At 56.8% G+C, this 52561-nt stretch overlaps 4 protein-coding genes across 11 annotated transcripts; 1 reads left to right on the top strand and 3 right to left on the bottom strand.

The window, feature by feature from the left end:
• Positions 1 to 5177: 5177 nt before the first annotated feature.
• On the bottom strand, positions 5178 to 20921 carry FAM76A (family with sequence similarity 76 member A). 3 transcript variants are annotated; one of them, XM_087760627.1, is made up of 10 exons: positions 20804 to 20921; positions 19563 to 19627; positions 18685 to 18739; positions 17966 to 18118; positions 16924 to 17081; positions 16293 to 16379; positions 15505 to 15636; positions 10365 to 10500; positions 9830 to 9931; positions 5178 to 7229 (listed from the first exon to the last, which is right to left on the bottom strand). In XM_087760627.1, exons 1-10 carry the CDS (start codon positions 20882 to 20884, stop codon positions 7143 to 7145), a joined length of 1056 nt encoding a protein of 351 aa, XP_087616753.1. In that variant the 5' UTR covers positions 20885 to 20921; the 3' UTR covers positions 5178 to 7142. The 3 variants fall into 3 exon arrangements, with proteins under 3 accessions (XP_087616753.1, XP_087616755.1, XP_087616754.1); XM_087760628.1 differs by lacking the exon at positions 5178 to 7229 and adding an exon at positions 8256 to 8681; XM_087760629.1 differs by lacking the exon at positions 15505 to 15636 and having other exon boundaries at positions 5179 to 7229.
• A 4678-nt stretch (positions 20922 to 25599) lies between these two features.
• LOC104017826 (digestive cysteine proteinase 1) lies at positions 25600 to 31056 on the bottom strand. 2 transcript variants are annotated; one of them, XM_009470901.2, is made up of 11 exons: positions 30993 to 31056; positions 30390 to 30449; positions 29968 to 30060; positions 29657 to 29829; positions 29106 to 29346; positions 28467 to 28668; positions 28175 to 28368; positions 27940 to 28031; positions 27693 to 27854; positions 27260 to 27449; positions 25602 to 27061 (listed from the first exon to the last, which is right to left on the bottom strand). In XM_009470901.2, exons 1-11 carry the CDS (start codon positions 31039 to 31041, stop codon positions 26874 to 26876), a joined length of 1644 nt encoding a protein of 547 aa, XP_009469176.1. In that variant the 5' UTR covers positions 31042 to 31056; the 3' UTR covers positions 25602 to 26873. The 2 variants fall into 2 exon arrangements, with proteins under 2 accessions (XP_087617041.1, XP_009469176.1); XM_087760915.1 differs by lacking the exon at positions 27260 to 27449 and having other exon boundaries at positions 25600 to 27061.
• Positions 31057 to 32643: 1587 nt separating this feature from the next.
• Positions 32644 to 38583, bottom strand: LOC104017702 (digestive cysteine proteinase 1). 3 transcript variants are annotated; one of them, XM_087760900.1, is made up of 11 exons: positions 38427 to 38583; positions 37157 to 37216; positions 36805 to 36897; positions 36519 to 36691; positions 35517 to 35760; positions 35250 to 35445; positions 34933 to 35126; positions 34274 to 34365; positions 34027 to 34188; positions 33224 to 33413; positions 32644 to 33022 (listed from the first exon to the last, which is right to left on the bottom strand). In XM_087760900.1, the coding sequence occupies exons 1-11, from the start codon at positions 38476 to 38478 to the stop codon at positions 32835 to 32837; spliced, it is 1644 nt and encodes a 547-aa protein (XP_087617026.1). In that variant the 5' UTR covers positions 38479 to 38583; the 3' UTR covers positions 32644 to 32834. The 3 variants fall into 3 exon arrangements, with proteins under 3 accessions (XP_087617026.1, XP_087617027.1, XP_087617028.1); XM_087760901.1 differs by lacking the exons at positions 37157 to 37216; positions 38427 to 38583 and adding an exon at positions 36994 to 37112; XM_087760902.1 differs by lacking the exons at positions 37157 to 37216; positions 38427 to 38583 and adding an exon at positions 37005 to 37050.
• A 2684-nt stretch (positions 38584 to 41267) lies between these two features.
• On the top strand, positions 41268 to 52237 carry FGR (FGR proto-oncogene, Src family tyrosine kinase). Of its 3 annotated transcripts, none has more exons than XM_087760927.1 (13): positions 41268 to 41501; positions 45985 to 46045; positions 46370 to 46622; positions 46721 to 46823; positions 47125 to 47223; positions 47404 to 47507; positions 47582 to 47731; positions 48752 to 48907; positions 49372 to 49551; positions 49742 to 49818; positions 49896 to 50049; positions 50561 to 50692; positions 50926 to 52237. In XM_087760927.1, the coding sequence occupies exons 3-13, from the start codon at positions 46382 to 46384 to the stop codon at positions 51132 to 51134; spliced, it is 1605 nt and encodes a 534-aa protein (XP_087617053.1). In that variant the 5' UTR covers positions 41268 to 41501; positions 45985 to 46045; positions 46370 to 46381; the 3' UTR covers positions 51135 to 52237. The 3 variants fall into 3 exon arrangements, with proteins under 3 accessions (XP_087617053.1, XP_087617052.1, XP_087617054.1); XM_087760926.1 differs by lacking the exon at positions 48752 to 48907 and adding an exon at positions 48213 to 48377; XM_087760928.1 differs by lacking the exon at positions 48752 to 48907.
• The last annotated feature ends 324 nt before the right edge of the window (positions 52238 to 52561 follow it).

Here is a 52561-nt window from a genome sequence, read left to right as displayed (position 1 = left end):
CTGGTGCACCGCAGCCTGCAAACACCCTGTGCTGTTTTTAGGGGTGTTTTGCAAACACAGCTCTGCATTGAGGGTGTGGGGTCTGGGTAGCTCTGGCCACACCAAGGTGTTTGTATTTGGACTCATGTCATTTGAGAGGAACAATTTGGGGTTTTAATTGCATCTGATCTGAGGTCCAGGTCATGCCTGCTCTGAGGGGAACCCAGCCCCACGCTCTCCTGGGGCCAGAGATGCTGTTTCAGCCCCTGTCACCCCAATCCAGCTCTGTTGCCAGCTCCTTTGGCCCCATCACACCCCGCAGAGGGGCCCAGAGCTGCCTGACATGGGGCAAGAGCCAAGATGCTGCCTGCTCCCCAGCCAGCACCGGGGCTGCAGCTACCTGAGCCCACGAGTTCTGCATTCACTCTAGCTGAACATGTCAGCCTGGAGATGAAAAGCCGTCTCTTGCTTTGCACGGGTGAAGGCAACACACAGTGTAAGCAAAGCAGAGGGGGGGCTGCCTCTGTTCTTCCTTTTCTGCCCCCATGAAAGCTCTGGATATGAGGGCAACAGGCTGAGATAGACCTGGGGACCCCAGGGCTGTGGCTGTGTGTCAGGTGGTGGTTCAGCTGGAGAGATGGGCTGGAGATGCTGCCAAATATTTAATATCCCATCAGAAGACACCGAGGGCCATGCCAGAAGGGCATTTGCGCCGGAGCTGGCAGGGCTGGCCAGCACCGTGACCCCTGCATGCAGAGCAGGGGCAGGAGGGCCCGAGCGCGGCCAGGCAGTCACAGAGCTGGGCAGTGCGCTCGCTCGGCAATAAGGAGCAGCATGCAATCCCCCATCTGCTCCACAGCCCAGGGTCAGCCCACCCCAGCCGATTAGAGGCAGCAGGCACGTTACCTGCAGCCTCAGCACTTCTCCTGGCCTGTTTGCAATGCTCCTGCCCATGTAATAGCCGACTCAGGCCGTCAGCAGCATCTCCCCGCTGTCGACAGCAGCCTGGCAAAAGACAACTTGCCACCACCTCATGGGCTTGTACCCACCCATGCTGTGTGCCAGAAATGGGTGATACCCGGCAGTGCCAAAGCAGCTTCAGCATCTCAAGTCCTTTTGTCCCACAAGCCTCACCCAAGAGCGCTTGAGGTCTCACTTTTTGTCCCAATTTGAGCTCAGCAGTGCTCATTCTTCAAGGAAATACAACTGCAGGAGGGTTTCTCCATGCTGGCTCACTCACAGGGGTTTACCTGGGCACACAGCAGCATTGCAGCTAGGTTCCTTACAATATTCATCATAAAAAGGGTGGCAAAGGAGAGGCAACATTTCCTCGAGAGAGGAAACCAAGAGCTGAACCCAAACACCCTGTTTCCAGAAACATCAATCATGGGAAACACGCAACGCCTCCGTAATTATTTAGGAATTGCCAGTGCCCTAGTTATCAAGATGCTGACTGTACAAAAATGTTGCTGTAGTTTAACAGTGTGCTGCAAGAAAGCTAAACAGGAAGGCCAGACCGATTGCTTAAGTCACCTCAGCAAATAGCAAGGTTGGCTGGGGACAGCCATTGCCTTGTCAGGCCTTCTGGTACTTCACCAGCCCAGTGCTTTCGGCCAGGCCAAACCCTGCGGACAAAGAGAAGCAGCAGAGACCACGCAGGAACTCTCTGCAGGGAGCTGCTGGGGCATCTGGAGCAGATAAGACATGCACTGTTGTTTAAGTGTTTCCTTTCCTTACGTACTCCGCTCCTGTCTGAAGGCTGGGGAGCTGGATTGCCAGCACAGCTGCTCACCCTACACCTCTCCATTAACAGCCTCCAGTGGGAAACCCACCGGCACCTGGCCTTGGTGGGCTGGGAGAAGGAAGCCCAGACCATTTGTGGGGTGGAGGAGGATATTCCTCTGCAGCTGCCTCGTTTGGAGCCATGGAGGGAAGGTAACCCTAATGTGGTCCTTGGTGCTGCAGCACCTCCTGGGACAAGGAGCTGCAAACTCGCAGCACCTCACTTCATCAGGGTTTCTGCACTACAAGCAGATGGATGTGGCTTCATCAGCATAAACACATTAGAAACAATGGTTTGTACTGGTGAGTGATCCTCATTGCTCTGGAGCCTCTGGGAACAAGAGCAGGAGGGAGCTGCTGTCCCCACGTGCTCCAGGAATGGGGACTGAATACTGGGGACTGCTGGTCCGGCACTGGTAAGGACGGGGGTTACAGCCAAAACACCTTTGAACTCGTGGACCTCTGGAGCTTTCCTTTGGAAGAAGGCAAAGGGCAGCTGAGTTTTCTTCATGGAAATCTCAGGCAAAAGCTCATCCCAAAGGAGCAGGTCTCATCGCCTGTACCAGCTTTACCCCCTTAGCAGATGACTGCAGTCAGGATGTAATGCCGAACATTTCCCACCCCTAAAGCCCCGCTTGCTTTCTGCAGGGCTCCCAATTGCCTCCAAAGCACCCTCCACTCTCTCATGGGCTTTGCAAGGAGCCCAGTGTCCTTGGACAGCTTGATTCGCTTCTCTGCCCAGCTCTTCTTTCTGCCTTTGCTTCCCTCATCTCCAGAACAAGGCTTGTGCTTACCTCTCCTGGCCCAGCTACAAAACACACATTACTGAAGCTTTAAAGGATTTGAAGATCCTTAGTGTTTTTTTTACAAAGACAATTTTAAAGCCTGTTGTCCCCAGGGCATGCTGCCTGCGCCAGCACTCCCAGAAAGCCCCAGCAATTAGGGAAGAATGGAAGGGAGCACGTTTGTGGGTAATTACCGGCTGGTTAAGTCAGTTTACGTCTGCTGCGGGTTTACTTCTGCTACGGTACATGCCGTCAGGCTGCAAAACAGTTTATATTCATTTGCGTACTAAAGTTTTAGGTCCTTGCCAGGGGGCCTGAAAGTTTGGAAAGGAGATATTTATTCAAGCAATTACTTTTTTAAAAAAATCTAATCCTCTTGGTTAGGAGATCTCAAGAAATGCTTTGCGAGAGGTTTTCATTGTGCCCTGAAAACCCAACCACCTCCAGCTCCCCAGGTCAGTGCTCCGGGAACTTCGAGCTTCTGCACCTTTGGAAGAGATTTCTGCTGGAAGCAGGCAAGGGGCAGCCAAACATTAGTGCACCCAAAATGAGCAGAATAGGGAAAAACATTGACCAAAAATCTGGAAGTCTCATTTTCGACCTTGATGTCATTACTAGCAGGTGGCTGAGATAAGTATCTAATACTCAAGTGTGTTCAGTTACTGTCAAAACCATATTTTCCTAAAACTTTGAAATAAAGCAATCACAATCCAAAACAAATTAAAAAGATATATATATCTCCTTCTGCAAGCATTCAAACTGCTTTAGAAGCAGTGGATAAACCATAGAGAGAAGGAAGCATGTGCTAGCAGATAAAGGCAGGAGCCAGCCATTTCTTCCCCAAAGTCTGCCTGGGAATTGCAAAAATTGCCCACAACCCGTTTGAAATCCTCCTCACAGCTCTGCCAGGGCAGAGACAGCACGGTCCCTCGGAGACATGGCACGGGAGGTGGAGCACGAGGAGCTTTGGCTGGCTCTGCCCGCTGACTCGGAGCCCAACCTTTGGCAGGTCAGCTCTAGTCTATCTCCCGACCTGCTGTAAACGAGGATAATTGGGCACCTTCCAGGGCACGCAAGCAAGGTTTGCGCTGTGCTCAGCAGAGATAAAGCGCCCTGCAAACGTTAAGCACCACTGGCACAATTAGACAGCACTAACAGAGGACAGAGGTGCGAAGCTCACCTTGCATGAGGCGAGCCTTTCACTTGGCAGTCGTGGGAGGCTGTGAGCTTGCGGTTTAGGCACCCGCATCTGAAAACGAGCCTAAGGAGGAGCGATGAGGAGCTGCTAAAGGCCACAGAAGCAATGCCCAGCTCAGGAAGCCTCCAAGCCACCCGGTGCGAAGGACGCACCGAACAAACCATGCTCGTTTTGCACCCTCTCCCGGGGTATCCCCAGCAGCCTCCGCCTGGGTTGAAGGCACTAGCCCAGATTTTTGGTCTGACCCACCGCAGGCACTTGCACAAGGAGCCACGCTGAGCCACAGGAACTCGGTGAGCCTGCAATAGCTTCAGTGCTTCAAGCAGGACATCCCTCCCTCGCCGGGGCTCTCAGTGAGGTGAGGGGGCTGAAATCTGGCAAACCCGGGATGAAAACTCTGAGTACACATCAGCCACTGCTTTCACAGGCATAAGAAGCCAAGGAGAGTGGAAGAATAACAAAGAGATTGAAAGAATAGCACCGATGAGAAAGGTTTCATAGAAACTATTTTTCTTCCCCACATTTAACTATGAATTTGGGTATTTGTGACAACTAACAATTCCCAGAAAAATGCCTATTTTCTGTGTGCAACTCCGGCTTTGAAAAATATCATATGGAAAGACTATTTTGAGCTGGAAAAGCTGTTGTGGTGTTTCAGCAGAGCTAGGGTTTGCCTTTTCCCACCCTGCAGCACAGGTAGTGCTGTGGGAACAGACGTTCAAGGACACAGCAGCTCCTCTGCCCTGCGAGAGGAAAGCACAGCGTGCCATAGAGCTGCCCGTCTCACCAGGAAGCTGCACCAACAGCAGATGAGAAAAGCACAACATGCTCAACTGCGGCTCCCACAAGGATGGGGGCATTTCCACCTGGAAATCTCAGGAGAGTTTCTGGCTACAAAATTTCTGCTGGAAAATTAGACACTTAAAAAAAAAAAGTCTTCCCTCCAGACTCATGGCTGAGATAAAGGGAAGACTTCAGAGACACAAATGGTGTTTACTCACCTCGTTTGCATCCGTATCTTAGAAGAACGAACCCCCTTATCCTCTTGTCTTTTTGTTTCCTACCAAGACCCTATTGTTGCTGTGCTCTGTCTTCATTCATGTGGTTGGAAAAGTAAACAGAGAATAGATCTTGTCGGATACAGGTGGATGGGTCCTGGGAAGCTGGATGTAACCAAGTAACAAGGATCCTAGCAACAGGCTTGATTGGGAGGATTTAAAGATAGAAACAAAAGTAGGAGCGAACCAAACAATAGAAAAATGCCGCCTCCTTCCCATACACAGCAGACCCCGAAGCAGCACGACTGATACTTCGATCAGGCAGCCACCAGCAGGAGATAAATCAGTTCCAGGCAGGGAAGGATGGTTGGGTTGCCTTTTTTTTTTTTTCTTTAAGGCAAATAGAAAGTATCAGACACAGATGAAGATTTTTTAAAACACTTTTACAGTTGTCAGAGTTTTGTACAAATCAAAGCATCCCTTTTAAAATCTCCATTATTACAAACATACAAAGAAACAATGTTATCACTACAAATCATCAGCTACTCAACTGCATGATCAATTTATCACAATTAAAAAAAAAACCCATAATAGTATGTACAGGGCCTTCCTCCCTCTATTTATTTCTGTATCTTGAGGGAAGCGAAAAAGCAAAGCCCCCATTTAAAAAAAATCCCACCAATGCACCTCATTTTCTAAAAACATGTGAAGTATAAAATTAGGCAAGTATTCTCCTGCTGTCACACTCTGGTAAAGTGTAACAACTTTTTTTTTTTTTCTTGTTTTCACATCAGAAGTCTCTTAAAAAAAAAAAAAAAAACAACAAAAAAACCAAACAAAACACATGGCAGAGTGTCTGATGCTGCAGCGTGCTCCTTCCATGCTGGAAGCCAACATCATCAAAAAAAGTGCCTTTGAGTAAAGTCATCTTTAGTACTAAAAAAAGGATGAAAAAAAATCACAATCTCTAGTTAAAAGCTTAATAAAAACCCTGACAGAGCAGGCAGCCCTGTATCAAAAAGGATGATTTTTCCTCTTCGCTACCTACCTTCAGCACCGCTCAACTAAGGTTTCATCCCCTACTCCTCTGCCCCGAGGGTCTCCAAACCCTGAGATGTTTCTTCACACCCTGAATGGAGCTTGGTGCCGGCATGCCAAGGAGTGCTCCTGCCAGCTGAGAGCTGCGTGGTGCTTCCCCCCCCCGCAGTGGCCAAGTGCTTTTTATCCCCCCGACCCCAAGGGACGCACTGCAGACTGAGCCTGGGGAGTGCCCACCCCAGCTAGCCTCGCTGGAAGGGTCTGTGGCCTCTGTGCTGTTTCCGAGAAGCACATCCCTGTTGCAGGGAAGTTCCATAGCCCTTTTATTCTGCTGGCTTTTAATCAGCAGTGAGAAATGTCCCTGGAGAGCCTCAAGAACCACTCCCCGGCTTGGGTCACTGCCTCAATAAGCGCTTTCCTGGAGCCAGCCTGGCCCCTACTTCTGCATCTGGAAGGGAGCAATGGGGCAGGAAAAGGGGGAGAAGAGGGCGAGCTCAATCTGGGGACTGAGGGGAGCAGAGGGAACATCCAAGCCTTGAACTCTCCTCGTGTAAAGAAATGGAGTAAGAGATGCTTGATCACACCAAGCTGCACAAGTCATCAAAGCCCCAGAGGTCACTAAGTAACCAGGGCACTGAGGGGGGATATGGGGTGGGTCTGGGTCTGTATTGTCACACTCTGGCTCCCAACCCAAAAGCTATCGTAACAAAACAAGAAAACACAAAACCAGGCAGTTCAGTTTGCCAAGTTGGCATAGAAAAGAAGAAAAAAACAAAAAAAACCCTTCCAAGATAAATACATAGCCCCCATTTTGGAAGCATCTTCAAAAAGCTGGATCAAACGTTCTCAGCAGTGGCACAACCTTCCAGTAACATCTGTTGGGCTGGTGATTTATCGGCTTCCTTTTGAAGAGGGAACAGTTCAAGAAAAATCAAGCTCCCACCACACGCAGCTCCTGTCTTATCTGCGTAACAACTGGCCACGGCTATTGCCTCACAGCAGCAGGTTTGGAACCAGCAAGAAGTCTCTAATGCAGCAGGTTCCTGTTTGCTAATGGAAAGGGTTGGCAGTGGTAATAACCGGTTAGGAAAAAACTTCTTCCAGAAAGCAGTACTTCGGGGGGAATTTAGGATGGCTGGGACCTCTCCCCGTGGATCACCATGATACAGACTGGTATTCCACAGAGATCAAAACCAGACACGCTCAAGCATGCTGTCGAAAGGCAACACACACCAGGTGTTTCCATCAAGTCCACGGCAGTGGGATAGTGACAACACTGAGGTTTTGGCTTCCAGCGATCAGGCAGGCCTCCTAGAATCCTTGGCTAATGCTGGGGAAAGTTCCCAGACTGGGGGTTTGGTTTTAAGGGGAGGTTATTGCTCCCGACTTCTCAGGCTTTTTGCCCTTCGATAGGGCAGCTGCTTGCTTCAGGAGTTCTCTGTTCTTGGCCTGGAAACACAGTGAAAATGGGTATTTAATGGCACGGATCATCATTAGTTCTCGGGATCCTAGAACTGCCTGGACAGAAGCTGCTGGCATCCTGCTCGCAGATGAAAAAGGAGGTAGATGTTGCTGCATGGCACCACAGCACGAGCTCAAGTCCGGCATCTCATCTCTACCACCTAGAAAGGGCTCCTCCCATGCCTCCCCCTTCGTGTCCCCCTGCTGTAACTGAGAAGTGGGCTGAAAGTTAACAGCTTCCACAGTGAAAGGTGACAAATGCGCAACTCACTTTAAACCAGCCAAGGACACTCACCAAGGTCACCGGGACTGGCTTTCCTTCCTTCCCCTTCCACCAGCCACCGTGCTTTGACAGCGTGAGAACTGATGGAGTAAAACTCTGGTAACTCAAGCCCCCATCCTGACTTGTTTTAGTGAGTTGAAGGCCAGCTTCCCCTACCCCACACTCTCACTCATCAAAATGCAGGGTGGAGCAACTCGCTGTTCTCCAGCTTTGCTTCACCCTTGGTTTCTTCACATGCCACCAACATTTTATCAGGATTCATTGCTGTACTGACTCTGCATCCCTACTAGGAGCTTTTCAAACCCATCAGAGCACCAACATGGAACAACTTAATAGTCTCTCTGGTTTCCACTGAATTAAAAATCATGGCAACTTATGAACAAGGCTCTTTAGCCCTTTTTACCAAACTTCTGAGCTCACTCTCCTCTAGCCTATGTAGTAAGTTATGCTATAGCAGCAGGATAAGGGGTAGAACCCATGTGAAGCCAGATACAGGTCTTCTGCATTGGTTTCCAGTGAATGAATGAATATGCAAAGGGTTATTACAGGAATTAAACCCTCTGCTCCAGTGCTGCATGTGGTAAAGCAGCTTCTTTTACCTCCTGCAGACTGGAAGAATACAGGCACCCCTGCTTCCCCCCCCATGAAAAGACAAGACAAAATAATAAAAACCAAGAGCACGTTCAAAAAGTGAATCATATGAACACTTCAAGGCACCTACAATACACCAAGAGGATTTGAACTTTTATTTTGGAATTAGTGAAGAAAGTTTCCAGAGCTTCAGTCAATACCAGCTGCAGTAAAACATTTGGACACCAGAGAGAGCGAGTTCAGGGCAGTCCCAGTCCGAGCTAAGTACAGAACAGCACAGCGGGCAACAGACATGCAAACCCCTCTCCACCCAGGAGAGGCAGGTGGCTGCAGGCAAACCTGCTCGTGGATCTGATGCTTCCTCTTTCCTTTCAGAACTGAGCAAGTTTAAGGCTGTTGGAAGGTGTCCGACAGCTTTCAAGGCAGATGTCCTCTTTGAGCTACAGCAAAGGCAGCAGCAGGCTATACTGTTCCCACGCACACCAAGCAACCAGCATGCCCTGCCTTGGGAAACCACTGCAAGGAGGGGGTCATCTCCCAATCAGTCCTTGACCTCACAGTCAGGGCTGTCAAGGCAACCAAAAAGTGGTGGTTTGTGCTAATGGAAAATTGTCTATTCAGAACTGGACTAAACACCAACTCATTCTTTGCAGGCTTCCCAAAGCTACGAGACACAAACAGCTCTGGGCTGACACAGGCAATGCCGAGTCAATAACACAGTACAGAGACAGAAGGCTCTGGCTGTCATCAGTCCCTCAAATACAAACCACCAGTGCCTCCCAGCTCACGAGGACTGGGAAGCACATCCAGCCCTCGGCACACCACACACAGATATTCCAACCTTCAGACAGGCTTACAGTGCTTAAGAATGTGCATTGTGAAGGGGATCTCACAGGCACCAGCTTTCTGACAGCAGCTGTAGTCTCCAAAACCTGTCTTCCACTCCGATGATTAACTTGGGTGTGTGCTAATGGAGGAGGAGCTGTTTTCTCAGCAGGAATATAAGCCTTTTGTCTTACCCCCTCCCATTTCTCGTCGCTAGGGCTTTAGATCATTACAAACCCCAGAGTAATTAAAGGGTGCAAAGTTCATTTCTGTGTCTGATTTCTTCCCTGTAACCAGCTCCCCTTTGACCTGATCTCTTCGGTGGCTCAGAATGTATTCATGCTGATAGTCTGCCTAGTGTTTCCATGGCCATGACAAGAATCCTGCTCTCCCTGTTCCCTCGAGCTCAGAGACTTTTTTATTTGGACTACAGAGATACAGTGCTAAAGGAACTGCCAATTGTTTCTTGAGCTTTGTTCTCTCTGGTTACTGGTCACATAAATCACATCAAGAGCTATGTGGTGCAGGGAGCTGACAAAGGTTCTGCAGTCTGGAGAAACAGGCTCAAACCTGATTTTGGCAATAGGTAAAATAAGTTTGATGGTTCCCATCTAGTCCACAGGGGACACAACACAGCACTTTACAATACAGTAAGTCTGAGCCCAAGTAGAGAGCAGCAAGGAGGATATAAATAGGGGTTATGATGCACTGCAGCCTGGTACAGAGCTGGGGAGGGGCTTGCCTGGCAGAGCAGAGAGGCTGTAGGACAGGCTGAGAAGTGTTAGCAGAGCTGTGTGTGCAGAAGCTCATGGGGTGTTCTGATCAGGAGTGTCCTCAGTCACTCCTGGCTACAGCACAGCTCAGCAAATTAAAACAAAAATGCTGTCACCTGTAATTGCTCCATGACCTCCTTGTGCGTCTTCTCCATTTGGTTCATCTTTGCCCTCATCTGCGATTCCTGGTATTGCAGGTCGGCTTTCAGCTCTGTGATCTGCAGATAAACCAGTAAGGAGCAAGTGAGCTGGAAGAAGAAATTAATGCCTTAACCCCAGACGCACCTTGCCACAGAAAATGCCTCTGCAGAAGTTGCGTGAGACTGGATAAGTTTGGAAATGTGCTGGGCTGGGCAGGGGGAGCGCAATGAGACCAGAACTGTATCGCTGAGCGGTGCAGAGAAGCAGGAACAGACAAGGCTGTCTTGCCCCCACACAGAGGTCTCCGAGACAGTGGTCAGAAAATGACCCTTTGTGAAATGAGATCTCCTGGGTGGGTCCACAAAGCCTCTTTAACTTTGGAAAGGAGGCAGCCTGGAAACAGCCAGAAACTCTCTTGCTCACTCCAGGATAAAAAGTCAGACTCCACTGGAGTGTGATGTGCGTGAACATGTCAGCATGCTGTGGGGGGAAGCAAGCCAAGGACTGTACCTTCTTCTCCTTCTCTAAAATCATCTGATCTTTCTGGTGCAGCATCTTTTTTAAAGTAGCCACTTCCTCCTTCAGCTGGGCAATGATGACAAAGTGGTCAGTGCCAGGAGAGTCCAGGGCAAGGTCTGGAGAAAAACTGCAACAAAGAGGAGGGAAAGACTCTCATCACAACCCCTTCTCTTCATTGAGGCAGGGAAACTCCCACAGATGGCACTCGAAGGAGAATGAGAATCATTTCATGACACACACTGTGTCCTCCAAACATTCCTTGAATGCAGGTGTTACCTGTATCCCTGCCCTGGATGCCACATGGAATTTGGGAAACACATGGTATGACAGGCAACAGGGATTATGTGTGATATATCAAGTTGCATTATTGCACGATCAGCATGGATACGGGACTCCAACAGGTGACCATTGGCCAGTCTCTGCAGCAACCATTCAAACAGCAAGGATCTCTTTTCAAACCAAAGAGTTGAGGACAGCAATCAGAGAGCTAATGACACTTTATGTAGCCTCTTAGGAACCCTCTTTGCTCACAGGCAGTCCTTGGATGTACAGCAAAACTTTTCACTAAATATAAACAAACATTCTGGCAAGGAGGGAACATGAAAGAAACAAATAGCCTCAGGTTAAACAAACAAAACAAAGGGAGACACCAAGATTAAAGTCAGCACTGTTCTCAGCAGGGAAAAGGGGTAAAAAGACATGCTGGACTTCTGTATTTTGATTCCACCATGATACAGCAATTTAGGAAGAAGCTTCACTACCACTTCAGAGCAGGAAAAACTCTCTCCAGGAAGACAGAGAAATAGCTGAGCACACCAGTTGTACACCACCAGGTACTCTAAACCTAAGCAACCAGATGAAAACTTATCTGGACATGAGTCACTCCCCTGCACTGGTAATTCACAAATCTCCCTACAAGATACCCAGTGATCTGGGCAGCTATGCACAGTCTTATGCTATAGGAATATTTCAGCTCATAAGATACGATAAGCTGCAGCCACAGGCCCACGGAGTTCACCTGATCTTTGCCTGCCTTCTGTTCCTTACTGCTGTAATGGTAAGCCTGACTTTTATCTCTTGGTGCTAAAAGGGCAGCACATTCCCAGCCGCACACACCTGAAATTGCTGTATAAAAATTTAACAGTAATAAGGCAACAAAGCTTCACCTAGAAGACTACTTCAAGTCTGGCCATTATCAGACAGCACTGCCGCTATAAAGATAAATAGCCAGGGTTACCTGAAGCCTGACATTTTTTTTTTAAAGCCTCCAGAGTAGGTCAACACATGTCCTAAAGCCTGCATTCAGCTCTAAAGCTGGGAGCTGTAGCAGACTGGGGAAGGCATGGTCGGAACCGCATCACTGCCTCTCTCAAGTATGCTGCCACCTCCATGCTTCCAGTCCCCCATCTGTACACCGAGGCAGAGAGTACCGGCTGCTCACCTCACACAGGGGTCTCCTCTAGTGCCTGGAAATGATCCATTTTCTAATTAAAAGCACTGTCTGCACTGATTGGACTGGTTAGCAAGGATGTGGCAGAAGAAAAGGCTCTTTCCACCACTGTGCTGGGGATCTACAGAGGGAAACTAAGCAGGGGCAGCTTCACAGATCTGAAAGTCACTGGGTAGCCCTGCGGCACTGGGAGATAAAGCTTGGCAAAGGAAAACTCAGAACTGAGGGTCTGTAGGAGACAGCTCACGGTGGAAGAGTCTTGTGTGGTTAAAACATGCTGACAGCAGAGCCCACACCATAAGCTGTGGCAGGTCTCTGGGTACACTGGATCTAGCACTGTGCTTGCCATGCTGGGCAGCTCTCAAGTGCAGAAGAGGTTCTGCACACTAGCAGAGAATACCTCCATTTTAAAACTGTTCCCAAGTACAGTTTCCCCAAGTGGAGGCTGTGCAAGATGATGGTGGGTGTTCCAGCACCTTTCTGTGTGCAAGCGTGTTACTAACAGTAGCTTTAATTTCCCACTCAGTGCAAATATGCTGGGGAGGAGAGAAAAAGAAAAAAAAAAAAAAAAAAAAAGAGAAAAAAGCAGCCTCCACAGAGAAAAAAGGCTTCCTCACTGATTCCTTCTGGTTAAAAACAAAATCTTGCTTACACCATTCCTTTGCCCAGACAAGCTTCCCTCCTGCCATATCCTGGGGTGATAAAGAGTGCCGGGAGATGCTCACATTCCCTCCTTGGCAGCTCCTGTTGCAGAGCACACTGTGGAGCCAGGAAGGCAAGAGCCAGCCCTGCCACCCAGCGGGAAGAAGGGACAGGCGGGCCACCAGCCTTCCACAGAGCCACTCTCACACTCAGCAGACCCAGTACCCAACCCCAGGGCTTCGAGGGGCCTCCTCCTGTCCCTGGGGTCTGCACCCACAAGTGGGTGATGGTGTGCTCAGAGCGCCCAGGCATCCCCTCCTGACAAGTATGTGAGCACAGGCAGGTATTTTCCTGTCCAGTTGCTGCAAAATGCACCCTCAAATGCGTCAAGGTGCTAATTAAAGAAACAGCTTCCCCCCCCCCCCCTTTTTTTTTTTTGAAAGACTGACAAGTTAGTAATGAAAGGTTTTTCTGTCTTTAACCCCACATTAAGGAAGCAGCCTGAGACTCCAAAATTAGTAGGAAAACTGCCAAATACAAGTCGCTCCATTCCTTTAACAAACAGATTAAGAATTAAAACAACCATCCAAACAAAAAAAAAAAAACACCAAAACATTTCCCCTACAAATAAACTCCATACCCAGGATCCCAGCCCCTTGGGATAAGTCAGGGGGACATGTGCTCTCCATGTTTGAACAGCCTAAAATGCATGCCTCTAATTAAAGCGAATTGATGAGCTCCCGTTGCTTTCAATGGAGACAGAGGAAAAAATGGAGCTCTTCCAAAGACACCTGCCTCTCTCTATTGAGTGGAAAAGAAACCAAAATGACTGCCTTAAACTCCATGCCTGTTAAATGGCTGAAATTAGGCAAAACAAATGCCAAGCTTAAAGATTTTGCTATTCAAGTCAGGCTAGCATAAAGAGGCACAGACCAGTCTGACTGAACCAGCATCCAAGTTTCACCTTAGACAAAAATATCCCCCATGTGCAAAAATCCATCCAGACCAAGAGGAACCAGCATCTGAACTTACACTTCCTCTAACACTACCAAAAGCAGGCGCAGTTCAGCCCAAGTCCCAGTGCTTTAAGCCTACACCAGGACTTTTCTATACAAATGAGAATCTATTTACTAGATTTTTGAACTTTGCTGCTCAGCATCCTCTGGCATCACTGCCCTCCCCCAGCCAGCTCAGTCAGTAGCGCCCATCATTGCCTGGTGTTAAAAGCACAATTTAGCACCTTGTCTATAGTCACAGGAGAAGGGACTGCATCCTTACAGTCTGTAACACAAAACCACTTCTGGCAGAGTTTGCACAAGAGGATGGGGACACTGACCACTGCCCGCATCTGGACCAGCACAGCACCAGAGGCGGGAGGTGAAGCTAGGGTGCTCACACAGGCAGGGGCAGCCCAGGACAGCGGGATTAGTAGGGCAAGGTCTGCTGCAAGCTGTGCTGCAAGTCACTGCGGGGGAAAGCCACTCTGTGCGCAGCAGGGACAGTGCTGCTCCACCTCACAGAGCTCACCCAGAACGAGCCATTCAATGCCACCCATTAAATAACCACTGGAAATTGCTCAGTCCCCATATCACAGCCACTGGGAGCAATATCCATTCAGAAATACGTAAACAAAAACATACAGAGGGAATTCACTAAGACAGGGTAAAGGAATTCCTATTGTATCCGCAAAGGAGCAACAATTTCAGATAAGCTGGACCCTGTTGGGGGCGTTGCCAAAGTGAATTGAGCTGAAGCGTGCCCAAATTTTGCCCAGCTGAAGGCTGCATCAGAAGTTTGGCTGGAGCCAAGACACGCTGTACAGAAAGTTGCGGCTGATCTCAGCAGCGAAGAGGTGCTGGTTGCGTATCACCCTGCTCCAGACCATGCTGCTGATGAAAACAAGCCTTGCACTGCACTAACTCCATACTCAGGCTGTGACCCAGACTCCAGGCTGACTCTGGGTGGGGACAATCTGATAGAAAACGGTGCAAGAGGGGAGTGTTTTGGGGGCTTCATCCTCACAAAAAAACCCCAGCAACTCCAAAAACACACTTAATGAACCACCATTATTATTCCACTCAAGAAACACAGCCATGTGCCTATTTAAGGCAGCTGCAACTCACCTTTTCTACAGCCTGTTGCTGGAGCTCTTCAGCAGTTGCTAAAATTACACACAGTTTGTTACTGAGATTCATCAAAAAAGGTCTGTGGCAAGGACCACAGCCTTGGCAGGAGCCAGACTGAAAACATCTGACACAAGAGCAAACAAAAATGAAGGCATTTGATTCCTCTAATACAAGCTCCTGATTTGCAAATGAATGGCTGAGCCATTGATGCCAGAACATGGGACCTTTCGCTTCTTGGATACGTTCAAGCCAGTAGGGGTATTACAACGAGTTGTTAGGTCTCAGCCCAGGCTTTAGTGAGCAGATAAAAATATCTGGTGCTGTCCTATAGCCCAGAGAGCAGCCTCAGTAGGTGAGCAGGAGCCTTTCTAGAGGGAAAGCTGCAGCAATACTGATGGGCTGCACCAGTTCTACCAGGGGCCTGTCTCCAGTCTCTCCTCTGGCTCCACCAGCACAAAAGGCAGCCAGATGAATTCTCTGACCACTCCATGCTCAGCAGTGGCTCCCAAGTGACAGTTAATCCTTAAATTTTTCCAACTTTTAACTGAAAACATCGTTCAGATGATAAACGGTCCTGTAGAGCACTCTGTGGGAACCACTGCCCTACAAAATTATTTAAGTTCTATTTCCCATCATAGCATTTCACATATTAACAAACATTGACAAGGCGTCAATAGTAACCATAGGAGAGATGCAATCTGTGATCTTGAAGAAAAGACATTCAAGGCAGGTAGCGATTAATTAATTAACAGTGGCTTTAACAGACCCTTTGGCACTAACGAGCCTGTGCTCTGGTCCATGCTCCCAATTCACTGCTGTTTGGAAAGAGATCCATCAAGAGGGACAGTTTCCATGTATGAAGCAGTTCCCAGGGAGGGAGGGCAACAGGGGAGAAAACAACAGGTGATCTCACTTCAGGATGTCAGTGCCTTGAGAAACAGGACAATGGTGGGCACCGAGACTCTGTTGGGAAGCAGCCCACTGCGCCAACGTGGACGGGGCACTCTGGGTAGGGGGACAAAGCATCTCGGGAGAGGAAGGAATGCTGAGAATCAGAGAGGAAAGGCAGGAATGAAAATATGCATGTACAAGACCATAAAAAATAAAAATCCATCTCAATCTCCCGTTTCTGCTAGTGACTCCCATTCTGCTGCACATGCAGCCCATGTCAACATAATCCAGCACAAACTGTGACAGCAGAATGGGATGGAATGCTTTCAAGCAAAGCTGTTTGCTTATCCCTCCCCCAGAAGACAGGAGGCGAAATAGGAGGTAGGTCTTGATCCTCTCCTCTGAGGCCATCTCCCTGCAGATCAGTCTGATAGCCCCGAAAGTACAAAAGCTGCAGACCTTGACTCTATGGCGCAGCCAACAGCCCCCCTCTCCCTGTAACTGCAGAGAGAGGATAAAGCTGATCTGGCTGCATTTTTTCTAACTGTTGGGGAGCTCAGCCAACAAGCAGTTTCTATGCTAGCAGGTATAGGTGCTAGGCATTCTTTTCCTCTTCAAACCTATGTCTAAACGCAAAGTAACACTGGCCTGCCAGGTTCTGGAAAGCTGCTAATGCAGCCTCTTGAGGTCCCAAAGCCTGAGATCCCTGCTCTAGCATAAGAGCTTCCTGCTATTCGCACAGATCTCTGCCTTATATAAACTTAGCAAACAAGACTGCCCACCCACCGTTTCCCCATGTAACAGGCTCACCTGTCACCATTGGCAGATATGGCATCAAACTTGGCTTTCTTCTTTGGGATTTCGTTCTGAATAGAAGAGGTGGATAAGGTTTTCTGGCTAGAAAAACAAGGAAATTATATGTCAGAACATGAATGACTCGCAGTCTAAGACAGAGAAGCAGATAAATATTCCCACCCACTTTGAACCTATTAAAACAATATTTCCTAGCACAAGAAAGAATGATAAAAAAATTCGTTCCTTGAAGAGTAGCTGGAGACTAAACAGAAAACAATGCATCAGTCAGATCAGTACATAGGTGAAGAACTCATGCTTAAAATCTACATTTCAATCATTAAATTTTACAAATGCAATTTAGCCTTAATTGTGTACAAGTTCAGTAAGTTGAATCACTAATCAGCACTGTCACACTACAAGTCTACTCCAGCACAGTGGGGTTTGCAAACTAGCAAAGCCTGACTTAACCAGATTCTCCTGAACAACAGACAGCTGCCAAAACCCATCACCAAGGTACTGAGCCCCCAAACACTTCTCCCAGTTACTTTAGGAAGCGTATCTAGGGAGCGTGGAGCAGCCAGGCACCCTGTTCGCTCACCCCTGAGGCAAGCTCACCCTGCACAACAAAAAAGCTCGTACAGGTTACCTGTTATAGTGGCTGCCACTGCTGAGCCTACTGTACTGTTCCTTCTCTTGCAGGCTTGCCCGGGAAGAGCTGCTCAGGTGTTTGCACTGCTCTTTGGTCTTCTGTAGGACCCGTTTATAGGACAGCGTGCATAACCAGCACAGCAGCTTTCCATCCACCTGGAAGGTGAGCGAGAAAGAGAGGGGGAGAAGTTTTGGTCTTGCTTCCTGCCCACAAACCAAACACAGAAAAGACAAGAAGCACCTTCAGGCTTAAGATCACACACAAACAAGCAACAACTCAAAAAGGATCCCTTGAGTGCCTGGAAAGGGTAAGAAGTGCATCTGGCATGGCTGGTGCAATGCAGACAGTACTCATTAATAGCAGCTAATGTATTGTAACTACAGTCTCTGCCAAACTTTGCTTACAGACCATCTTATAGCACCCATTCACCAGGACAGGCTAACTCTAGTGGGATTTCCGTCAAAGCAACGCCAAGGAATGGTACATGACAGGGTAGTCACTGGAGACCAAAACCACAAGGGTCTCTGCTCAAGGAGGATCAGCAGGAGGACAGGGATTATCAGTGCAGCATCCCAAACGAACAATAGGTGTTTATAGCCTGCAGGAAGCAGGCCTTAGAAGTACACATCTAAGGAGCACTTATGTTGTTTAAGCAAAGGGTGTGCAGAAGCCATGGAATGGGTTTCCTGGTGGAGGTATGACACTTCTAGCTCCTCAGGCTACAGCACAAATATTGTTCCCCATCCCTCTCCCCGAGCAGGCACCTCATATTTCACTCAGAGGCCCCTTCTCCTTTGCCAGCCCACCTACCCTTAGGCAGAATTCAAGAGAACTTTCTCACTAGATCTGGCAAAGCAGCAGAGGGGCTCAAAGATTAAACAGCTCGAAAACACAGCTCCCACAGCAAAGCTCAACTCCAGAACAACACTTTACAACCAAGAGACGCCCTTTTGCAATACTAGAGAATATGTGAAGGAGATGGACAATCACTGTGATCAGCCCTTTTACCTTTTCGGCTTCCCTTTACAGAAATACTGACCTTCTTTCTATCATCCTTCCGGTCAAATGCACACTGCTGCTTGCACTGTTCACAGGAGTGCGGAGGTCCATACTTCTTTTCAGAATTTGTGCAACGCTGGCACTTGTTTCCAATAAATGCTGCTATAATGTTGCAGTACTGACAGGGTTTTGGCTTTAAGAAACAAGAAGAACTGATACAGCAGTGCCTTCTAATGACATTAATACATTGCTCTTTCCCCTTCTCCCCATCACTTCAAAACTTTTATTTCCCTGTTCCAAGCTAACTATAATGCTGATCCAGGAGACATAAATACATTTGGACCCCTCGTCTCTAGCTAAGCATATTTAGCCGTGGCACCCAGACCATTTATCAAGTGCTATGAAATCTTTAGAAAATGTGTAACACCAAAGTAGAAACAATCAAAATCTCTTTTTCAGATTTCAGACAAGCGGGAAAGATTTATCACTGCTTCCTGCAGCAATCTCAGTTTGTGTAAGCACACTCTCGTTTATATTGGATATCAAATAGTTCATTTCCTGGCCTAAAATGATGCAGAACTGCTCTTTTCCATACTAAGAGAAAAGGTAAAAGCTTCACACTTGAGGGACCTGTGTTATTATTGATCAGTCATGCTATTAAAACAGAACCAGCCCATAAACTGCTCCGGGATTCAGCAGGATAAAGACAAGAAGGATGAAAGGAAAAGAGGCTGGTGAGAACGAGCCCTGCTCACTTACTGTTCCGTAGAGCTTCACGTTCTGAGCGCACTTCTTGCATATTGTGTTGGTTTTGCTGTTAAAAAGGACAGATCATTCTATTAACACTTCCCCAAAGAAAATTAAACCTCTGTGGTTAGGATCTCAGTCTCCCCTAGGCTCCACCTCTAGTGGCAAGACTGTATTCATCTTCACTAGGGACTCTGATATCAAAGTGCATTTCCTATCCCCATCTGGTTGAGGATAATTTGCCCAAAAGTGGTATTACTAGGAGGTATCTTTTAATTAAGGCATCCTCAGATGACACCAGTTTTTTGTCCTTACAAATACAGGAGTCTGATCACCAGCTAACTGGCAGCAGCCGTGATTCAGCACTGGTGACAGCCTCAGTTCTGGAGGAGGTCTCCTCTGGATGACAAGGTTAAGGCAGGTCAGGACAGAGGTGCATTTGTCCAACAAACACAGGAAAAGACACCCCACACAATGCCTGCATGCAGCTACTGGGTTTACCAATCCTTCCTCTGTAAGCTACATAACTTGCAAAAATGCAAAAAGACAAAAGCCCAGCTAAAGGAAACACAGTAGGAAATAATTTTTGGATACCAGAAATCAGATAAGAGGAAAACTCGTGGGAAGATGCACCCAGATCCTTCACTGGAAGATGCATCTGAGCACTGACCAAAAATAAAAGCCAAGTAAAAGGTGCAAATTTAAGGACACCGCAGAGGCACACTGACTCGCCCAGCAGACCTTTGAAGAAGGCCAAAGGTCCCCCAGGTCTTCCACAGCAACAATCTACAGGTTAAGGCTCAGTCATCGAAGGTGTGGAAGCATTACAGTTCCCTGGGTGCGCCTGTTCTAAGAAAAACATTGGTCTCCCCAGGTCAGCGGGCATTTACCTTTCCTGCTGGAATTCAGTCCTGCAGTAAGTGCATTTAACAATGGGATGCGCAATCCGGCACTCCTACAACAACAGAAGTGTTCGGTGAGACCCAGTGCTTCTCCCGCGCACTGTTTCCCGAAATCCCAGATCACCTGCTGACCTCCGCTCCCACCACATCCACACACATCCATCAAACTCAAAACATTTCCTCCCTGTACAGTCATGCTGCTCTTACAAGGGTTGAGAGCAGAGGAAGGGTGACAGGAATCGCATGTGTCACAGGTGAGCCAGAAGTAAACTGAGATTCGTAACGAGGGCTTATTTGTGCCCAACGCCCACAGACAAGGGTCACGGTGGTTGGCCTCACCTCCCAGGGCAGGAACACAGAGTTCTGCCACAGTTATTCACACCTCTGCCCTCCACGAGTTTCCTGTGCCCGGAGTGCCTACAGCCCCTCTCTCCTCTCACCCCATTCCTTGGAGGTTCCCCTACGCCCACCTGCTTTGCCCCATCTGCCTCTGCAATCCCAGACTAACTCAATTTCTTGCCCCCCATTCCCTATCTCATTCCTGATCTCATTCTTCCCTACCCAAACTGCCCCACCCACCCAGATTGTCCCTCAAGACCCACCCCCTCCTTCAAGATACCATAAGACCTCCCCCAAATGTCCCCAGACCCTCCCAAACACCTCAGCATCCCCCAAATGCCCCAGGCCCCTCCCCTTACTAACAGCCTCCCTCGCAAACAGCCCTTCAGTTGTCCCCAGGCCTTCCCTCATGAACAGCATCCACCTCCCCCTCGATGGCCCCATGACTCCCTCTCCAATGCATTCCAAATACCCCCAGCACCCCCAAACAGCCTTCAGTGCCCTAAGGTCCTCCTGACAAACAGCTCTCCTATTAGCCCCTCAATACCATACCCCCCGCCAACAGCCCCCAGGCTCTACCAGCTGCCTCCAGCCCCTCAAAACCTCCCAAATCCTCCCAGGGCCCCACCCACACGGCCCTCAGCTGCCCACCCCCTACCCTCAGGCCCCAAATAACCACTCCGAGGCTCCAGCGTCCCCAGGGCCCTCCCATAAACAGCCCCCCAATTACCCCCAGTCCCTCTAAAAGCGGCCAGCTCCCCCCCGCCTACCCTCCCTCACACACAGTACCCCAGTCGGCCTTTGCCCCCCCCCCCCCCCCCCCCAAGCAGCTTCCTCAGACAGCGACCCCAGTCCCCTTCCCCCAAGTGCCCCCGCCGGCCGCCCCGGACCTTGCAGAGCTGCTGGCCCTGGCTAAGCGCCTCGAAGGGGAAGCGCTGGTGGCACTTGGTGCAGGCGTAGAGCGCCGCCATCCCGCCGCCCCGCTGACAGGCGCAGCCCAGCCCGCCCCGGCCGCCCGTCCCCGCCCACTCCCGCCGCTCTACCCTCTCCATTGGCCACCCTCCGCATCACTCACGCCCTTCCCGCTTCTCATTGGTCAAGATAGCAGTCACTCTCGGGAGGGGGCGGAGCGAGGCCGCCTCCTCCCCCCCGCCCTTTCCCTCCTCGGGCGTTGGGGAAGGGGAAGCGTTGACGTCACGCGGGCAGCGCTGCGCGCACGGCGGTGATGCAACCGCCCGCCCCGCCCCGCCCTCCGCGTGACGCGAGCCGCGGGCGCGCGCGGCGCTGTGGGAGGTCGCGCGAGATCGCGCCTGGTGGGAGGGGGGCTGGTCCAGAAGGCCTTGCGGGAGGGGACCCGGAAGTAGGGCCGGGCCGGGGGCTGAGCTGGGCTCAGCTAGGCCAGGCCTGGGCCCGGACAAGGGGCTGAGCTGAGCTGAGCTGGGCCGGGTCAGGGTTGAGGGAAGGGCGAAGGAGGGGGGTGGCAGGGCTAAGCCAGGGCAAGGCGAGAGGGAGCTCCCCTGGCCGGTATGCGTTAGGGGAGGGCAGGGTGAGGGGATGAGCAGGCCCGGAGGAGGCAGGAGGCTGGATTAGGGCAGAGCCGGGCTGGGAGGAGGAGGCCTAGCGGGGCTGGGTGGGTGAGGAGCTGCTGCAGGGAGGGGAATGCCTTCTGCGGAGGTGGGCGAAGGGGAGTCAGGTCTGGAGGAAAGAAGGAAGCAGAAGATGCTGGGGAGGAGTGGGTGTCTCCACCTTCAGAGTGGAGCGGAGGGAGAGCAGAGCCACAGGGGCTGCAGACAGAGGCACGGCAGGGGCAGAGGGAAAACTGTGCCTGGAAGCTTGAGGGAAAGAGAATTGGAGGAAAAGGAAGGGAGAATGAGGTGGGAGGTAGCATCTGCAGCGGAAGGAAAACCTTCACGTGAACTCATTTCCCTCTTTGCTCTGACTCCAGCAGCTGCTGGCCTGCTGCTAAAGCAGCTGCTCATCTGCAAGTCCCAGGCACAGCCAAGACTGCGATTTGCATGGGTGGATCTGCCTCTGGTTTGGGGCAGGGTCAGCACTGCAAATTGCAGCTTGCTGTGTTTACACCACAGCTTGGGTGCTGGAGTTTGCAGCTCCAGACGCTGGGAAGATTTTCCCCTGTTTCATATCAGGTATGAGGCTGGACTCCGGTCACTGCAGCAAGGGCAAATTGTACACTACACACACACTGAATAATTGCTCTTTTTTTTGGAGTTAAAAGTTCACTCTGTAGATCCAAGATTGAGTGACCAAAAGGCAGTAACTACTCACGGTTGTGTTCATAAACCTGCAGCAGTGTGATCCGGTCCCGTTTGTGCCTGTGTTGCCTGACATTCCTGTGTTCTTACACCCTGCTCTCTCTCAGGCCATCAGGGATACCTTGGAATCTTTGGGAAACTTCTTTCCCCACCTTTTTTTACACCAGATGACAGACTATTCCCAGTCCAAGCTTGTGCAAGTGGTGAAGCTGAAATAGGAGATGCTCGCTGCAGTGCTCAGTCTTTCCCAGGAAGGACCGGGGGAGTGTCTTGGGTTTTTAGTAAGGCTGCGTGGGTGTGCATATTAAACTGAAATTCTGCTGTGCTTGGCTACCTCGGGGACTAGTTATAATCACCGGGCAAATATGCTGTGTGTAGGAGAAATACTTAATTTCATGAAATTCATTGCATTGTGCTGGATGCTAGATTGTGATTGGGAAATATCAGTCAGTGAAAGCAGAAGGCAGAGCTTGGCAGAGGCGGCGGATGGCTTTAAACAAAACCCTCCTTGCTGCTCAGGGGTTGCGACGCTCTGAGGAGAGGTTCTGGGGGAAATCGGGCGGAGGTGGAGGGCTGGGACTGCCCAGCTTTCTGGGGTTTGACAACACACCTGGAAAATGTAAATGCTGCAAGCGATTTGTTACAAGAAATAAAACCTCCTAAAAGTCATGGGAGGGGCTTGAAAATCTCTTGAGCTGAAGGAAAAGGAACGATTTAGTTTCAGAACGTGAACAACAAACCTGCCAGAGCAGTCACGGTCGCCAAGGGAAAAAACATTTGGCTAAGGAAGAGCATTTGTAAAGCTGCTACTGAAGGAAGTATAATAAGAAACGTTTAAAAAGCCACTGCCTCGGTGATTTTCCAGGGCAGCCTTGCTAGCAGTAAAGCAGTTTCTAGCTTTCCAGAGCTTGGAAGACCATTCAGATCATCTTGGATGCAACCATTTGTACCCCAAAAAAGCTCCAGTTATTGTATTAGATCGCAAAAGCGAGATGGCCTCGCCCTGGATCATAGTCTTTGCCATCCTAAAACCTCAGGGCTCTGCAACACATGTCCCTTCCCTCTGTGAATCACCCAGCTCTGTTCTGACCCAGCTCCAGAGACCCAGACCCCCAGGAGCCCCTTCCCGAGGGGGTAGGGCCCCTTCCCCAGGGGGTAAGAGTGTTGTTGAGAGCTCGTGGTCAGCCCCCCTGGGTTGTCTGGAGCATTTGGGAGCCAAGAAGTTGCCAAAGCAAGTTTGATTCAGCTGCTGTTCTTTGACACCGTCTGTGGTTCTCTGTAAATCACTAACAGATAATATTTTCATATTCTGGCTCTCTCCGTGTCCCCTGCTTTCTGAATAATTACCTTGTTTTGTGTGAGCCGTAAGAGGTTTTTCGCAGATAATTCATCCAGCGCTGAAAGGCAGCCAGCTTTTGGGCTGGAGCACATTTTCTGGCCACCTGGCATTGCTGCACAGAGGTCTGCGCTGGAGCGTAGCTGCCTCCGGAGGGAAGCGCTGTATCCAGGACAGCCGAGGGCAGAGCGAAAAACCAAACCCAGCTGAAATCCCAGCCGCCCTTCCACGGAGAATAATTTAGCTTGGCAAACTCAGCCCACCCCGAATTTCTAGATGTGTAGACAGATTGATCCCGCAGGTCTGGATGCTCTCACCCACAGAAAGGCCGTTTCACTGGCAACAAAACACCTCTTAGGAGCTGTTTGCAGCAGTGTGCTTTGTCTCGGCTCGCTCCCCATGTACTGGCTGGCGCTGGGCTCTGTGAGAGTGGGTGGGTCAGAGCCCAGTGCAGAGCTGGGATTGCCCCAAGGTTCCCATCCCCGCCCCAGGGGATGAGTTGCTCTGGAGCAGGCAGGAGGAGTGATTATCACTGTGCTAGCTCATTTCAGCGAATCCCAGAGCCAAGCCACCCAAGACGTTGGGTAATTGCTGGCATCACTGTGCTGAGGGGCTTCAAGTGAGACATCAGCAGCCCTGGCCTACAGCCTCTGTCACCCTGATGGAGAGCACAATGTCCTCATCTTTAATACGGGCTGGGAGGGGCATCAGCATCTCCGTCTTCACCATAGACAGAGACATTGTTGAGGTGAAAGTCATGGCTGGAGAGACTCACCTGGGAGGTGATGACCTCAACGTGGGCATCTTCATGGATGAATTCGTAAAGAAGCATCAAGAGATCATCAGGCAGGATGCACAAGCTGTTTGGAGGCTCAGGAAAGCCTGCGAGGTGGCCAGACAGGCTCCCATCTCCAGCATGAAAGCCACCATCAGCTTACATTGCCTCTAAAGGGATCAGCTTGCAGGTAGACATTACACATGCCCAGTTTAAGCTCCTGAGCACCAACCTCTTGGTTGACAGATGCCAAGAAGGGGTGGCTGAATAAGGAGGAGCCCCTGAAGGTGTCGGGGGACCATGAGAAATACCAAGGACAGGGCACAGGACTAGAAGCTGGCCACCAAGGACTACCTCCAGTCCTGTGCTTTCAGCATGAAGCTGACCTCTGAAGACATCTTGAACTGCTTCACCCTGCAGACTGAGAAGATGGGATTCTCAAGGCTGCATATGGGAGGTAGGTGCCAAGTCCTCTTGGCTTTCACTCTGGGCAGCACTCGCTCCCCGTAAAGCACCAGCCTCAGCTGATATTTCACCATCAAGGTATTAAATTTGGGGAGTTTCCTGCATAGCTGGCAAGCTGGAAATGCAGAGTATGCAGGCAATGTGCCTCTTCCAAAGGAAACCTTAAATGCATACCTTTAGGCCAGCTTTGCTTTCAATAAAAAGCAGGGTTCAGGGTGGTTGTTCTTTGCTATGCTCTGCAAAACCTGGAGCGACTCCAAGGTTCGGGTGTCGAGGGAAATCTGGAGGTTGCAGCTCACCCAGTCTGGGAGCCAGAACCCAAGGCTCTGGAAACAGCAAACCTCTCTTCAGGTATGTCCTCTCTTATTTTCTCCTTTTTCAAATATAATAATGGTTGTTTTTTAAGTTCCCAGCCATCCTTAACTACCCACGCTCAGAACTGCTATCCCTAATGCCACAAATGCAAAATTTCAGGCTCCTGCTAAATGCTTCCTGGGGGCGCAAAACCTCCAGCTCTCGAAGCCACCTGCGTGTTCAGCAGCAAATTCAGAACATCACCTATCCAAAGGGAGCCTGAAAGTCACAGTTCCCTGAAAGTCAAAGCATGTTTTATTGACTGCAGTCAAGAGAATCAAAGATCTGGAGACCTGGACTCCCACAGAATAAACCACATTATTCCTGCGCAGTGATCAGTTCTGTCTCAGACATGAATTTGAGTCAGCACCCCTGCTGAGGATGATTAAAGACCACTTCAGAAATCAGTACAGCAAATTGTAAAATAAGCAGGTGAACGAGTGAAAGAAAACAAGAAAATATTATGACCACTCGTTGCTCTCAATTGGGAGCAATCACGTCACCTGGAAGGAAGCCCTGCTCCCTGGGTGCCGCCAGACGGTGCTTGCGGCACGGAAGCACGGTGGCTGACCCCGGCCATTTGCTGTACAAGAGAAGGGTGTAGCCATGGGGGACATCGCTTCTCAACTACCAGAAGCCCATTTTGGGGGAAGATGCAGCCCGTGCTCATGCTGATACAAGCCGGGGCTGACTTTTCCCCTTCTGTAGGCTTCCCTCCCCAGCTGCCCAGCTGCTAACTGGGCTCTCAAGTTGGGAAGGCAGAGCCTGGCAGTGCCAACAGCTCTCACATGGGAGCTCTGGGCTGCTCACCCATGCTGCCTGCCCAGCTCCATCCCCAGGGTGGATGTGAGCAGGGCACCAGAGCCCCAAGAATGAACCTTCACACCACACTGATATCCAGCTTGGACACCCTAAGAGCAGCACCGGCCTTGCCAACCCTTTGGCTCTCAATCAGGTTTCCCTGTGGCCATGGGGTTTTGGGGCAAAGCACTGGAGCAAGGGGAGACAAAAGGAGCACAACAGCTCTGGGGTGGCAGCCCCAAGCCCAGCTGCTTCCCAGGAGGTTGGGCAACACCCCCACCCCCCCAAAGTGTCCTGGATAAAATGAGCTGGGTCTCCTTTGGGTCCATTTGGGCTCACTCTAGCCCAAGGGCTGCTGGCAGCAGCATGGAAACCTCCAGAAGCTCTGCTTTCCTCCAAGAAAGGGTGGGGAAACTGAGTCACCAAGCACTGACCCACGTAGGAGCCTGCAGAGAGGCTCAGCAGAGGACCCAGGTGTCCCGAGAGGCACCGGGAGCTGGGGACTGCTCTCTCTGGCAGAGGCAGCTCCTTCTTTGTTCCTGGCATGACACTGGCTGCTGGCATGGGGCAGAGTTCAGCTGGGAACAGGAGGGCCCTGAGCCCAGCCCAGCTTCTTCTGAGAGTGGATTCAGGCTCCCTCCCGCTGCTGGGTAAGGGGATGCTGGCACTTCTGGGGGTGGCACTGAAACCTCTGGGTTTAGGGTACACATATAGCTCCAGGGCTGGGAGAAGACATCCCAGCATGACAGACAGGATCACTCCTATAGGCTTTTATTGCCAAAATGGTAATATACCTCTCCAGAGGGCTGGGAGCATCCTCCAGCCTCCTGGCTGAGCTGCCGCTCTGTCCCACAACTACTTCCCAGGCCCCGCATCCCTCTGCCAGCCCCCCATCCATCCGGAGCTACTGAGGGGGGGACACGGAGGGGACAAGGCACATGTGGGGCTGTGTCCCATCAGGCCAGGATGGGGAAGGAGGCAGCGGTGGCCACACCGCAGTTGTTGTCCTTCATGGCCATGAGTATGTAGCCATCATTTCCCCAGTACGTGGACCAGGAGTTCTTGATGAGCCAGTAGCTCTTGCCATGCAGGACCCCATAGCCCACAGCCAGCACTGCATGGTCCAGTGCCGACGTCTTGTTTCCTGGCCAGGAAGAGAGAAGAAAACAGCAACATCTCAGTCCCCATCCCTTGGAGCTGGACCTTGTTCCTGATGCAGCAAGTGGCCCTGTATCCCCTGGTTGGGAGCTTAGTGGGGAGGTAAATCCCACTCTGCAAATATTTTTGCCTATCCCAGCCCCAATGAGCAGGACATGGAGCCTCCTGGGTTGACTGGACTCACCGCAGCGGGGCTCCTCATAGACGCCATTGGCATAGAAGGCGAAGGACTTGTGCGAGGCATCAATGTTGACGGCCACAGGGCCGTGCTTGACCAGCGCAGCCTTCAGCGCCATGGTGCTGCCTGGCTCCACGCTGGCATAGCCGGCAAGTTGGGCCACCAGCTCCGACTGGTTGCAGTGGCAGTAGCTGTTCTGGGGAGGGGTGGTGTGGTGTGTGAGGTGGCACCAGGGTCCCGGGGCAGGTGAGGGGGGGTCCGACCCAGCCAGGGGAGGGGGAAGGAAGGAGGGGGACAGTTCAGATGGAGCATCCATAAACCAAAGTAGAGCCTCCATCCTCTGCCAAAGGGCTGATGGTTGATTTGGGAGAACCTGGGGGGAAGGACTGGGGAGGGCGTGGCACTGCATCCCCACCCTGAGCAGCACTGCCACCCTCACCTGCCCCAGGTAGGGCCCATAGGACTCTGTGCTGGCAATGCCACCATGCTTCATGATCCACTCGTAGGCTCGCCACTCCTCGCCCCCGTCGCATGCCTGGTTCCCAAAGCCCCAGGAGCAGTCAATGAGGACTTGTTGGGACAGCGGGGTCAGAACACCGGTCTGCGGGGGGGACACATTGCAGGGATGGGGACAGGCACCCTCCAGGCACCCTTGCCATCCTCGTGGGGCATGGCCCCACTCTCACCTTGAGGAAGAGGGCACCCTCCATTGCACCCGTTGTAGCAAAGCTCCAGCAGGACCCACAGATGGCCTGGTCCTTCACAGGGGTCACAGCGCCTGGGGACAATGGGATGGAGACACGTTTAACAGAGCAGTGGAGGATGCTGGCTGTCCCCACGCAAGCCCCAGTGTGCACAGCTAGCCCCCAGCCTTGTGCACGCTCCAGGCTTGCACACCAGTAGCACTGGCTCCCTCCTCACCATACAGCCGCCAGTCAAGGCTCTCGGGCAGGATGAGACCAGCGTAGAGCTCAGTGGGAAAGGGCTGCCCGTTGTTGGGAGCCCCACTCTGACGACGGCCCCGCAAGGCAGCTAGCTCCTGGGGTGTGCGGTCAGCCAGGTGGTTCAGCGCCAGCGTGTAGGAGAGCGCAGCGCGGTTCCTCGAGTGCACGAATCTGTGGCAGAGCAGAGATGCTGTGAGAGGGGAGCAGGGGACCGCGCTAGCCACCCCATCCCTGAGTCCCCCCCAGCCCAAAACCCTGGCATCCCGTACCGCATGTTATGGATGAAAGTGTGCTTGCGATGCTCGTGCTCCTCCTCGCTGCCATAGCTCTTCCTGAACTGCTCCTTGTAGCGGTAGAAGAGGCGGTGGTGGATATGGTCTGTCTCTGGTGCCCTCCCCACAAACTCCTGCATGGGGTTGGCCATGATGCGGTGCTCGGGGCTGGCCGCAGGCCACTGCTTGCACTGCACCCCTGCCACAAGGCACAGATAGCAGCTGATGCCTCCCAAGCGGGGACAGGCTCTCCCAGCCCCCCAGCTGGGATGCACAGCACAGTCACCCCCAAAACCATTGGGGCTGTCAGTCCCATATAGACATGTGCATGTGGGGGGGATCTGCACGCACACCCGCTTCTAGAGCCGGCCTCCGAGCACCCACCATCCCACTCAGCACCCCACGCTCCAGCACGGAGGAGCCAGCACCAGGAAAGCACCTGCATCACCCCAGCTATCAATATCAATTACATTTCTCCCCTACATTTTTCCCAGCCAAACCAATTCACCCAAATTATCAGGCTCTTGCAAAAAAAAAAAACCCTCAAAAAAACAAATTAGAAAGGTGGGAGGGGTGCTGCATTTCTGTGACAACACTGGCCACAGCCTGGGCTCCGAGGTGGCCCGGGACACTCACCCTCAGGGAGATGGAAGACACTGGGGTGGAAGCGGTGGCTGAAGGAGGAGTAGTCGATCTCATACTTGTCGTAGTGGGAGCCCAGGAGGCTGTTGAAGCCATGCACCTCGTAGTGCAGGGGCACGGGGCCGCGGGCAGAGCTGCCCACCCGCAGTGTGTAGACGTTCTTCTTGTGGCCCCAGTAGGAGATGTTCCGCCAGACGGCGCAGCGCTGCCCATGGAAGCGCTCCTCCCGCACCCGCTGAGCACAGCGCACGTGTCGGGGACTGGGGTGCCACACCGTCCCCAGCACTGCACCCTTGGTGAGCTGGGGCACCCAGCAGTGATGGCACTCCACCCACGCACCCATACTGCATCATGCCAAGCTGGATGCAACCCCTCCACCTCCATCACCCATGGCAGCATTCAACCTTGTATTTACCCATTCCCATCCAGGGAGGGCTGCTTTACCCTCGTAGGGACGTAGCCGTCAGACACACTGTACCCATGGGGTTCCTTTGATCCCTCCCCTGCCCCATCCCGCATCCTGGGGGACCATGCCTGGAGCTCACCTTAAAATTCTCCAGGCTGGGGAAGACACTCTGCGGGGCAATGAGGTCCCCGTCAGTGCCGTTGATGCGGAAGCACTTGCGGACGTTGACCTCCATCTCCGTGGTCTCAGGAGTCACCTTGAAGCTGGCACCAAAGGGCTCGATGGAGCCAAACTGGTAGGTGACCACTTGGCCTGGGGATGGGAACAGTGCTAAGGTCAAGCCAAGGCCCCGGATCCTGGCACAGTGATGGCTCCCAGGGCTTTGCTGGGGCACCTGAAGGTCCTGCAGCAGAAGGAGGGGGAAGGTGATGGACGCCTTTCTGCACCTACCGCCATAGTACTCGATGCGGCTCTTCCCCCCAGTGAGGTTGTACCAGGCTTCGAAGGGTTCCCTGATCTCCGCATAGGGCAGGCTGATGACTCCTGTGGGCACAGAGGGGCAGGGCTCGGGGAGCTGCAGGGGGCTGAGCCCTGGGGACATCCCCTGCCCCGAGTCCACAGCCAGGAGGGGAGTGGGGGGGAGGCAGGGAGCACCCCAGGGCCCCTCAGTATCACCTCCTGCTCCCACCCATGGCCAACACCAGCAGCACCCCACGGCAGCAATGCGCCCCAGCCCCTGGGGTCCGTGGGGGATTTGGAGCTTCCTTGGCTCAGGCACATCAGGTGGGAGCCGGTGGCTGGAGGTGCAGGACCCCCTTGGGCAGCACAGCAGCAGCACTGTCCCAGTGGGGTGCCCCATCCCCGAGCGGTACCTGTGACATGGTAGACATCCCCAAACGTGGGTGTTTCCAGAGGAGCTTTGCTCTCTGCTCCTAAAAGAAAAACAAAAGTAAACCCAAACCCTTTTATGCTGCTGATTACCTACCTCTCTACCATAGGGGGGAGACAGCAGTGCTAGTCCCTGGCTCACCGTCCCCTGGGAGAGGGGGACAGACCCAGGGGACCCCATATGGGGAGCAGGGCTGGGAGGGCTCCCAACTGCCCAGACAGGGCAGAGACCAGGGGTCCCCAAGCCAGGGGTCCTCGCTCCTCTGCCAGCCCTCTGGCTGACTCAGAGCCCCTGTGCACATCCCTGCTCTCCCTGGGGTACATCCAGCTCAGGGGCACCCCAAAGCCCCCATGCACGCCCCAGGGCATGAGAGACAACCCCTGTATGCTACGCACAGAGTGCTCCCACTGCCCCTGCACTTCTCTGGGCACTGGGACAGAGTGTCTGCTCTGCCAGGGCAAGGGCCCCCACAGCAGTCGAGGACCACCACAGTGCCCAGGCTAAGAGGCACGATAGCATCACCCCACGATAGGGGCACAGCATACATCCCCATCCCACCCCAAGTGCGGCCAGAGCAAGTGCTCACCCAGCAGCATGGCAGCCCCCAGCACCAGCAACCAGCCCAGCCCATCCATCCTGCACACCCAGCCCACACAGCTGCCCTGCACCCACAGGTGGCTTAAATACCACTGGTGGGCGGGCAGGGAGCTGCCGGCAGCCAATGGGCAAAGCCCCCTCCTTCCCTTGGCTGGGGCTAGACCAAGGGGGAGGCGTGGCTTTATGTTGCCCCCCTGCCCCACCATGGGCACCCATGGGTGCCTTTCCCACCCTCAGCAGAGCGGGTGTTGATGTTGTGTGCTTGCGGGGCTCAGGGCAGGGGGAGCAGGGTGGGACGCAGACCCCCATGGGCACAGGTGCCCCATGGCAGGGCCATGGACTGGGGGCTTGGTGGTGGGTGCTGAGGGTGTCCCTGTGCTCCCACCCACCCTGTGTGGCGGTTTGCAGCCAGGCTTTTCTGTGTGCAGTGTGCTGCAAGCAGGGCAAGCATCTGCAAAACCCTGGGGCAAGGAGGTGCAGTGAGACCCTGCCAGGCACCCCAAAGCTCCTCTGGGTGATCCCTGCCCTCCTGGGACAGGAGCCAAGGTGTCCCCACCAAAGGTAGCACTGGGCAGTCGTGGGGAGATGGGGGCCGTTTGCATCCCTGCATCCTTCTGGATATATATTATCAAGGCAAGCCCAGGACTGCAATTAGGGGGTTGTAATTAGAAAAAGGGGAAAAAAGATGCCGATGAAATGTCAGGAGCTACATGGAAAAACAGACCCAGGGAGGAGAGCAGCACTGTCACCACAGCAGAGTGGCCTTCACCCCCCGGCTTGCTGTGCATCCAGCTGGCCCCCAGCCCAAGGTGACAGAGAGCGCCCATGGGGCCGCCCGAGCCCAAAACAAAGCTGATAAGGGCTCAGTGTGGGCTGGCTGCATGTGCCACCAGGGACGAGTCGGGCTGGATTCGGCTGTGCCCCTGGGTGCAGGGCTGGGCTGGTGCACCCTGTGCTGCAGCACCTCCCCCGGGACCACCACTGCTGCCATCATAGCACACTGGTGTGGAGGTGAATCCTGCCCCAAGGATGTACCAGCAAAGATGGGACACCACCAGGGTCAGGGCAGAGAGAACTTCCCACCCTGTTTGCAGGATGCTCATGCACCAACCTCCTTCTCCCAGGAGGGCTCGAATACAAACTAGGAGCAGCCAGCTGAGCCATGGCCACAGTACAAAGTGCCTGTCCCTGGAGGGAAGCAGCCCCGTGGGGCAAAGGGGAGCCTGGCTCATGGCACTGGCAAATACCACCAGTGACATCCCCACCAGTAGCCACAACAGGGACCCAGGCACTGGGGCAGAGGGTGGATGCCTTCCCTCCTCCCCAACACCCCACACCAGGAATTTCTCATCTCAGCAGAAATGTCTGGGGTTGTTTGTGCTCCACCTTGGGAGACAGGGCTGGAAAAGCCGCTTCTCTCACCCTGGGTGTCTGGGACTGTCTGCAAGAGCCAGCTGGCTCTGCCAGGCAGGCACCGTCCCCTCCCCAGGAGGCCCCCGTGGTCCCACAGGACAAAAACAACAGGTCTGGGGACAGGGACCCGTGCAGAGGACAGAGCAGCCACATGCTGGGGGCATTGGGGTCTATGAAGGGGGCAGAGCTGGGTGGGCAGCAATTTAATCCCTGCTGTAGAAGCAAACTAGTATTTTTCCAGGGTCTTTATTGGCAAGTCCACAGCTGGGTCCCCATCCAGCCCCTTGCCCAGCACCCCATGGCCCTGTCCCACCATGTCCTCAGCTTCCACCTGCATGATGTGTCACACCAAAGGGACTGATCCACGGATGGGTGCCAAGAGCATCGCCAAGGGCTCTCCCCACAGAGCCAAGGTGGCTCAGGCCAGGATGGGGTAGGTGGCTTCGGTGGCCACGCCGCAGTTGTTGTCCTTCATGGCCATGAGGATGTACCCATCATTTCCCCAGTACGTGGACCAGGAGTTCTTGATGAGCCAGTAGGTCTCTCCCTGCAGGACCCCGTAGCCCACGGCCAGCACTGCGTGGTCCAGCGTTCCCGGCTTGTTCGCTGCAGGGGATGACACAGGTGACTGCTTGTCCAGAGAACATCCCTGTATGGAGAGCATCCCGGCTCCCAGGGCTGCAGGACCAGTTCCCTCTTCCACCCCTGCCCAAGATGCTCAACAACGAGGAGGGGATCCCAGGTGTCCTGGCACCTCCCTGGGCACCCACCCAGGTCCTCTCACACCCCGCGTGCCACCCGACTCACCGCACTTGGGCTCATAGTAGATGCCATTGGAGTAGAAGGAGAAGGTCTTGTGCGAGGCATCGATGCTGACAGCCACGGGGCCATGCTTGTAGATGGCAGCTTTGACCGCTGTGATGTTGCCTGAGGTGACGTTGACGTAGCCCGTGATCTTGGCCAGCATCTCAGACTGGTTGTAGTGGCACAAGCCATTCTGCAGCACCCGGGGCGGGGGACACTGTGTCATCAGGAGTCCCCAGGTCCCCTCACTGGGACGCTGCCCACCCTGGCTGCCCCCGTGCAGCTCTGCTCTGATGCTGGGACTCTGGCTGTGACAGCATCCCGACTCTGACCTCTCTGTCCTCCCCTGCCCACCATGGTGGGGATGTTTTCCCAGTTGCTGCAGGGACACAGCGTTGCCCACACACAGCACAGGGAGCTGGCTCTGCACTCAAATCCCTGGCGGGGCTATTGCCTGTGTCTTGCAGCCACGTCCCTGTCCCTGGGCAGCCCAGCTCCATCCCTGCACCCCAGGGTATGGAGGGACCCATGGCACCACCCACAGGTGGAGGAGCGTTGTCCCTGTTTTGCAAGAAGAGAAACTGAGGCACACAGTGATGAAACCACCCAGCTGAGTCCTGGGGCTTGGCTTTGGACTGTGCTTTGAACCACAGGGAGCCTGTTGCCTGGGGATGAGGTGACATCCCCATCTCCAGAGCCCATTAGCACCTCTGACCCATCCTGATCGGCCCCACCATGGCTTTAAAGCTCCAGGGGGCACATCCCGAGACCTGGGGGACCCCAGCAGGGACAGGGGCCACCCTCACCTGCCCCAGGTAGGTGCCATAGGACTCTGTGCTGGCGATACCGCCGTGTTTCTTGATCCACTCATAGGCTCGCCACTCCTCGCCCCCATCGCAGCCGTAGTTCCCAAAGCCCCAGGAGCAGTCGATGAGGACTTGTTGGGACAGCGGGGTCAGCACGCCAGTCTGTGGGGGGGACATGCTGTAGGGATGGGGACAGGCACCCTCCAGGCACCCTGGCCATCCCTTTGGGGCATGGCCCCACTCCCACCTTGAGGAAGAGGGCACCCTCCATTGCGCCCGTTGTAGCGAAGCTCCAGCAGGACCCACAGACAGCCTGGTCCTTCACGGGGGTCACAGCACCTGGGGACAGCGGGGTGAGGGGGTGAGAGGCTGGGGTGGCAACGGGGGATGAGGGTAAGTGGAAGGGAAACTGAGGCAGGAGTTGAGGACTCTCTGTGCTCCCAGAGGCAGCGCAGGCAAGGCTTGGTGCTAGTCAGAGGCAGGGGGAGGGGAGGCAAATGCACCAGGAAACCTGTGGGACACTTGCCCTTGGGTTGGTGCAAGCTCTGGGGATGTTACTCCCAGCTGATGGGGACATGGGCAAAGCCAGATGTGGCTTCAGATGTCACATCTGTCCCTTGGGCACCAGACTGAATGAAGACCAAGTGCCAGCCAAGATGCTTTTTGCCAGATAAGCCCTGCTTCAATCTTGCAGTTGCTGAGCAGAGTGGGGGCCACAGGGAGATGTGGGTCCTAAGGGACAGCGCAGCCCCACAGGCTCCTCAGCATGGTGACGGAGAGTGGGGCGGCTCAGTTGGACTTTGCGATAGCCCGGATGAGGAGTGCTCACACCCTCCGCATCAGAGCCTCACACCACCCCACAGCACCCCGAAAGTGAGACCCCATCCCCTCCGACCCCGCACCTACCATACATGCGCCAGTCGAGGCTCTCGGGCAGGATGAGGCCGGCGTAGAGCTCGGTGGGGAAGGGCTGCCCGTTGTTGGGAGTCCCACTCTGACGACGGCCCCGCAGGGCAGCCAGCTCCTGGGGCGTGCGGTCAGCCAGGTGGTTCAGCGCCAGCGTGTAGGAGAGCGCAGCGCGGTTCCTCGAGTGCACAAACCTGCCGCCGTGGCGGGGATGGCATCAGCCGGCACTGACACTGCCTCCCAGCTCAGCAGAGGTGCAACCCCTTGGGGATGGGGAGTACCTCCGGGAGGGTCGGCATCCCCCCATCTGCCTGTACCTCATGTTGTGCACGAAGACACTCTGCCTGTGCTCCAGCTCCCGTGTGGAGCCGTACCGCCGCCCCAGCTGCCTGCGGTAGTGGTGGAAGACCTCATGAGCCCAGGGCTGGTGCTGTCCCACTAGGTCCTCCATGGGGTTCACCAGCACCCGGTGCTCCACTGTGCTCCCTGGCAGGACCCCGCACTTCTTCGTCTCTGGGGAGCAAGGAAGGGATGCCATCAGCCCGAGCCCCATGGGCAGGATGGGGGGGCCCAACCCGGCTCACCATTGACAGGGAGGTCGAAGATGGAGGGGGGGAAGCTGTTGTCAAAATCAGTGTAGGTGATCTCGTACTTGTCATAGTGGGAGCCCAGCAGGCTGTTGTAGCCCCGCATCTCGTAGTGGACAGGGGCCACCCCACAGCTGGAGTTGGTCACCCACAGGGTGTAGACATTCTTCTTCTGCGCCCAGTGGGTGACGTTCTGCCAGATGGCGCAGTACCGTCCCCGGTAGTACTCCTCCCGCAGGAACTGGGGGGATGCAGCATCAGGGAGGGCGACTCTGGGTGAGGACCCCACGTCACCCCCCCGTGCTCACTCCTTCCCACCCAGCACCTTCGCAGGAGCCCGTTGCTCCTGGTGCGCATCTTGCACCCAGCCTACACTGGGCTCTTGGGCTGGATCCAGTGGCTACATGGCCATTAGCACACAGCCATGCACGGGATGGAAAGTGGGGCAAGGATTTGGGGTGCAACACAGGACAGACCCCCCCCGTCCAGCTCAGCAGTGCCCTGGGGACACCCCACTGTGCACAGTGCTGTATGTGCACCCATAGTGGCAGGGCCTGGCTGCACCCCTGCTCCAAAAGGCTCTGGATTTTTCCCGCGTGTTTCCAAGCTCTCACTCTGTGGGCACGTGTCCGGCTCAGTGACAGCTTGCTGTCCCTGCCACTCACGCACTGCACCCATACCTGCCAGAGGCTGGGGCCGGCACGAGCTGAGCTGCCCTGCAGTGACTTGCCCGAGCCATCCCGAAACCCCAGTGTTCACGTGGGCTGCGACACGTCCCAACACGGCTGCTGGTGTTGGGAAAGGAGCTGGGAGTCCAGCCCCAATCCGGGTGGGGAGGTGACCCTCCCTGTGCCCCAGGGTGCGGGGGCATGTCCTGGCCTGTCCCAGCACCCTGCACCCCCTGGGACGGAGAGGAACATCTCCAGCTGCCCAGCACCCCCACCCAGAGCCTGAAGATGCTCTGAGCAGCGGGTCAGATCCAGGCTCTGGATCCCTCACCTTGAAGCCATCAATGCTGGGGAAGACGCTCTGAGCCTTGACCATGTCCTCCTTGGAGCCAGGCAGCTGGAAGCATTTCCTGGTGTTCACCTCCTTCTCAGTGGTCTCCGGTGTGATCTTGTACCTCATCCCATAGGGTTTCTCCGCTGCCAGCTGGTAGGTTATCACCTGCCCTGTGCCAGTGGGAAGGGGAAACTGAGGCAGTGGTCCTGCCTGCATCCTCCCTTTGCACAAGGAAGCGATCAGTGTGGGCACAGCCGGAGCAGATGGATGCCTGCCTGCTTACCGCCGTAATACTGGATCCGGCTCTTGTTTCCCGTCAGGTTGTACCAGGCTTCAAAGGGCTCCTCGATCTCAGCGTAAGGCAGATTAATGATACCTGCGAGGCCCCCGGCATGGGACATGGGTCAGCCCTGAGGCCTCAGCACCCCGACATCCCTCCCCAAGCCCCCCAGCACCCGCAGAGCATACAGACCCACAGCTGACCAAGCTGCTGTCCCCATGGGTGCTGAGGCATGCAGAGGCATCTGGCTGTGGGAAACTGCCCCAGTTTGGCACTGGGACAGCCTGGTCCTGCCCGGTGCTGAACATCCTCTGCTCCCCGCCCCATGGCAAAGGGCAATGCAGGGTCCTGTTACCTCGGACATGGTAGATGGAGCCGAACTGAGGGGGGGGGCGGGAGAGCCTGTAGTCCTGTCCTGAAAGGCAGAGAGGGGCAGCGGTGAGTGGGGGACTGTCCCCGCTCCACAGCCAAGCAGGGGATGGGGCGGTCAGGGCAGGAGGCTGCCTGAGCCAGTGCTCCCCTTCCCTGCAGCCCCTCCAGCACAGGGCAGGTGGGCTTGGCCGAAAGCAGCTCCATGAGCCCACTGGTGGCATGTGCAAAGGACGCCGATGCACTGACACCCTCCCAGGGCTAGATCCAGAGTCAGCACCATGCCACAGCCTGCCACCATGCTGGACCAAGCCCTGCAATATTGCGACCCCAGGGAATGCCAGCTGCTGGGGTGTCTGTAAGGTGATGTCCCCCTGGGAGGCAGTGTCACCGTCAGGGCTGGTGGCCATGGCTTTGGGCAATGTTTTCAAGGGGGGATGCAGCCAACCCGTCCCTCAACAAGCAGGACATGGATGAGGGGAGCTGGCTGGTCCTGCCTGGCACCTCCTGGTGACCTCCCCAACCTCCCTCCGGGCTCCCAGCTTGTGCAACCCCACACCAACACACCCACTGCTGGGAACTGGCCTTTCCCTCTGTCAGCATCTTCCTCCTTGCTGGGAGCAATCAAGCAGCACCTGCCCAGCTCCCAGCCCTGGGCAGCTGGGACCGGACCCAGTTCTGCTTCTGGGCCCAAAACCTGGAGCAGGCAGGGACCAGCAGCTCCACTGCCTGCACCCCAGGCTGTCCTATGTCACGCCCTGGGTCAGCACCCACAGATGGTGTCCGGGGCAGGAGGAGCAGCGATGGAGCCAACAACCCCACAACCCTGCTCGGCTTTACAGCCACCTGGGAAGGGGGTCCTGCAGGGGCACGGTCCCCCCCCAACCTCCATCCCCTCCTGCTCCTTCTGAGAGCAGCCTGCCTGGCTTCCCTGCCTGCTCTTTGCAGGCAGCAAAGCCAGGGAATGGCTTGGGCTTGTGTGCCTGTTAAAGCCCATCTGGCTCGATTTAGCCCTGTTTTCACCCTGCCAAGCCCTCGAGGCACATCTCCTGCCCCCCCACCTTGTCACACACATACACCCCCCTTGGGAGAACTGAAAATTTGAGGACCCAACAAGCAAGAAACCACTTCCCCAGCCTGCCTGCCCTGCGTTCCCGGCAATGCGGCAGCAGGGAGGCGAGACTCGCCTGGGTGTCCCCAGCTCCCATCCCCAGGGTGTTCCCAGTGGGGACAGTGCCACAGGGGGACAGACTCACCCTGAACAGTGATGCAGAGCGCAGAGGCTGCGAGCCAGCGGAGAACACCCATCCTCGTCGCCCTGGCTCACCCGGCACCAGCTTTCACCTTTAAGCCAGAGCTGGCGAAACCTGGCAGAGCCAATGCAGAAGCCGGGGCCCTCCCCGGAGGAGGGAAGGAACTGGCGTCATGTGGTGCCTGGCGGGGTGCGTGGGGGGCCGGGCACCCTGGGGTGCTTGGTGGGGAGAGCGTGTCTCAGCAGGGTCCCCACGGAGGGAGATGGAGAAACATCAGGTGCTGCAGGGGGACGGGCGTGCAGCATGAGCCCCAAAGAGCCGTGAGCAGTGTGGCAGGGGGGTGCAGACTGGCTGGATCTATGGGCCGTTCCCAATCGGGGGGGGGGGGGGGGGGGGCGCAATGGGATGCTTGGGGCTGTGAATCCCTCTTGGTGTAGGGGTGCAAGGGAGGGGGCCTCCCTGGGGCTGGGGAGCTCTTCACCAGGCAGCCCTGACACTGAGGTGATGGGCAGGAGGCAGTGCCCTAGCAGAGGGCCAGGGCTGTGAGCGGCTCGGCATTAACTAACCATGCCCTGAGACTGGGAGCGCTGGGGACGCTTTGCTGGGGGGCTTGAAGGGAAGGAGGGCTGAGCCAGCCGTGGGGCACAGGGAAATGTGGGCAGCCCACAGCCAGCCCTGAGGGGACAGGCTGAGCCACCCCAGCCCAGGCTGAGCCACCACACCCCATTTCCATCCTGTGCACAGGGAGCAGGCTGGGAGCCCTCTTGGCAAGGCTACCCCCAAGATGAGGGGGTGTCCTATGCCAGGCTGTGACCCCCAGGGATGGGGGGAGCCCATGGCAGCCCCTCTCCCCACTGTTTAGCCAGAATCACCCCCCCACATGCTGTCTGTTCCTGGGGGATGAGTGTTCAGCATCTCTGACACCCCAGGACCTGCCCTGCCTTGTGCCAGAGCACCCTGCCAGCGTGCAGGCAGCTGGGGGGGGGTGGGCAGGGCTCAGGCAGCTCTTTTCAAGGTGGAGAGTGAGTGCCCTCCCTGGGGATGAAGCTGGCCAGAAACACCTGGGGCTGTGATTTGGGAAGGGTCCTGGGAGCCCAGGTGGAGCCTGGAGGGGCTCATCGCTCTGCAGGTGACCGTTGATGAGCAGCCCCTGTCCCCACTGTGCCCTGTCCCCTCCCAGGGACATTGGCAGGGCTGGCTTCATCCCCAGCAGGGTCTGAATCGCCCCCAGCAAGTCCCAGAGAGCCCCGAAAGCCAGGACTAAAGTGGAGCTGTGATTCACACCATCCCCAGAACGAGTCTGGGGGCGACAAGGCGAGCATGGCATCAGCCCAGGGGGCATGTCCCCATCCCGGTGGGGACCTGGGACCTCCGCCGGCCCTGGCCCCCCCTGCCGTGAGAACAGGAAACGCTGAGGACAGACTCACCGTCACACAGGAAAGAGGTCAAGCCTGCGAGGGCTAACCGCAGGGTGAGGAGGAGGAGGAAGGCTCTGGAGAGATGGGGAAGGACCCTCATCCACCAGCAATGCAATCCAGCCTGGCTGCATGGGGAGACGGGGTGGCCGAGCTGGGATGCAGCCAGCTCCGGGCTGGAGCACGACTGCAGCCCCTTGCCCTCCCTGCACACCCTCACCCCCATTTGGGAGCATGGCCCTGTGCCGGAAACTGCGGCGGGGGGCACATAAAAATATCACCATCCCCTCGCTGTCACCATCCCCTGTGGTGGGAGTGTGGCCGGAGGCCAGGGGGGCCATGCAGGATTGGACACGGGTGGAGCTGCAGAAGGTATTTCTAGCAGGAGAGTCTTTGCCTTGGAGGGGCAGCTGCCTCACACCCTGGATCAGCATGGGGTCCCCCAGCAAGGGACTCACACAGAGACCCCCTTGATCCAATGTTCAGGGTGCCAAAAGCTTGAGGTGCTCTCTGGAGGGTGGGTGCCCCAGTGCCCTGGACCAGGAGCACAAGCAGGGTGCACGGGGGTTCAGGCAGGGTGCTGGGGGGCTCAGGCAGGGTGCTGGGGGCTCACCTCCTCTCCCAGAGTTTGACAAAGTTTGTTGGTCCGTGTGACTGATGCCAAATCTTGGGGTCGTCCCACTAGCAACTTTGGACGAGGCGTAAATAAGGGGTCCGGTATCTGGTGGGCTATCGCTGGCCACAGCAACTGCTTGAGCTGGCCAGGAGCTGCACCCCATCCTGGGGGGACACATGGGAGCCCCCCAGAACATGGTCCCAAGCTACTTGCTATCTGCCGGGCAAGGTGGGCTGCTCACCGCCCCTCCATGGCTCTGCCCTGCCCCAAGTTCACCCCGTCCCAGCAGAGCTGCTGCGGCAGAGACCCCGTGCCAGGAGGATGGGCAGCTGCTGTGTGTGCTCTGCCATCAGAAGGTCGCCTTATTCCTGCCCCTTGCAGGGTCACAGCCCCCTGTTTGCAATATGCTGTCCCCGTGCTGTCCCCTGCCTGGCGATGCTGGATCGGGGGGGTCAGAGGGGCGATGGGGCGATGCCAGGCTCTGTCTCTGGATGGGTGCAGGCAGCACCCCAGCCTGGCACAGACTGCCTCCAGGAGTGGAGCTGGATCCCACACAGCCGGGTATCCCCACGCACACCCGGTAAATCCTGGCAGGCAGAGCCTGGGGAGCCATGGCAGTGTCCCCCCATGCTGCTGGGGACCAGGGACCCCCGATGCCAGCCTGACCCCCCTATGCCACCTCCATGAGCAGGCGGAGAGCCTCGGCGAGCCGTGCCGGAGGATGAGCCGGCAGCCGCCCCGGCTGGGCTGGCTGGTACAATGAACCATTGCTGGGAGCGCGGGGAGGAAGGGGGGGCGAGGGGAGGGGAAGCTCTTGCTCGGCTGCGAGAACCGCCGAAGAGACAGGGGAAACACATGCACAGGCGCTCCCGCTCTCCCCACGGCACCCACCTCTCCCTGCCCTGCCCTGCCACCCACCTTGACACCCCAGCCCCCAGCGCCAGGTGGTTTGGGGTGCTGCAGTGGCACCCCAGCCTGCGGTCCCACCGGGAGCCAAGGGCAGCGTGGGAGCAGGGGTCCATGCGAGCCAGAGCAGGAGGGCTGACGGTAGGAGGGATGCATGGGGCTGCATGGGGCGTGGGGTGCAGGGTGGTGGTGGGCTTTGCTCCCTGCAGTGAAGGAGGGGTGTCTCTCAATCCTGTTGCCGTGTGCTGGGGGGTGCTGAGAGCTGCCCCCCCATGCGTTGGGTGGCTCTGGGTCTGGAGTGGGATGGGGTACTGATCCGTAGGGACAGAGGGCCCCGTGCCCCCGGTGGGGGCTGCTGAGGGGCTGCCACTGAGTCCTGCCCTCAGCGTTCCCCCCCGGGCAACACCAGCCTCTGCAATGAGTCTGGAGGGGGGGTAGGAGACCTCCATCCTCCCTGTCCTGGGGGGCAGCAGGTCAGCGGGGGGGCAGCACGCCCGGGGCCATGGTGCGGGGAGGGCTGGGGGCAGCCGCCAGCTCCAGCTCGCCCTCCCGGCACTAATCGGCGGCGACACCGCGGTGGGGAGGCTGCGCAGACAAATGGTGCCTTCGCCTGCATTGGACCTGAGCACTGGGGAGGGGGCAGGTCAGGGCACCCCAGGGGACACCGGGATGGGGGCGGGACACACCTGCTCCCCCTAGCCCCGCAGCTGCCCATGGCCTGCCAGCCCAGCAAGCGCTCACGAGGGGATGCTGGGGGCTGAGCTCTCCCTGGCCAGGGCTGGGGGCAGCTGCAGGGGGCTCAGGCCCTGGCTGGAGCGGGTGCTCCCCCCGTTCCCTGCAGCTCTGCCTCGTCCCCGGTCCTTGGTGTGTCCCAAGGAGGGACAGGAACTCGCCGCTTCCTGCCCTGCACAATTCCCTCCCCGCCCCGCTCCTCCCGAGACATTGTATTTGGAGCCCTGGCTGGCTCCCTCCCTCCGCCCTTGCAGCCCCTCGGATCCGGGAATTGCTCTTCTTCCAGCGGAAATCCTGCTTTCCCGGCCCGCGATGGGGCTGGGAGGCCAGGGGGGAGCCTCCCTCCACCCTGGGCATCTCCTCCCAGGGCAGGGGGCAAGGGGACACCCCCTGCCACGGGCCTGGTTGCTGGCGGGTGGGCCTGCGGGGGCAGATCACTTCTGGGGGGTGGCGAGTCCTTCCTCTTCTGCTCCGGGGTACTGGCGGGGGGGCAGTGCCCTGCCACCTCCTGGGGCTGGCACAGGGACGATGCCAACCGAGCACTGGCCATGCCCAGCTGGAGCACAGCTGGTTTTGGGGGCCAGCAGCTCCCCCTTTGAACCCTGCCCTGCTCACGGGCCGGCAGGGGAAGGGGTGTCCCTGAAGGCATCGCCGCTGGAGAGTACTAGCACCATGCCACCACCGCATTGCCGACAGGCACAGCTGGTGCTTCCAACCCCCTGCGTCCCCCAACCAGGGTGGGACGCCCCGCCAGGAAACCCACGCTTGGGGGATCCTCTTGCAGCTGTCACCCCATCTGCATGTTCCTGGCGGAGCATTGCATCCCATCCCACCGCCTCTGCTGGTGTCCCCGTGTCTCGTGGCGGTCTGGAGCCATATGCTTGTGGTGTGGGTCTCTCCAGCCACAGCAGGAGCCTCCCTGTCCCTCCTTGCACCCCTTGTCCTTGGGGAACCTGCTCCCACCAGGGCCAAGCTGAGCTAGGGGCTGCCATGCTCTGCTGGGAGCTGCAGGGGACTCACCAGGCACTGGGTGAACTGGAGGGACTGGAGCAGGAGCAGAGCTCTACCCCAGGGCCCCAGCTCTGGGTTGCAGGGCTGGACTCAGGGCTGGGGGCAGCAGGGAAGGAGCAGGGACATGCCACCATCTGCCACTGCACCGGTCCGAGGAGCACGTGGTGGAGAGGCAGGATGTGTCCTCTCATCCTCTCCCTGGGTCTGGGGGAGTCCTGGGCACGGGATGGGGACACAGCTCGGTGTTGTGTGTCCTAATGAGGCACCTTCCCCTCCTGCGCTGCAGCTGCTTTGTGCCTCAGTTCCCTCCCTGGGACCAGGAAGGTCCAAAGCCATGGGGTGATGGAGGAGCCCAGGCAGGCTCCAGATTGGGCTTTGCGGCAGTCTCGGTTCCTCTTCCCCTGGGGAGGCTGCAGCAGGGCGGTGAGAGCCACCGAGATGCCGGGCCACATTCGGACAGGGGTGTGCAGGGTGAGGAGGAAGGAACAAGGCATGAGGGGGGGCACAGGGTACCCAAGGGGCTGCAGCCACTGCTCAGCCCCGCTGTGGTCCCTGCCTGGCCCCCCCCGGCTGCCGTGGTCCCCAAGGCCTGGGATCCTGCCAGCACCATCCTCTTCCTCCCCCTCCTCCCCCATGCCGTGCTCCTGCTGCTTCCTCCTCCTGCTGCGTAGGTGCCGGCCGGGTTCCTCCAGCAGCTGCCCCTCTGCCACCCACATGCTCCCTGGGGAGCCATGGCACGCGTGGGTGCCAGGAACCCATCCTCAGCCTGGCAAGTGCCACCCTGGCTTGTCCCCACGGCACTGGGTGCATGACGTTTCCAGCAGCACCCATATCTCTCCATGTGGCTGCACCCCCCCAGAGCCTGACTCCTCCATCACTGTTATTCCCCAGAGGGGAATGGAGGCAGGGGATGGGGGCGATCCCCACGGGGTGCGTCGGCACCGGAGGTGACACGCAGGGTGACACCAGCGTGCACTGGGACATCGCGCTCCAGCTGGGAGCTGGGGATGGGGCTGAACTGCCCCATGTCCCAGGGGGCCAGGGAGCAGATGGACAGGCGGCCGGGGATGCGGCTGCATCGCACCCAGCCATGCCCGGTGGGGTGGGGGCAGTGGCAGGGGTGACGAGTTGGCTGGGTCTCAGAGCGGGGCAGGAGGTGGCAGCTTGGCCGGGACCTGTGCCGGTGGAGACAGTGTGGGAAGGGCTCAGTTGCCATCTGCTCCCAGGCTCCAAGCAGCTCCTTTTCGGGAGAGCTGGGACCAGGCACCAGCGCGCAGCCATCAGACATGGGGTTGGCTGCGTCCCCTCCCCAAGGACGGCACAAGGAGATGGTTTTCATGCCACCCTGCCTGGCTGGGAGGTGGCAGGGACCAGCTTGGGGGTTTTGTGGGTGCCCAGAGAAGGGGAAGCATGGGTGCAATGCTGCTGCATGGCAGCTGGGCACGGCATGAGCAGCGGCTAAACCCCATGGTGCTGCGATATTTGGGGCTTGTGCTTGCCTAGAAGATGCTCCTTGCCCACCTGATCCCTGCCGGCAGCCGTGGCAGCACTGCCACCACGTTCGGCACAGAAATTCAGCAAAATGGGAAGTTTCTGAGTGCAATGCTGGCAACAGGCCAGGTGATTCCCACCCAGAGGGGACAGGGTTTGTGAGAGCTGGGGATGTTTGTCAGCTGAAAGAGCCTCTTATTGTCAGCAAAAATAAAAACCCCAAGCAGCCAAGCCCTCCTGGATTTGGCAATGCTGCCCCATCTGCAACGGCCGCAGCCTTGCCACATTGCTGGTGTCGAAAGCGAAGGTGGAAGGGGGGGAGCCAGGCCCTTTCCACCCCCCGCCCAGAGAGAGGAAAGTGAATCAAAGACCGTGATGGGGAAACCCGCCTGAAACGTCTCATCCACCCCAAAACCTCCATCTCATCCTGCTCTCCAGAGCACAGGGGACAGGACATGGTTGCCAGGCGAAGCACGGCTTCACGGCACCTTCCCTCCGTTCTTGGGCTGGAGACGGGGCAAGCTCTGCTGTATCGCTGCAGAGCCCTCAACTAGAAAACTCTGCGCAGTCCAAACTGGGCAGACTGGTGTGGGTGGGTGGCCAGCACCCAGGGGAGGTGACAGGGCTGGGGACAGAAATGTCTCCTTGCAGCCACAGAGGGTGAGGTCAGGTTTCCTCCTCCTCCTCCACGACACCTTCACTGTGACACCAGAAGAGCACAGCCCTGACCGCAGTGAGGCGAACAGAGCCCTTCCTCCCCCAAGACACCAGTTCCCCTGCTGAGCAGAAGGGACGGGGACGCTTCGAGGGCCCCTTTCCACCCAGCCTGGCTCCCTCCAGCCTTGGGGCAGCCGAGGGATGCATCTCCCCTTGGAGGGAGGTGATCAGTTTGTGGAGGACATGGCAGGAACAAAACCCACTCAAGGATGTGGTTTCAGCCCATGCAGGGGTATTGTGTCCTGTGCAGGGGTGTTGCAGCCCGTGCAGGGGTGTTGCAGCCTGTGCAGGCGTGTTGCAGACCATGCAGGGGTGTTGCAGCCTATGCAGGGGTGTTTTAGCTCATTCAGGGGTATTGCAGCCCATGGAGGGGTGTTGCAGCCTGTGGAGGAGTGTTGCAGCCTGTGGAGGGGTGTTACAGCCTGTGCAGGGGTATTGCAGCCTGTGCAGGGGCGTTGCAGCACATGCAGGGGTGTTGCGGCACGTGCAGGAGCGTTGCAGCCTGTGCAGGGGTATTGCAGCCAATGGCAGAGGTGTTGCAGCCTTTGGAGGGGTGTTGCAGCCCTTAGAGGGGTGTTGCAGCCCTTGGAGGGGTGTTTCAGCCCATGGCAGGAGTGTTGCAGCCTGTGCAGGACTCTTGCCCTCTGCCTGATGCCAGCCCCGGTGTCCACAGGTGCCTCTTCTCCTCCCCGAGGTGACATGGAGCAGCTGAAGTGACACGAGGAGCTGTCACAGTGAGTGGGGTTGCTGTGAACGGGAGCATCCATGGGTGCCGGGGGGGCACAGGGTCCCCCGGACAGCACAGCCCTCCTCACAGCCTGGTCCCTGCTGGTGGCAGTGCCCATTGGGACCCTGGTGCCCCCATGTCACAGCACAGGCACGCAACTTGCTGTGCCAGGGGGTGGCAGGACCCCACTCCTCCCAGGGCTGGGGTGGGGTGGGCAGGGCCTCACACATGCACCCCAGCGCCTCTGATGGGGACCACGTGTGCACATGCATGTGCACATACGTGTGCCCTGCCGGGGTGGCGCGGGGCTCACAGTCCCTCTGTCCCACAGGCTGTGCCCAGGATGGGCTGTGTGCACTGCAAAGACAAGGGGTCCGGCAAAGGGCAGGTGGGGGGCGAGGTGGGCCCCCCCCCGCCCCCCGCCTCCCAGTATGACCCCGACCCCACGCAGCCGGGCACCATCTTCACCCGCATCCCTGACTTCAACAACTTCCATGGCACAGCGGTGCCCTCGACTCCATCCTTCGCAGGGCCGGGGGTCTTCACCTCCAACACGCTGCAAATGAGGAGCGGGGGCATCACAGGTCAGCGGGGGGCTCGGTGCTAGGGGGGGTCTGGCTGCACCTCTGCAGCACCTGGGGTGGACCCGAGGGCTCACCATGATCCCCTCCGCATGCCGCAGGCGGGGGTGTGACGCTCTTCATCGCCCTGTATGACTATGAGGCCAGGACGGAGGATGACCTGACCTTCCAGAAGGGGGAGAAATTCCACATCATCAACAACACGTGAGCCTCCCCGGGCCCCCTGCTACCCCTAGCCCCGCCATGCCACCCCAGGGAGGTGCCACCATGCCGCAGGTACCCCCCGCAGGACCCAGGCTCTGGCTTGGCTCCATTGCTGGATACCAAGAGAACCAGGGCCATGTGTGTCATGAGTTGGGTGGTCTTGGCAGTCACCCCAGTATGGGTGCCCTCTGTGGCAGGGCAGACCAGGGTCTGGGGGTGCTGTGTGCAGGGAAGGAAGGTGCAGGGTAACCAGGTCCATCCGTCTGTCCCTCCTCTTCACTCTCGGTTCGTCTTTCCCCAGGGAGGGTGACTGGTGGGAGGCCAGGTCACTGGTCTCGGGTGCCACAGGCTACATCCCCAGCAACTACGTGGCCCCCATGGATTCTATCCAGGCAGAAGAGTGAGTACGGGGGGACAGGGATGGAAGGGGACCCCGACCCCATCTGCCTCAAGCCCAGATGTCTTGGCACCCCTGGTGAGCCCTGGCAGTGCCACGGTGCCGGCGAGTGGCTGTGGCGTGGGGTCCCCATGGGTGCCCCTCGGAGGTGCCCTCCCAGCGCTGAGCCCAGCCCTGTGGCAGGTGGTACTTCGGGAAGATCGGGCGCAAGGATGCGGAGCGGCAGCTCCTGTGCCACGGCAACTGCAGGGGCACCTTCCTCATCCGGGAGAGCGAGACGACGAAAGGTACAGGGACAGGGACACTGGGGGCTGTGCCCCATATCCCTCCCTGACCCACCCTGACCCATGTCCCCATGTAGGTGCCTACTCCCTCTCCATCCGGGACTGGGATGAGGCCAAGGGAGACCACGTGAAGCACTATAAGATTCGGAAACTGGACAATGGGGGCTACTACATCACCACCCGCGCCCAGTTCGACACCGTCCAGCAGCTGGTCCAGCACTATATAGGTAGGGTGGGGTGGGGGGCACAGGGGGGTGGCACAGTGGGGCAATGGGGAGGGGTGGGGAAAGCTCAGGAGACCCTTTGGCAAGAGGCAGCCACTGGGTTAACTGGGCTTAACTGGAGAAGGAGGGACCTGTTCTGGTGGCGGCATTGGGGGACCCCCTGAGGGTCCTCCCTCTTCCAGGTCCTCGGTGCAGAGAGCACCTGGCCTCTCCAGAGAAGGTAAATAGCCCCTGGGTCTGGGTGGGCATCAGCTGCTCCCCAGGCACAGCCGGGGGGACTGGGGATCCGGCCCAGCCCGAGAGGGTGCGGGGCCATCCCTGAGGGAGGCAGAGAGGGGTGCACGCCATTTATGTGTGTGCATAAGTGGGGAGTGGCTGGACCATGCAGGAGCCCGGGCAATGCCCAGGGTTGTGGGTGGGGGCCAAGGGCTGATGGGGGTCCGTGCCCAGGCTGACGCCTGTCCCCCCTGCCCTGGTGCTGCAGAGCGGGCAGCCGGGCTGTGCTGCCGCCTGGCCGTGCCGTGCCACAAGGGAACGCCCAAGCTGGCCGACCTCTCAGTCAAAACCAAAGACATGTGGGAGATCCCCCGCGAATCCCTCCAGCTCCTCAAGAAGTTGGGCAACGGGCAGTTCGGGGAAGTGTGGATGGGTAGGGCCTGGCGGGCAAGCCGGGGCGAGCAGCGGGGGGGGTGGCAGGGGCACCCTCAGGCCTGGCACCCCTCCAGGGAAGGGCTTCTGCCTGCCAGGACAGGCTGAGTGACACCAGTTTGCAGGCACGGGGAAATGTCCCCTGTCCTGCTCTGGGATCACAACCCCAGGATGCCCCATGACGTCCCTGCATGGGCAAGCAGCCCCCCCATTTCAGATGGGACCACAAGCAGGAGACAAGACCAGGCCAGGGGGTCCCCTCTTCGTCATCCTCTTCCTCTGATGCCCTGTGCTCCCTCCGCTCGGCATGCATGCTGCATTCATCCCATCGCACCCCCTCCCTCCCTCCTCCCCTCCTTGCCCCCACCCCTGCAGAGACTAACGATGGGTTGTGCCATCTGCTAATCCGCGCGTGCCCTGCTATGAAGCCCCAGACCCTGGGATTAGCTAAGGACGCCTGGGAGATAGTGCGGGAATCCATCAGCCTCAACAAGAAACTCGGCATGGGATGTTTCGGAGACGTGTGGATGGGTAAGGCTGGCCCAGCCGGCCGGGGCGGGGGGTGCGGCGGGCAGGAGCAGTCCGGTCCTGCCCTGGCAGACAGCATCGTTGGGGTGCCAGGTGGTACCCACTGCTGGGGGGGAGATGGCAGCTTGGCACAGGCTCCCCCGTGGAGGGATGGGGAATGGGGTAAGGTTGACATTAGGAGATGAGCTCATGGGTGCCTTGTCTGCATGCCACGGGGCGAGGGGGACTCCTTGTCCTGGGTGGGGTATGGTGGTATCATGCTCCTTCCTTGCCCTGCCCTGATTTCCTTGCTCCTCCATCCATGCATCCCTCCATGCATCCATGCATCCGTCCATCCCCCATCCATGCAAGTATGCACCCATCCACCCCTCCATCCATGCACCCATCCATCCACACACCTCTCTATCCCGGCCCTGCCAAGGCTGGCTGTCCCCTTGGCTCACAGTAACCCTGTCTCCCTGGCCCAGGCACATGGAACGGCACCACGAAGGTGGCGGTGAAGACACTGAAGCCAGGCACCATGTCACCCGAAGCCTTCCTGGAGGAGGCTCAGATCATGAAGCGGCTGCGGCATGACAAGCTGGTGCAGCTCTACGCTGTGGTGTCTGAGGAGCCCATCTACATTGTCACCGAGTTCATGAGCCAGGGTGAGCAGGGGGCAATGCCCCGGGACCCCCCAGCTTTTCTTCTCCCAGCTCTTCTGCAAGCCTCACCTTGCCTGAGCACAGCCGGGGCTGGCAGGGAGCTGGTCCCAGGGCTGGGGGCATGCAGGGGAGGGCACCCTTGGGTGGGCACGGCTGGTTCTTGGGTGCTTTGACTGGCACCCTCTGCCTGCAGGCAGCTTGCTGGATTTCCTAAAGGATGGGGACGGTCGCTACCTGAAGCTGCCCCAGCTGGTGGACATGGCTGCCCAGGTACAGGGGAGGCTGGCACGGGGTGGGGGGGTGCCCCCAAGGGAGTGCACCTGGGGGGTCCTCACTGCTTCCCCCAGATCGCAGCGGGCATGGCCTACATTGAGCGGATGAACTACATCCACCGGGACCTCCGTGCTGCCAACATCCTGGTGGGAGACAACCTGGTGTGCAAGATTGCTGACTTCGGCCTTGCTCGCCTCATCGAGGATGACGAGTACACGGCACGCCAGGGTGAGTCAGCTTGGTGCCCCACTGCTGTGGGGGCCACTGCCCTGTCCACTCTGTGATGCATCCCACCCTGGGCCTGGAGCTGGTCACCCCCTATGCTGAGTCTCCTGGGCGATGGGTGCCCCAGGTGGTGGGTACCCCAGGGAATGTGTATCCTGGGTGATGGATACCCTGGATGATGGGTGTCCCAGATGATGGGGACTCCAGGTGCAGGGTGCCCCCAGTACAAGGTGCCTCAGTTGCTGGGTGCCCCATGTGTGGGGTACCCCAGGCAGAGGGTGCCTTGGGTGCTGGGTGCCCCTGGTGCATGGTGTCCTGGTGCAGGATCCTCCCAGTGCAGGGTACCCTGGGTGCAGGACGCCCTCGGTACAGGGCGCTCTGGGTGCAGGGTGCCTCTGGTGCAAGATGCCCCAGGTGCAGGGTGTCCCCAGTGCTGGGTGACCCAGGTGTGGGGTACCCCGGGTGCAGGTGCAGCGGGGTGCTCCAGACATGGCTCACCTGCTTCCCCTTGCAGGTGCCAAGTTCCCCATCAAGTGGACGGCCCCGGAGGCTGCACTCTTTGGGAAGTTCACCATCAAGTCGGACGTCTGGTCCTTTGGCATCCTCCTGACTGAGCTGGTGACCAAAGGCCGGGTGCCCTACCCAGGTACGGCCCCACCAGGGCAGCAGGCACCCTTGGGGCAAGCTGGGCAGCAGGGTGCAGGCAGGGCAAAGGCTTGCCCCGTGCCTCAGTTTGCCCATCATAGAGATGAGCGCTAAGCTGGGCTCCCTATCCAAACCACGGGGCAATGCCCCTGCATCCCTCAGCGTGCTTCAGTTTCCCCACTGGCTTGTCCCATGGGGATGCTGGTTGCTGAGTGGGGTGTCCTTGTCATGCAGGGATGAACAACCGGGAGGTGCTGGAGCAGGTGGAGAGGGGCTACCGCATGCAGTGCCCGGGCAACTGCCCCCCCTCCCTGCACGATGTGATGATGCAGTGCTGGAAGCGGGAGCCTGAGGAGCGCCCCACCTTCGAGTACCTCCAGTCCTTCCTCGAGGACTACTTCACCGCCACTGAGCCCCAGTACCAGCCGGGGGACAACCAGTGACCCGGCTCTGGCACCCCCTAGCTGGGCTCTGGGGTGGCTTTTGGGCAAATCTCCCCCTTTATGCAGGGCAGTTGTTGCTCCCTTTGCCTGTGCCCCCTCCCCCAAAACGCCTGACGGGGGGGCGCTCGGGGTGCCCTGGGGAGGACAAGGGGGCTTTGCACAAGAATTTGGGACTCAGAGAAGGGGCAAAGCTGTGCCCCCCACCCAGCCCCCCTTCCCCCCTGGCCCCTCTCTCGTTGCCTTCACACCCAGCTTTGAACCTGAGAAGTGCTTTGGCTGGGGGGGAGGAGGGTGGGATACCCTACCGTGCCCCCCCAGACACCCCTAGCCCTGTAGCAGCAGAGGCCTTGGGGCAGGGGGGGCTTCCCCATGCCAACCCCAATCTCCTCTCCCCCAGCTCAGCTCTGTGCACCTGGGGGGGTTCAGCCCCCCAAATCCTGGCGCTGACCTGGGGAAGGTCACCTCAACCCCCCCCTTATATCATCTTTAATTTATAAGATTTTATACCCCTCACCCCAGCAGCCACCTCACCCCACAGGGATCCCTGTATTTGGGGGATCTCCTTGCCCCCCCTTTTATCTCCTCTCCTTTCAGTAGAGCCAAATCCTGAAAGCCATAAACCTCTGCTTGCACTGGGGGGGAACAAGGGGTCCTGGAGGGATCAGGGGGCAGCTCTGCCCAAGGGACTGTTTCCCTCTGCTCCATGCGGGGCGGGGAGGGGGTACAGGACAGGGCGACCCCTGCGGTGCTTGGGGGGTCCCAGCTGCAGCTTGGCTCAAACCCCTGCGGCAAGCATTAACGGGGGCTAGTGGGAGGACTCGGGGCGCAATGTGAATGTGATGGCACTGGAGGGGGGGATGCCACCCTGCCGGCTGGCTCCTGGGGGCCGGCTGACCCCCGGGGCACCCCCTTTCCCGGGGGTGGTGCCTGCAGTCCCAGGCTTGGCCCCAGCCCCACTCCCCATGGCCAAGGGCTCCCCTGCACCCACGGGGCAGGGCTGTGGGTGGGCAGTGCCATCCAGGGGCAGTGAGGGAGGGGGAGGGACTTTTTTTTTTAAATCCAGTCTGTAAATAGAGAGAAATAAAACCTTTCTAACAAGCGGAGGGGAGCGTGGGTCCTTCTGCCCCCCACCCCCCGGGAGGGGGGCTGTCCCAGTGGGGGATAGGCACCGGCCAGGGGGAGTGAGGGTGTTGGTAGAGGTGGGGGGACAACCCTGGATTGCAAGATTTGGGGTGGGGGCACCCATCCCCACCCGGGGGGGCTACCAGGTTGAGTCAAGCCAGGCCTGAGGGCCATATCCTCACCCCCTCCAGCCCCAGGGCACAGACATACCCCAGACTGGGGGGCCCACCTCCGCGAGGGAGAGCAGAGAAACGCCCCCCTTGCCCCCCAGGCCATTTGGAGCTGCAGCACCAGCTCCCCTTGCA

Source organism: Nipponia nippon, unplaced genomic scaffold, assembly GCF_047370975.1.
Source record: "Nipponia nippon isolate SJK-2023a ecotype South Korea unplaced genomic scaffold, ASM4737097v1 scaffold_23, whole genome shotgun sequence".
Taxonomy (NCBI): domain Eukaryota; kingdom Metazoa; phylum Chordata; class Aves; order Pelecaniformes; family Threskiornithidae; genus Nipponia; species Nipponia nippon.
The sequence above is the reverse complement of the archived record's forward strand: the minus strand, read 5'-3'. Positions and strand labels throughout refer to the sequence as shown.

What these genes read in the sequence shown, in the direction of transcription:
- FAM76A (XM_087760627.1), bottom strand. Translation starts at nt 20,884, where the DNA reads ATGGCGGCGCTCTACGCCTGCACCAAGTGCCACCAGCGCTTCCCCTTC. An exon ending in AGTGGCAGCCACTATAACAG is followed by an intron (nt 16,380 to 16,923) that starts GTAACCTGTACG and finishes TTGTTTTTCTAG; the next exon opens with CCAGAAAACCTTATCCACCT. An exon ending in CAAGGCACTGACATCCTGAA is followed by an intron (nt 10,501 to 15,504) that starts GTGAGATCACCT and finishes TCTTTGTTGCAG; the next exon opens with TTTTTCTCCAGACCTTGCCC.
- LOC104017826 (XM_009470901.2), bottom strand. Translation starts at nt 31,041, where the DNA reads ATGGATGGGCTGGGCTGGTTGCTGGTGCTGGGGGCTGCCATGCTGCTG. An exon ending in TGTCTTCCATCTCCCTGAGG is followed by an intron (nt 28,669 to 29,105) that starts GTGAGTGTCCCG and finishes GCCTTGTGGCAG; the next exon opens with GGGTGCAGTGCAAGCAGTGG. An exon ending in ATGGGCCCTACCTGGGGCAG is followed by an intron (nt 27,450 to 27,692) that starts GTGAGGGTGGCA and finishes ACCCCTCCCCAG; the next exon opens with AACAGCTACTGCCACTGCAA.
- LOC104017702 (XM_087760900.1), bottom strand. Translation starts at nt 38,478, where the DNA reads ATGGGTGTTCTCCGCTGGCTCGCAGCCTCTGCGCTCTGCATCACTGTT. An exon ending in CTTCGACCTCCCTGTCAATG is followed by an intron (nt 35,446 to 35,516) that starts GTGAGCCGGGTT and finishes CTTGCTCCCCAG; the next exon opens with AGACGAAGAAGTGCGGGGTC. An exon ending in CTACTATGAGCCCAAGTGCG is followed by an intron (nt 33,023 to 33,223) that starts GTGAGTCGGGTG and finishes CATCCCCTGCAG; the next exon opens with CGAACAAGCCGGGAACGCTG.
- FGR (XM_087760926.1), top strand. Translation starts at nt 46,382, where the DNA reads ATGGGCTGTGTGCACTGCAAAGACAAGGGGTCCGGCAAAGGGCAGGTG. An exon ending in GCTGGTCCAGCACTATATAG is followed by an intron (nt 47,732 to 48,212) that starts GTAGGGTGGGGT and finishes CTGGTGCTGCAG; the next exon opens with AGCGGGCAGCCGGGCTGTGC. An exon ending in CGAGTACACGGCACGCCAGG is followed by an intron (nt 50,050 to 50,560) that starts GTGAGTCAGCTT and finishes TTCCCCTTGCAG; the next exon opens with GTGCCAAGTTCCCCATCAAG.